The following is a 72,089-nucleotide window of genomic DNA, read 5'->3' as shown; positions in this document are numbered from 1 at the left end:
TCGTTACATTGGGGAGAGATACTTATAGGAGCGACATCAAAAGTTTCAGAGTTTAAAGTAGGGTGACAAGTCTATTATGGATTATGATATTGAGTTCATCAGGTTGAGTTTTTATGCTCTAGGGTTGGTGGATAATGAGGTGGATTTGTTCTTGAGGTTCAAAAATGGATTAAGTTATGAGATTAGGGATTGGGTTGCTACCCATCGAGAGAGGAAATTTGATACCTTGGTTGAGATAGACAAGACTGCTGAAGAGATGGAGCTAGTGGGTCTAGATCGTAGGAGGGATCGAGATGGAGGAATAGAATGAGACAGAGATAGAGACTGAGATAGAGAACAATTCAGTAGATTTTCTAGTTCTAGTGATGTCTCTGTGCTCCTCATCAAGAGAGGTAGGAGTGAGTCTTCTCAAAGAGGTGGTGTGAGTTCGAGGCCTACAGCGTCAGCCACTCTGATAGTTTCATCTTCTAGTCAAGGTGGTTCTTCAGAAGTATTGTAGATGCCCACTTGTGCGTATTATGGGAGACATCATTTTGGAGAGTAAAGGAAGAGGATGAGGACTTGTTTCAAGTGTGGGTCTGATGACTATTTCTTGAGGGATTATCCAGAGCCGACTTTTACTGCCCAAACATTAGTTCAGACTCCTGCTCATACTTAGAGTACAATTCAGACTCTAGTGGGGCTATAGTCAGTCGAGAGAATATGGGTCTACTAGTAGAGGTCAACCTTTTCATAATAGGGGTACAACTTAGACTGAGGCCAAACAGCCTGTGTTAGTTTATGCTACTAGATATCGATAGGATCGTGATGATCCTGATGTGATTACAAGTATTATTACTATTCATTCAATTACATACTTTTCTTTATTTAATCTTGGATCTACTTATTCCTATGTATGGCGTTCTTTATCTAGGGGTCTTGAAATCCTTGTTGGGAATATCGAGAGTTTTGTGACAGTTTTGAGCCCCATAGGTCAGTTTATTGACATAAATCAAATTTTTAGAGGGTATCTTATAGAGATCCATGGGGAGATCTTTTTAGCATATCTAATGGAGTTGTCATTAGAAGAGTTTGACTTAATTTTCGGCATGGATTAGTTAGATGAGCATCGAGCTAATCTTGACTGTAAAACAAAGAGAGTTGTCCTGAAGACTCTTAATAATAGGAGGATAATGATGGTTGGGGAACATCGTGGGTTCTTGACGAATATCGTATTAGCCTTGGTAGCTGAAAGAATGATCAGGAAGGGTTCTGAGGCATTCATCGCTTATATTTTGGATACCAGAGGTTCCCATTCAGACTTAGAAAAAATTTGGACCGTTAAAGGATTTCCCAATGTCTTTCTCGAGGAGTTGTCTAGTTTTCCACCATATAGAGAAATTGAGTTTGAGATTGAGGTCTATTCCGGTTTGACTCCGATTTCATTGGCTCCTTACCGTATGACCCCTAAGGAGCTTAATGAATTGTGGATTTATTTGTCCCAGCGTTTCACCGTGTGGTGCTCCAGTTCTCTTTGTCAAGAACAAATATGAGACATTGATACTATGTATTGATTACAGGAAGCTGAACAAGCTCACGATTAAAAAAATATCTTCTGCCCAAGATCGATGATTTGTCTAACCAGTTTTGGGGGATACCATCTTTTCAAAGATAGACTTGAGATATGGTTATTACCAACTCAAGGTGAAATATTCTGACGTCCCCAAAACCACTTTCCGTACTCGATATGGGCATTATGAGTTCTTGGTGATGTCATTCGAGTTAACCAATGCTCCTGCTTCTTTTATAGACCTAATAAATAGGGTTTTCAACCTTATCTGGACGAGTTTATGGTCGTGTTCATAGACGATAAATTGGTGTATCCCCGGACTAATGTAGAGCATGATAAGCATTTAAGAATTGTTCTACAAACTATATGGAGAATAAGTTGTTTGCTGAGTTGAGAAAGTGTGAGTTCTAGTTCAGCAAGGTGACTTTTCTAGGACATATCGTATCTGCTGAGGGTATTCGGGTGTATCCGAGTAAAGTAGAGGCTATTCTGAGTTGGAAGCAACCCAAGAACATCTTAGAGATTTGTAGCTTCTTGGTTTTAACTGGTTATTATCATCGCTTTGTCGAGGGTTTCTCCATCATAGCAGCTCCTTTGACAAAGCTATTGTGGAAGAATGTCCCATTTGTCTTGTCTAAAGCTTAGCAGTCTAACTTTGAGAAACTAAATACGATTCTGACTGAAGCCCCAGTATTGATTCAGCCCGAGTTAGGGAAGGATTTTTCAATTTATAGTGACACTCATTACTCTGGATTACGATGTGTTCTGATGCAGGATGGGAAGTTTGTAGCTTATGCATCTCATAAATTAAAGTCACATGAGCACAACTATCTCTATGGAGAGAAGTGTTATATATATACTGACCATAAAAGTCTGGAGTATCTACTTACTTATAATGAGTTCAATCTGAGGTAGTGTTGCTGGTTGAAGCTCTTGAAATATTATGATTGTGAGAAAAAGTATCATAAGGGAAAGGACAATGTGGTGGTCGGTTCCTTAAGTCGTAAGATAGTATCTAATCTTAGAGTTTTGTTTGTCAGGTTTAGCTTGTATGATGATGGAAGTCTATTAGTAGAGTTACAGGTTAAGCCGACCCTAGCCAACGAGATTGGGGCTAAGTATCTGCTTGATAGCTCCTTACTTACCATTATCAAGCAAGTTGAGCAAGGATAATGTTCGGAGTGTACTCTTGATCATGATGGTATTTTGTGCTTCCATGGTCGTTATTGTGTTCCTAAGGATGATAAGTTGAGGCACACCATTCTTCAGGGGGCTCATAGCAGTCATTATGCTATGCATCCTAGTGGAGACAAGATGTACAAGAATCTCAATGAGCATTACTAATGGGTTAGCATGAAGGAAGATATTTTTGATTATGTGGCGAGGTACCTGACTTGTCAGTAGCAAGACAGAGCATCAGCATCCACCTAGTCTGTTGCAACCAATTATGATTTCAAAGTAGAAGTGTAAGGCATCACGATGGATTTTGTGACTGGTTACCTTTGACTCTTTCTAAAAAGGATTCTGTCTGGGTGATTATTGATCGACTCACCAAGTCAGCTCATTTTATTCATGTTCGAGTTAATTATTCCTTAGACAAACTGGCTAGGTTATATATATATATATATATATATATATATATATATATATATATATATATATCTAAGATTAACAAACTTCATGGTGTTACGTTGTCTATCATTTCTGATCGAGACCCGAGATTTACTTATAGATTCTAGAAGGCTCTATATGAGGCTTTGGGTTCTCGTTTGAACTTCGGTACAACTTTTCATACGTAGACTAATAGTCAATTTAAGAGATTGATTCTTGAGGATATGTTATGGGGTTATATGATTAACTTTAGTGGTAGTTGGGAGGACTTTCTACTATTAGCCAAGTTCACTTACAACAACAATTACCAGATTAACATCTGTATATAATGTATGAGGCTCTGTATAGACGTAAATGTCATATTCTTATCTGTTGGACTGAGTTGCATGATAGGAGGACATTGGGTCCAGTTAGTCCATGAGACTAAGGATATTGTCAGATTGATCGATGGTCACCTGAAAGAGGCCTTTGATAGAAAGAAATCTTATGTTGACCAAAGGATGAATGATATCAAGTTTGAGGTTGGAGATCAGGTATTTCTGAAATTATCTCCATGGAAGAAGGTGCTAAGATTTGGACGTAAAGGCAAGTTGAGTCCGAGGTTCATTAGGCATTATCATATTAAGAAGAGAGTAAAATACGTTGCTTATTAACTTGAGTTTCCTCCCCAACTTAGCCGCATTCATGATGTTTTCCATGTATCTATGTTGAAGTGATACCATCAGGAACCGGGTCATGTTGTTCAGATCGAAGATGTAGAGTTGAGAGCTGATTTGTTCTATGAGGAGGAGCCTATTCAAATTTTGGATAAGGATGAGAGAGTTCTTCAAAATAGATGGATCCCGATGGTTAAATTTTAGTGGAGCAACCGTGGTTCAAAAAATGTTATTGGGGGATGTTGGAGTCGATGGAGGCTCAGTTTTCACATCTGTTCAGACCAGGTAAATTTCAAGGACAAAATTTATTTTTAGAGGGAAAGTTGTCACACCCCAAATTAGGGGTTAATTTTTCTTAATTTTTAATTTCATGGATTAAATTCAAATTCGATTATAATTTAAGGACCAAAAAGAAACTTTAATAAATTTGGTGTCCAAACTAGGAAGTTCTAAAATTGGAGAACATGTGGTGTAATTACACCATTTCCTTTTTGTTGGGTATAAAATCCCTTTTTCCTTGAAATATTCCAATATTTCCAATCGAAGATAAACTATTCCCTAAAATGTTTTAGGACGAATATTTCTCTTTCCGACCGAAATAATAAGAATGTGATAATTTTTCCCAATAAATAATATTAAAATAATTTGATATAACCAAAAATAAAATAAGTATATTTTTTAGGTTTTTATAAGCAGGGTATTTATTTATTTTAAAATATCAGAATAAAACATCTAGTTACTTTAAAACAGTCCTTTCTTAATATTTAAAAATAAATAAATATTATTCTTTAATTAATTTATAAAATCAGTCAAATTAATTAGCATTAAGCATTAAAAAAATTTAATGAGTACATTATCACACAATTTATGTAGAAATTACAAAAATCAAAGTTTAGGAATTACGAAGGTTAGAGTTTTGAAATTGAATTTAAAAAATAAAATTCTTACAAGTAATAATTTACTAACCAGAAACAAATTAAGTATTAGTATTATTAAAACTACTAACAAATAATTCAAAGGTTATGGTTCCCGCTAGTAACAGTGTAGGAAAAATGTGCGTAATGGGAACAAAATTTGACAACATTTAATTATTAATGTTCACTGACTAATCATGCCAGCTTTATATCAATTTAAAAAAATATACTATTATCACCAATTATGTCCACTGACTCTTAGCACTTTGTTTCTTATTACTATTATTTTTAATTACTCAATATTTGTATTTTAGTTTAACTATTAATATGTATTATTAGGATACATATATTCATGTAATTAAAATAAAAATAAAATAAAGAATAATAATTAAAGTAATAAATTTAAAATATTTAAACATAAAATGTAATAATAGAAATAAAATAAAATTGTAACTAAATAATAACCAAAATAATAATATAAGATTAAATATATATATATATATATATATATATATATATATAAATTATTGGTCCTAAAGGCAATTGAGTTTAAAATAGACATTCTCTGTATCTTCCATTATTTGCTTTACGTGCATAGTGTAGTCTTGACTCTTGTACAGAGAAATTTTTGAAAAGTCTTATATCAAACATAAAAAATTTGAATAAAAATGCACTTAAAGATTAAAAAACAAAAAGGTATTTCCAAAGTGTAAAGTTCTCACTTTCAAATCAACAAGAATCACCTACAATATCTAATTTTAAACAAGTATATTCATTTAGTAATTTTATATGTATAAGTATAAATATTATAAAATATAGATATTATTAATATAAGTTAACCATAATTAATTCGGAACTAAAATATAAAGTATCAGTATATAAGGGACTAAATATTTAATTTTGCCTAAAATATATAAATATATAGGTATGAACTAAAATAAAATAAAATAAATTGTGAAAACAAAATTAAAATGCATGAAAAATGATTAGGTGACCATATTGCAAAGCATACAACATTGCAAAAACCACAGGCATGATTTACCCGTTCCACAATTTACGCAAAGGCCCTTCTCAGAAACTACGACGTTTGGAGAGGGGTATTTATACCCAAATTCGGCCTTTAGAGGTCATTTCTCTTCTTATTTCCAATTTTCCTTCTCTCTCTAGCATCTCTCTAAAAAAAACCTCGTCGGAGGGAAGTGATCACCGCCGGCCACCAATAACCACTGTCTACAGTCACCGTACGGTGGCCGGGGTTTACAAAAATACACCAAATCGACCTTCTATTTACCTTAAACACATATCTAAGCCCATTAAATCCTAAAAATGAATCAATCAGGCTAGATCTGAATTTTTTACCTTCGAAATCCCAACGTTCTGATGATGTGTGGAAGCTCCTTCGACCTTGGTTATTTCCCTAAACTCATATCTAAGACCTTTTCTTCTTTCTTTTGCTTATTTCTGAATGGTTATCATTGATTGTTGCATTGCATGGCTCTATCTGTCCTTTTTTCAGGACTGGTGGATGGCCTTTTTATAGGCCTCATCGATGTTGCTCTCAAACCGGTCCCAAAAGTGGCCCTCGGTGAGTCACCGAAGCTATGGTGGTGACTCACCATAGGGAAGCGACGTGTGCGGCTGGCCGAGCATTTTCTAGAGGCTTCGGTGTTGTGGCAGCGAATCGTTGGAGAACATAGCGGTGGAGTGGTTGGCGTAGAAGCGGCGGAGCAGTTTGAGGGACATAGTGGCGCCGAAATCTCCCTAGGGTTGGTAAACCCTAAGGCTTCTGTTGGGCTTAATCTGGACCGTTGGATCATGCCAGATCCAATGATGGAAAGGAGCTGGCGGCTAGGAGTTGATGATGAAAACCCTATAAGCATTGGGTCTTATCGGATTTGGGCCTGGATTGGGTCTGTTGGGCTTCCTTGTAATTTGGGCTCCGGGTGATTGTATTTGGGCCTGTAAATTTATTTGTAATTATTATTTAATAATAATAATAATAATAGTAATGTATGTGACAAAAACTTAGTGTTTACAGCTTTCCCTCTTTGTTCATTCTTATGTTAACAAGAATAGAGCAAAGACGAAAAAACAATAAGATTTTGTCCAATTGACTTCATGTTTTGATAAGAAATCTGCTTTATTTAAGGGAAATCAAACTGGTGTATGACACTGTTCCTTCGTGATGAGGACATTTGGTCATTTTTAGAAATAAATAGTGATAACACAGTTCCTTCATGATGAGGACGTCTGGTTATCTAAGGATGAAGCGACTCCTTCGTGATGAGAAGTTCTGATCGGTGGATGACATTGTTCCTTCATGATGAGGACATATGGTCATCTTTAAAGATATTTGAGATAACACGGTTCCTTCGTGATGAGGACATCTGGCAATCTAAGATGATGTTGCTCCTTCGTGATGAGGAGTTCTGATCAATGGATGACATTATTCCTTCGTGATGAGGATGCCTGGCCATCTTTAAAGATATTTGAGATAACACGGTTCTTTCGTGATGAGGATGTCTGGTTATATAAGGATGATGTTTCCTAAAATATCAACAAATAATGCATTTATGAATATCATGATCCTATTTATGCCTAAAATGTATGCAATAATGCAATTTTAGTGCATTTTCTTTTTCGAATAAGGACACTCTCTCATTGGCCATCTTCTGACTCATTTCATTTTGGGTACAGCAAATAAGGCTGATTTACTTCAACTGAATATCTTGATCTCATCTTTACTCAGATATAGTCTTTTCTTTCTTCTTGAACCTCGCTAGTACCAATGATCAACTATTTCATATGTGACAAATATTTTGGATCATCTTCATATGATTGAAACTTTCTAGGTACTTCAAATTTTATTTTCCATGTATCAATGTCATTATACAAGCTTGAAAGTTGAAATCATTATCAATTTCAGAAAACCTGCATTTAAAAAAACTTTTTGTACAATAATACACCATGATTTTATGTAGTTCAAGTTAAACTATATATTTTAATTTTTCAAAAAAAAAATGCTTGCAAAAATGAGAGTTAACAAGAAAAGTCTCTTTTTATTTATACAAATATAAAGAGTTTTTAAATAATTACATGGCAAACTTTTATTGAAAATGTACAAGAAAAAGTAGTAGGCATCTTCACATATCAATAGCATAAATACTTCTGAACTGGCATGCCACAAAGTGATTCAAGTATAGCTTTTGTCAAAAGGATTTCGAGAATCATGATAATACCTAAGGATGTAAAACCTCTTCTTGGCTATCAAATCTCCAGATGTTATGCATCCTTAACAAAGAATCCAAGATTTCAAACATTAATCTTGAATTATAACACTCAAGCCGCCCTTTACGGGTTTTCAACTTGAGACCTCCTTTGGTTTCAAGATATTCTTTTCAGATTTTTATCTTGAACCCCCTTTTTTCAATTAGGCAAAATACTTTTTAACCGCATCGAAATTCACTGGGTGGGGTAATTATGGCCCGTCCATCTCATTGAGAACTAGAGCTACTCCAGAAAAGACTTTCTTTACAATATAAGGTATTTCTCAATTTGACATCATTTTTCCTCGGGAATCCTTTTGAATAGGTAAGATCTTTCTAAGTATGAGATCTCCTTCGTAAAATTCTCGGAGGTGAACTTTCTTATCATGTGCTCGTATCATCCGCTTTTGGTACATCTGCCATGACAAATAGTTTTCAGTCTCTTTTCTTCAATCAAATTTAACTGGTCATATATGGCTTGTACCCATTCTGCTTCATTTAGTTTTACCTCTGATAAAACTCGAATTGAAGGAATTTCTACCTCAATAGGTAGGACAACTTCCATTCCATAGGCTAACAAAAATGGAGTTGCCCCAGTCGATGTTCGTACTGATGTTCTATAAGCCAACAAAGCAAATGGTAGTTTCTCATGCCAATCTTTATAAGTTTCAGTCATCTTCTCTATAAGCCTCTTGATATTCTTATTAACTGCCTCAACTGCTCCATTCATCTTTGGACGATAGGTAGTGAAATTATGATGCTTTATTTTGAATTGCTCACAAACTGATTTCATCATCTTGTTGTTTAAATTCAAAGAATTTTCAGAAATAATCCTTTCTGGTAGACCATATCGACAAATGATTTCCTTTTTCAAGAATTTACAGACTGTAGTCTAAGTGATGTTTGCATAAGAAGTCTCTTCTACCCATTTTGTAAAATAGTCTATTGCTACCAAAATAAAGCGATGGCCATTTGAAGCTTTTGGAAAAATTTGTCCAATAACATCTATGCCCCACATAGAAAATGGCCACGGAGTTGTCATCACGTGTAATGGATGAGGAGGAATATGCATTTTGTCTCCATAAATTTGACATTTATGACATTTTCAGGCATAATTGATACAATTAGTTTCCATAGTTGACCAGTAGTACCCAAATCTCATAATTTGTCTAGCCATTGTATGCCCATTGGCATGTGTACTACATACTCCTTCATGCACTTCTTCAAGAATTGTTTTGGCCTCTTTGGTGTCCATGCATCTCAATAAGACTTGATCCAAGCTTTTGTATAGTATTTCACCATCGAGTACATACCCTGATGCCATTCTTCTGATAGTTCTTTTATCATTCTCTGTTGCTCGTTCAGGAAAATTCTGATATCTGATGTATTGCAAAATATCATAGTACCAGAGGTTCTCATATTCTTTTTCTTCAATGGTAAAATAATGGGTTGGGTACTCATAAGCCTGCATTTCAATAGGCATCATGCTCGAATGCTCATCTACCTTGAATGCGACTGCCAAAGTGGCCAAGGAATCTGTCATCTGGTTAACTATTCTAGGGAGGTAATTGAATGTTACTTCTTCAAATTCTTCGATAAGTTCCACAATCAATTTACGATATTCTATAAGCTTGGGATCTTTTGTGTCCCATTCCCCCTGATTTGGTAAATTACTAGGGTTGAATCCCCATATACCTTAAGCATTTTTATCTTACGTTCAATGGCAGCTTTAAGACCCATAACACATGCCTCATATTTAGCCATATTGTTTGTGCAATCAAAATTGAGTCGGCTAATAAAAGGATAATGTTCTCCATTTGGTGAAACCAAGATTGCCCCAATTCCATGCCCTAAAGCATTCGAAGCACCATCAAAATTCAACTTCCAATATTCATTAGTGGGTGTAGTTGATTATTCCACTGATATTTCAATTAAATCTTCATCTGGGAAATTAAAACTAATTGACTCATATTCTTGAGAAGCTCTACTTCCAATAAATTCAGCTATTGCACTTCCTTTTACTATTTTTTGACTTATATACTGGATATCAAATTCTGACAACAAGATCTGCCAACGACCTAACCTTCCAGATAATGCAGGTACATTCATCATATACTTCAAAGGATCAAATTTGGATAAAAGCCATGTGGTGTGATATAACATATACTTTCTAAACCTTCGAGTGGCATATACCAAAGCACAACACAAATTTTCAATTGGTGAGTATCTGGTTTCAGAATCAGTGAACTTCTTGCTGAGATAGTAAATTGCTCTCTCTTTTTTCTCAGTTTGATCATGTAGTCATAATACACACCCCATTGAATTTTCCTAAACCGATAAATAGAGAATTAAGGGTTTGCCTAGAATAGATGGTACTAAGATTGGAGTATTTAACAAATATCTCTTAACTGTTCAAAATCTTCCTGACAATCTTCACTCCATGCCCCAGAATTATTCTTGCGAATGAGACGAAAAATACGATCACATTTCTCAGTTAACTGTGAGATGAATCGAGCTATATAATTCAATCTTCCCAATAATCCTCGAACCTCTTTTTATATTTGTGGGGGTGGCAAATCTTGAATAGCTTTGACTTTATCTGGATCTATTTCAATTTCTTTCATGCTCACGATAAACCCCAAGAGCTTTCCGGATATCACCCCAAATGTACACTTATTTGGGTTAAGCTTCAACTGGTATTTCCTTAATCTTTGGAAAAGCTTTCTCAAATTCTTGATATGTTCATCCTCTGACTTGGCTTTGACAATCGTATCATCAACATAAACTTCTATTTCTTTATGCATCATGTCATGAAATAATGTTACCATAACCCTTTGATATGTTGCTCCTGCATTCTTCAGCCCAAATGGCATTACTTTATAGCAAAATGTTCCCCATATGATGACAAATGTTATTTTTTCCATATCGTCAGGGTACATTTTAATTTGATTGTAACCGGAAAAACCATCCATGAATGAGAGCAAAGAATTTTTAGCAGTGTTATCCACTAATATGTCTATGTGTGGCAAAGGAAAATTATCCTTCGAACTAGCTCTATTGAGATCTCGGTAGTCAATACACATACGAACTTTACCATCTTTCTTTAGTACATGGACAATATTTGCCACCCACTCAGGGTATTTGGCCACTTTAAGAAACCCAGCATCGAATTGCTTTTTTACTTCTTCCTTAATTTTTAGCAGCAATTCGGGTTTTATTCTTCTCAGCTTTTGTTTAACAGGATTATATTATGGCTTTATTGGTAACTTGTGTACTACCATCTCTGTATCCAAACCTGGCATTTATTCATATGACCAAGAAAATACATCATTATATTCTTGAAGCAAATTAATCAAATTCTATCGTGCTTTATCAGATAAAGTAGTGTCTGCAATACCCCCAACCCGTATCCGACCCGGATCCGAGTCCGAGGTGTTACATTGACCTTTTCAAAACATTTACTTGTATAAAATAGTGAGTGATTTAAAATTTTTATCCATATAACTTATTCAGAGCTTATACAATATATCATTTTGAATACGTGCCAACTAGAACTTCATATATTAAAATACATATTATTCACATTTCTTCTGAACTGACCTTTGGTAAGGAGAACTGACCTGTCTTGCTCCACATTGCTCTTTACTCTTCTCGAAACCTACGTATAAATCACTTAATACACATATAATGTAAACATTTACTAGTAATCATGCATAAACAATTACTATTATCATTTCTTACAACTCATATACTTTTATATGTAACAAATACATACATACATATATGTCATTATCATTCATATCTCTTATCTCCTATTCCTATGATCTTTTATGTCCATATTATATATCTGATAGACTTGTTATTATATCATCATGTCAATCAATTATACTCATTCACATATACTTTAACATGTACTCGCGTATGCAATATAACATACACATATATATATATATATATATATATATATATATATATATCCTATCATGTAAAGCGTATATCCTATTATAAAACACATACACAGAAGCAACTGTATCTTCAACTTCATTCTTATCATTATCATTGATTCCTTTTATCATATGATCTTAGAATTACCATTTGTACAATCATATATCTTATAACATTTACAATAATCACTAACACACATATATCATGTCATATAATTCATATCCCAAAACATACATTGTATTCAATATTATCTCTTATTAACCCATGTACACATGTGAGAACTGTGGATATGTGAGTCTATTGAGGTTGTTCACTATGCTGTCACCACAGCTCGTATAATTCTCACTAAGGGCACGTAGAATTTGTCCCGAATGACCACGTAGATGTTCGAAAGGATTACATATAACACATATGTCCTGAAGGACCACTATGTCCCGAAGGACCGCGTAGACCCTCGACTCTTGGCATGCCAACTATACCTCTAGCTCTCAATACACATAACATGGGCATTTTCATTTATATCATTTCACGTATACACTTTCATATCACATGTTCATATAAGCTCATAGCTTCTTTTCATGTAATTCATATCACTTTTCATATAATTCACATGTTCACATATCTCTTTTCATATTCTCATAGGATCACATAGCTCATATATTCATCACATAGCACATACTTCTCATAGACATATAAAAACATAAATCCTCATCACATAACTTATATTACATGTTCATATAATCATTTATATCTATACCACATAGCTTATATCACTTTCTCTTGTCATTACATAAGTCATTATTATTTACATAGTTTATGTTCATATAACTTATATCACGAAGTCACATCATCACATAAATCATATCATAGAAAAGAACATAACAATACATATTCACATACTAACGGCTGCCAACTATACTTATTTTCATGCATTCATAAAATCAGAATATGGAAATAAACTCATCGCAAGTCAAATTTCCATATAATCATATACTATAATCATATGCACTCACCTGAGCCTCACTAAGTTCCAATCCACTTTTATGATTTCCTTTCTTTCGATCAAATCTTGAATTGATAATCATTCCGGAACTTGTTCGTGCTCAATATCTATATAATCATACATTGGCACATATCAGTATCCAATTGATATATTCTAATCTATCATTTCTTAGACCAAAAGAAATGTCTATTTCAATTTCCTCTTGAAGTGCATCAATGCATTCTACAATGCATCGATGCACTACCCATGCATCGATACACAAATTACCTTCGATGTTTTCATTTTAAAGGGATGCATCGATGCACTCCTTATGCATTGATGCACCATTTGCATTCGATGTTTCTTCTTTAAAGAGTGCATCGATACACCTTGCCCAAAATTTGTATTTTAAGCCGGAAAATCCATTTAATTCAACTCAAATGCTTCATATTTCACCCCCTTTCATATACCTAACTTACATATACATATTTGCACTCATTTCTACTCAATAATCACTTCTTTAACCACTATATCATATTCTCCTTAAGAAATTCAAGAATCATACCCAAATTTTAATATGTTACAATTCCAATTCTAACACTTCATACATGTTAATTAGATTGATGACAAGTCAATTTCACTCTAAAACCTCATTAAAGAACCCTCTTTCAAGATTTCACTTATTCCTCTCTTTTCTTTAATTCCCTCTATTCTCTTCATCTTATTGTTTCAAGATAATTTAAGCTCTTCTTATGCTTTATTATCACCTAATAATCAAAACTTATCCTTAAATTTCAGCTAATAATCAACAACAAGAAATCTTACATTTGCTTGAGCTCTCACGTAGAGGAGGAAGAAGAAGGGAGAAGAGTTCTGGAGAAATCTTTCCTTCCCACGTGGTTCCCTTATCTTATAAAGATAAATAAAAATCTTCCTTGTCAAATGACCATTTTACCCTTTAATTTCTTTAATAATTATTAGAAAATTTCAGGAAATATTTCCAGATAAATCATTAAACTATTCAATTCTTCTACTTTAGTCACCAAATTATGAAACTTTATAATTTAGTCACTAACCCCAAGTTTGGGATATTACAAATCTCCCCTCCTTTAAAGAAAATTCGTCCTCGAATTTTCATTGCGCATACCAATAAGAACATACCTTCTAATGTTCTCAGGTTGTCTTCTTTACTTAACATTTCCTTCTTGTAGTTCTTCAAATTCCTTTTTCCTTTATACATTCATCTACTGTCACTTATCATATACACAGTAACCAATAACCTCAATCCATTCATGTCTTTTCTCTCCTTTAATTCTGTATTTCCTTTTACTCCTTCACAATTCGAAATATCCTTGTAACATAGATTATATCTTTTCTTCAGTCTCTCATACGCTTTTCATATCACTTAGACTTATCCCTGATTACCGATCTTTATCATATCTTCGTAACTTTGATAATTCATTTCATTTCTACATATCCTCTTCCTTGACCATCTCTTGTACTGAAAATTTCTTCCTTAATCTTATACAACCACTTATTCCTTTGTCTACATCATATCTATATGATCAGAATACACAACCAAATTCAGATTCATCAAACTTAATTAACTTAACCTTATATATTTTCCAAATTTTACAACTCCATCACCTTTACTATGATCTAAATATACAACTATATCTAATACATTTTCATCACGACATTTTGTTAGCTCACGCTAACTCTTTCCTTCTATAGTACAAACCCTTATCATATCCACACTCTTGCTTATACACCATATTATTTATTTGTTTCAAATCCATAACTCTAATTTCATTCTTTTTTTATAAATGTATCACTGATACACTTATTATTGAACTCTTCAACAATTCTAACCATATCATTTGACCTTTTAACGTTCTTATGGTGACATTTGTCCACCATACTCTAGCTTTCTCTCATAATAACGAAACTTCTCAATTTAACTTCTCCACTTTGGAGAAATAATAACCATCTAACATTATCTTTATATCATTTATTCAAAGGTCTGTAACAATAGAACCTTTCTCAAATTCACCCTTGAACTCAGGTGTTCTGAACTCTTTTAACTATTTATACACATTCATTCTGCAATATGAAACATTCTCTAATCTTATACAAGCATTCCCTGAGGTTTTCGCTCTTCTCTCTACCTGGCCAGGGCAGGGGAATGCTATTACCTTCAGGTTTATTGCCTTGTGCTTCACTTTGGAAGCTCTCATATATTCATGTGCTCATATCATTTCTTCTATCACATATCACGTGTGCATATAATCACCCCATTCATATCATATAACATATGTCATTTGCATATGTTCACATATCATCTATCATATCATATAAACATATATCTCATAAATTATTCTCAGGTATTCACTTATCGTATATAACATAATAATTTAACTCTAATAACAAGACATCACACTCCTTACCTTATCAGATCATAAAAGTTTCCACTTTGTTTTAGCATGTATACGTTTTAAAACACTTTTGACTTCGTTTTTAGCCTAGAATCGACTAAAACATAGCTCTGATACCATTAATGTAACACCCCCAACCCGTATCCGACCCAGATCCGAGGTGTCACATTGACTTTTTCAAAACATTTACTTGTATAAAATAGTGAGTGATTTAAAATTTTTATCCATATAACTTATTCAGAGCTTATACAATATATCATTTTGAATACATGCCAACTAGAACTTCATATATTAAAATATATATTATTCACATTTCTTCTGATCTAATCTTTGGTAAGGAGAACTGACATGTCTTGCTCCACATTGCTCTTTACTCTTCTCGAAACCTACGTGTAAATCACTTACACGCTAAGTCTATGACTTAGTGAGGCAATAAACATATAATGTAAACATTTACTAGTAATCATGCGTAAACAATTACTATTATCATTTCTTACAACTCATATACTTTTATATGTAACAAATACATACATACATATATCTCATTATCATTCATATCTCTTATCTCCTGTTCCTATAATCTTTTATGTCCATATTATATATCTGATAGACTTGTTATTATATCATCATGTCAATCAATTATACTCATTCACATATACTTTAACATGTACTCGCGTATTCAATATAACATATATATATATATATATATATATATATATATATATATATATATATATATATATATCCTATCATGTAAAGAATATATCCTATTATAAAACACATACACATAAGCAACTGTATCATCAACTTCATTCTTATCATTATCATTGATTCCTTTTATCATATGATCTTAGAATTACCATTTGTACAATCATATATCTTATAACATATACAATAATCACTAACACACATATATCATGTCATATAATTCATATCCCAAAACATACATTGTATTCAATAATATCTCTTATTAACCCATGTACACATGTGAGAACTGTGGATATGTGAGTCTATTGAGGTTGTGCACTATGCTATCACCACAGCTCGTATATTTCCCACTAGGGGCGCGTAGAATTTGTCCCGAAAGACCACGTAGATGTCCCAAAGGACTACATATAACACATATGTCCCGAATGACCACTATGTCCCAAAGGACCGCGTAGACCCTCGACTCTTGGCATGCCAACTATACCTCTAGCTCTCAATACACATAACATGGGCATTTTCATTTATATCATTTCACATATACACTTTCATATCACATGTTCATATAAGCTCATAGCTTATTTTCATGTAATTCATATCACTTTTCATATAATTCACATGTTCACATATCTCTTTTCATATTATCATAGGATCATATAGCTCATATATTCAATAACACATACTTCTCATAGACATATAAAAACATAAATCCTCATCACATAACTTATATTACATGTTCATATAATCATTTATATCTATACCACATAGCTTATATCACTTTCTCTTGTCATTACATAAGTCATTATTATTTACATAGTTTATGTTCATATAACTTATATCACGGAGTCACATCATCACATAAATCATATAATAGAAAAGAACATAACAATACATATTCACATACTAACGGCTGCCAACTATACTTATTTTCATGCATTCATAAAATCAGAATTTCCATATAATCATATACTATAATCATATGCACTCACCTGAGCCTCACTAAGTTTCAATCCATTTTTATGATTTCCTTTCTTTCGATCGAATCTTGACTTGATAATCATTCTGGAACTTGTTCGTGCTCAATATCTATATAATCATACATTGACACATATCAATATCCAATTGATATATTCTAATCTATCATTTCTTAGACCAAAAGAAATGTTTATTTCTATTTCCCCTTAAAGTGCATCGATGCATTCTACAGTGCATCGATGCACTACCCATGCATCGATGCACAAATTACCTTCGATGTTTTCATTTTAAAGGGATGCTTCGATGCACTCCTTATGCATCGATGCACCATTTGCATTCGATGTTTCTTCTTTAAAGAGTGCATCGATACACCTTGCCCAGAATTTGCATTTTAAGCCCGAAAATCCATTTAATTCAACTCAAATGCTTCATATTTCACCCCCTTTCATATACCTAACTTACATATACATATTTGCACTCATTTCTACTCAATAATCACTTCTTTAACCTCTATATCCTATTCTGCTTAAGAAATTCAAGTATCATATCCAAATTTTAACATGTTACAAATCCAATTCTAACACTTCATACATATTAATTAGATTGATGATAAGTCAAATTCACTCTAAAACCTCATTAAAGAACCCTCTTTCAAGATTTTACTTATTCCTATCTTTTCTTTAATTACATTTATTCTCTTCATCTTTTTATTTCAAGATAATTTAAGCTCTTCTTATGCTTAATTATCACCTAATAATCAAAACTTATCCTTAAATTTCAGCTAATAATCAACAACAAGAAATCTTACCTTTGCTTGAGCTCTCACGTGGAGGAGGAAGAAGAAGGGATAAGAGTTCTGGAGAAATCTTTCCTTCCCACGTGGTTCCCTTATCTTATAAAGATAAATAAAAATCTTCCTTGTCAAATGACCATTTTTCCCTTTAATTCCTTTAATAATTACTAGCAAATTTCAGGAAATATTTCCAGATAAATCATTGAACTATTTAATTCTTCTACTTAAGTCACCAAATTATGAAACTTTACAATTTAATCACTAACCCCAAGTTTGGGATATTACAGTGTCAATTTTCACGTTTTTATTATCCTCATCTGATCCCAAATTCAAGGTCTCAGTATGTTCCTCATGAGGCAAAATTTGCTTATCCTCTTTTTCCACCATTTTTAACAACTCGGAAGGTAAGTTACATCTCTCATCATTATCATAACCCTCAACTTCCCCTTTACAAATGGGCTGCTCAAAATCAAATTTCGTGTCAGTGTCATCAACATCTATGTTACTGATATGTGAGTTCCTAAAAGGAAAATGAACAAAAGTATGTATACATATAATAATAAAAATGTATAGAAAATATTTTCCATGTGAAATTAACTGAAATGCATCTTTTATTGAAAAAGAAAAACACATAGTTTAACCCTTTACACAAAATCAACTATTGCTCCAGGGTATAAGCAATAGAGGAAGTTCTAGTGTATTACTCTGAAAAAGACTTAAAAACTACAGGTAATTCCTCCATAGTCCAATTATTCAATTCAAAGTCTGGTGGAGCAGGGTAAATGCCCATAGCTCTCTTTTCTTCAGATTCATCATTTGATATGACATTGATACTCAACTCTTTCAAAGCATTCTCAACTATTATCTCTTCGTTTTGTTGATCTCCTCGGAACATATGTCCTCCAGACATAAAAGTATTACTCAACAATGAAAAAGTCATTGGTTCCCAGCTGAGATCTTCTCCAACTAACTTTGTCTTCCTCATTTACTGGCTTTTCCTAATGCTTCTCTGTTTGTCCCTTACAGTCGGTTGATATCCCAAACTGAATCGATCTTTCTTAGTGATGGGAAAACTGGATTAACTGGTCCCTGCAAGTGACTTCCTAACCCTTTTTCCAGTTTTTGCTCCTTTCCCCAGGGTTAATTTAAGCTCTATCTTAGTGAAATTTGAAATTCTAGACTTGGGTATCCTTTGGCCTTCGGCCACAAATGTGGCATTAACAAACTCCAACGATCTAAAAGAGCATTCAATGGTTTTTTCATCCAATTCGATATATAGAGCAGTGGTAAAGACAGAAGCAATGATATCTTCTTCAACATTAAGACATATCAGCCTCCCATTTATCACAAATTTTAATTTTTAGTAAAGTGTAGATGGAACTGCCCCTGCCTGGTGAATCTAATGCCTCCCCAATATGCAATTGTAAGTGGGTATAATATCCATCACAAGGAATTCCACTTCATATGTATCTAGGCCAATAGTTAAAGGAATGACAATCTTTCCTAATATTTCCCTTTTGGTTCCATCAAAAGCTCAAACAATGCCTTGACTATTTCTCATGAGTTTGCTATCAACTGGTAGTTTCTTCAAAGTCACTAATGGCATTACATTTAAAGTTGATCCATTATCAACTAACACTCGAGATAGAATATGTCCTTTGCACTTAATCGTGATATGCATAGCTTTAGGAATACCATTCATCCCAGAGGGGATTTCATCTTCAGAAAAAGAAATGAAATTGTCACCCTGTATGTTTGCGACCAACCTATCCAGCTTATTTACCGATAATTCTTTTGGTACAAAAGTTTGATTTAACACTTTCAATAAGGCATTCCGATGTGCCTCAGAGCTTAATAAAAGTGCCAAGACTGATATACGAGCATACAACTTATGCAACTGTTCAACAATATTGTATTCACTGTGTTTGAGAAATTTCAAAAATTCCACAGCTTCATTCTCAGTTACAGGCTCGTTGATAACATGTTCATATTCTCTCAACTGCAGGTCAACCTTTTTCCCTTTGTCAACGTTAGTTTGCTTCTCAGGTTCTTTGGAATAACATCTTCCGCTTCGAGTAAAATGTCCAACCTCATTTACTTCATCCTTTTCTTTTACTATATCATCCATCTTACAACCATATTTCCATGGCACTTGTTTGTCATCTTTATACAGGAACGGAGATGGAGGTATTATAACCACTATTGGAGTTATTTTCTCTGATACGCAAATTCTTAGTGTAATAATTAGAGGACAATCATAATTGTAGATCCCTCTAGGCGATCCCTCAGAGGTGCAAATATTCATTTCCTCTTCTTCTGGTACTTCATTGAAGAACTCCATTTCTTTTTCATCCATCAACTTTTGTACCAAATATCGAAAATCTGGACAATGTTGTATAATGTGTCCTTCACATTAGTGGTAATGACATGTATTTTCACTATTGAATTTTTCAATTGGAAAACTAGGCATCAACAGACCAACATTGATCATTTGACTCCACACCCAACACATGGGTGATTCCACCTCACTGACGTCCATTATAATTTTCTTTCTTTTTTCTTCACTGACAACATTGATTCCCATACCTGCGTGGTTTGGCAATGGATTTTGGGTCATATTAGGCTGCTCATTATCACCATAATTGATGACATTCTTGCTTCTAAGACTTTGAACAAGTTTCTTAAATGACATGCAGTTTTCAATAGAGTGTCCATGAGCTCCTGCATGATATTAACATTGCAAGCTAGTATCATACCATTTAGGGTATGGAGGTTGCACTGGTGATATATGATAAGGTGACACCACATGTTTATCATACAAGATATGAAACAATTCCTTGTAGGTCATAGGAATTGGATCAAACTGGGGCTTCTCTCTTTCTTGCCTCTCTCTTATCCTTTGCCTGGCATGGTTTTGTATAGATGAACTTGTATCCTGAGGTCGAGACACCATGATGTTATTGGATTCGTATTTCCTCACGTTATTTACCTCACTCTCTTTCTTTTTTATTAGTGGTTTCTTGCTAGATTCACCACTATCAAGTTTCACACTCTTAACTGCCATTTCAATCATCTCACCAACTGTGACAATGTCAATAAAGATCTTGAAGGAATTCCCTATGAGGTGAGTAAAGAAAGGAGCTCTTAAAGTATTCACAAAGAGCACAATCGTCTCATCTTCTTCAATGGGTGGATGTACTTGTACAACTATGTCCCTCCATCTCTGGGCATACTGTCTGAAGTTCTCATTGGATTTCTTTTTCATACTCTGCAACGCCAATCGATTGGGTCTTTTATCTTTTACATGCTTATATTGTTCATGAAAAATTTTTGCCAAATCTTTCCGAGATTTAATATGAACTTTACTTAACTAGTTGTACCATCGAATAGTTGAACCTGTTAAGCTTTCTTAGAAACAATGAATCAACAGTTTGTCATCCCCTATATAACCTGTCATTTTTCTGCAAAACATTGTGATATGAGCATAGGGGCATTTCGTACCATCGAATTTTTCAAAATCATAAATCTTGAACTTAGGCGGTAACACCAAATCAGGCACCAAACTTAATTCTTTAGCCTCAATTCCATACATGCTAGGGTCCTCCTTCATTGTCCTAATTTACTCTGCTAATTGTTTCCATTTTTCATCATCTTGTTTGGTTTGTTCTTTTTTACGCTCTTCATCAAGATCAGGAACATCTTCAGTTTGTTGTTGGTTTATAGAGGCACTAGGTAAGTTTATGTTTACTCTTCCTAACTGAGTATACATTCCTTGCTGGGCCTTAACATGAGGTGGTGTAAAGCCTGGAGGATACAAAGGTTCCTCAATAACTTTAGCTTTTTGACGATCTGCTCGTGGTGTAAAACCCAGAGGGTGCAAAGGTTCTTTAGTAGTAGCAACAGCTGGAGTGTTTTCTTGATCCATACTTCTTCCTTGTAACATACTTTCAAATTTCTTCATCATATCATTTTGGGTTTTCATCATTTGTTCATGCATTTCTTCTTGAACTTTCTTGAAGCTTTCTTGCATTTCCAGCTGAGTCCTTTCGAGTTTATCTATCTTATCATCCATTACTTTTTTCCGAGTATGATATGGATGCTTGTAGGTGTCCAATATTCTTCAAAAAAGAAAAACCCTTTTTTTGTTAATTTTAAGTTTTAAAAATGAATGTAAAAAATATATATATAAATAAATATAATAATACAAATATAACACAAATAAAATGCAAATACATGTATGCAAAAAAGTTTCGGTACATCAAACAAAACTTTATATATAAGGGATAAATTTTACTCCTAACTTCTTAACATCCAAATTACCATTTTTTTAGAGCTTCTTTAAGATGTCATTCCTTAGATGCGCCATATTTTGTTTGATCATAAAACTTTTTGTCCATATATGAAAACTTTTCAATTTGATGTCCACTCTTGAATCAATACCTTCTAATCATGTCATGATCATGCAATGCAAACAAAAGCAATTAATACAAACAAGTTAGAGCATAATAAAATGTATCTAAAATATATAAGAAAAAATAGTAAAATGATTAGTACCAATTAATGGAAATAAAAGATTCTATTTATCACGGTATTTATATATAAATTCTAACCTCATGCTTTCTAGTTCTATGTTTGTTTGGAAAAATTAACTTAACCGTATGATTTCTAGTTCGCATGCATTTATTCAAAAAAATTAAAAGACAAAAGTTAGAGTTTATTTCTCCTTTGTGTACACCTACGGACAGAGTTTCAATATTGTCTTAAATCTGGTGAATTTCTATTGTTTATTATATGCAAGGTTTCGGCTCTAAGAGTAAAGGTACGCGAATTGTCATTAAAAAATGAATCCTAATATCTGAAAATTAATGAAAAATAAATGTTAGTATATAAGGATATAAAAAATAAAATAAAAAATGAATTGAAAGAAATCAAAAGAATAGTAAATTAAATAAATATGATTTCTCAATTTCTGACTTATAGAGACAATATATAATCAATTTAAGGCTTGACCAGGGTCCCCAGTAGAGTCGCCAAGCTGTCGTAACTGGTTTTCGCCTGGGCACGAAATGTTTCTTGGCGGAAAAGCGAGTGAATAAATAAATGGTTTTTATTGAAATGTTTTTGAGTCGCCATCGAACTTTTTGGGTTAGGTAGGTAGAATACCTAAAAAATCATCTTTTAAAATAGTTTTTAAAAAAACTATTTAAAAGATAAACCAGTATGTGTATAACCAAAAATTCATTCTTTTTAGTAATAAAAAGGGATTCGTGGTCGGTTACATTTGGGGAAGGATTAGCACCCCCATAACGCCCAAAATTGGTATCCATCGATTATATATTGTCTCTATTAGTGGAAATTTATGAAATCGAATATAAATTTAATTTATGATTCTATTATTCTGGATTCAATAGCATAATTTTATTTAACAGAAAATTCTAAGGAAAAATAGAAAATATTCCAATATTTCCAATCGAAGAGAAACTATTCCCTAAAATGTTTTAGGACGAATATTTCTCTTTCCGACCGAAATAATAAGAATGTGATAATTCTTCCCAAGAAATAATATTAAAATAATTTGATATAACCAAAAATAAAATAAGTATGTTTTTTAGGTTTTTATAAGCAGTGTATTTATTTATTTTAAAATATCAGAATAAAACATCTAGTTACTTTAAGACAGTCCTTTTTTAATATTTAAAAATAAATAAATATTATTCTTTAATTAATTTATAAAATCAGTCAAATTAATTAGCATTCAGCATTAAAAATAATTTAATGAGTACATTATCCCACAATTTATGTAGAAATTACAAAAATCAAAGTTTTATTAAAACTACTAACAAATAATTCAAAGGTTATGGTTCCCACTAGTAACAATGTAGGAAAAAATGTGCGTAATGGGAACAAAATTTGACAACATGCAATTATTAATGTCCATTGACTAATCATGCCAGCTTTATATCAATTTCAAAAATATACTATTATCACCAATTATGGCCACCGACTGTTAGCACTTTGTTTCTTATTTCTATTATTTTTAAGAGAAAATAATCTCAGTGACCAAAAATCTCATATAATATACGATTTTAACCAACTTTTTCCGGATTTGCCAAAATGACCAACAAAATCGCAATGCGATCGCTAATTCGCAACGCGATCTCCATTATCGCAAATCAGTTTCCAGATTCGCAACGCGATTATGACTATCGCAATGCGATTTTACAATTTCGCGTTGCGATTTTCCCAATTCACAATGCGAATAAGTAAATCGCAATGCAAATTTGGAAAATCGCAATGCGATACTGACTATCGCAACGCGATAATACAAAATCGCAACGCGATACTGACTTTCACAACGCGATTTTGACTTTCGCAACGTGATTCTGACTTTCGCAACGAGATTCTGAAAATCGCAATCATCTTCAAAATCCCAATCACAACCGGCTTCACCTTTTGGGACTGTTAACTTAGGTGATTTTTAAATGCAAACGTTGTATTATGTGTATTTTATGTGTGCACTTTTAATATTTTCAGTTAGGCATGTATTAGTAACTTGAGTTTGAACATTGCTATTCACCTTTTGGGACTGTTAACTTAGGTGATTTTTAAATGCAAACGTTGTATTATGTGTATTTTATGTGTGCACTTTTAATATTTTCAGTTAGGCATGTATTAGTAACTTGAGTTTGAACATTGCTATGATATGTTCAGTTGTTATCACTTATTAGACATTCATTTGACTATCGCAACGGGGAAATCGCAACGCGAAAATGACTATCGCAACGCGAAAAATGGCTATCGCAAAGCGAAAATGGCTATCGCAACGAGAAAATCGCAATGCAAAATGAAAATCGCATTGCGATTTTCTCGTTGCGATTTTTATTTCGCATTGCGATTTTCATTTCGCGTTGCGATTCTCTCGTTGAGATAGTCAGTTTCGTGTTGCGATAGTCTGTTTTGCCTTCAACATAATGCAGATTGAAAATCAACAAATCAACTATTACATTTCAATCAATTAAACAAGCACAAATAAGAATTATGTACACATCAATTAAACAAATCAACATTTACAAATCATTTTTTACAAATCAATTAAACAATCAAAAAATAATAATAATTCTTATTTCCTCATCAATTATTGAATCAATGAATCAAGTTTTGCACCCGTACATCCATTTCACGCAGCTCACTTAAGGATTAACCTGCAGAAACCAAACATTTGCTCAAACAAGATTTCCTACACATCTAAAACCTACAAACAGCAAATTATTGAATTCTAGGTACTTAACCAAACATTTTCAAACCAAAAGGAGTATATATGTTAACAAAACTTGCATTTGACTTACCAATTAACAATGGATACTTTCATAACGCGGATGCAGGTAGGCAGCGTCTCGAATATATCGCTCTAGCCATATAATGCCGAAACCACAAGCTTACTGCAGCTCTATCTCTATCGGTGGGAGGTAGAAACTCTGTGCTTCCCGTCGTCAAATGCGCCAAGCACATGCATACGAGAGGACCAAATCCCCTCTGGCTCTCGGTGATTGTTGTGGCGCGGTCTCGTCTCTGACAACTGTGACATTGAACTTCTTTGGCTTCTTGTGTCCAGAATGAGTCCAATAATTAATCCCATCCAAGAAATTAGCCAAATGAGAGCTCCATCCCTTGATAATATCTCTCAAATCAGACAGTGATATGTAATTTATCATGTTGTCATATACTATTATCTTCAGGGATGGGAGCTGAAGTTGGACGAGAAGCCAATGACGACGTTCCAAAACAAGGATAAACATATGCAATCATAAGTAATAATTCATTTTTTTGCGCACTTATTTATGACACCTTTAAAAAATTTAAAAAAATAAACACTAACCTTATCGACCTCCCACCATGCATGATAAAGTTTAGCTTGTCCATTTCCCAACGAAAATGATTCATCTCGTTGATTCTTCAAGTGAACTGCGTGAAAAGCCGCCGGCATTATTGTATATCGCGAATTTTTTTTATTTTTCCTAAACTTCCTTATTATTAGAAGACGTGACACCCACGCATCGATATGTTGTTTTATAAAAAAAGACATATATTAGTGAATTACATTAATTTTTAAAAAAAGTAATCAAAATCATATATAAGACAAATATAAGACTTACCTCCCCATCGAAATAGCCACTGTCTTCAACCCTAATAACACACCCACCAAGACCGATTAAGCAACAAATACATCTCATCGTTGAGTTTGCTTATGTCAGTGTAACACCCTTGGCTCCGCTCATGTAGATAAAAATCAACTGCGGTCTTAGCCCAAAGGGTATTATCCAGAATTGTTTCCGGTAGTTGTCTCCTCTCAACTTCAGATACCGGAAGGGTACTAGCCGGTAACTCATACGAGAGCCAACTCTCATCCATCATGTCCGGCAACGGTGGGGGTTTCTCAATAATTCGATATATTACCTCATGTGAATCGGGCTCTGGAATGGTGGGAGGGACCTCTTCAACGATGACAGTGGCCTCTTGAACGGTGGGGGGGGACTCTTGAGGGATGATAGGGGCCTCTTGAACGATTGGAGGGGACTCTTGAGGGATGACAGGTGAGTCGGGCTTCTTTTTTTCAAACTTGCATTGTATTCACCCAAGTCATTATCTATCATAGTTCACAAAATGCATCAGATAACATTCCAGAAGTAAGCACTTATATAAACATTTAAAAGGACAACATATATAAACATTCCAGGACAAGAATAGTTTACTTTCGCAACACGAAACTTACTTTCGCAACGCGAAAATGACTATCGCAACGCTGAAATGGCTATCGCAACGCGGAAATGGCTATCGCAATGCGAAATGAAAATCGCAACGACAAAATCGCAACGCGAAACACAAATCGCATTGCGATTTTCATTTCGCGTTGCAATTTTGTCGTTGCGATTTTCATTTCGCATTGCGATTTTGTCGTTGTGATTTTCATTTCGCATTACGATAGCCATTTCCGCATTGCGATAGTCATTTTCGTGTTGCGAAAGTAAACTATTCTTCTTCTGCAAATTGAAACTTGAATAGATTGCATTACTTCAACCAAAAGACAAAAACAAAACCAAAAACAAATACTAACAAAAATAGTTTAGCAGTATTGGCAGCAACCGAATGAATTTATTAAGCAATCTAAGTGAAATGGTTAATCTAAGTGAAATTACGAGTAAATTTATCATCAAGTTAAATATGAAAAATCTTAAACTTACCTCGTTGCGTAGAGTATGAACCTCATTCTGCAACGATGCTACCATCTCACGTAGAGCGGCTACTTCACCGCGTAAAGTAGACACCTCAACACGCCATGCACCATCGTCTTTGCGTAAAGTACCGACCTCCTCACGCAAGGCATTGACCTCAACACGTAACTCCCCTAACTCATCCCGTGGAGGTGGAGGTGGAGAACAGGGAGATAAACGTCGTGGCAACTTTGCCGGTCACCTATCTTGCGGTGATGGTGGAGAAGAGGCTCGATGATGTGACAGAATAGGTGATGGTTGTCGTTGTGGAGGTGTATAGTCGGGTCGATCAGGTGATGGCTCTGGGTGAGGTGATAGCTCTGGGTGAGGTGATGGCTCCCGAAGTAGAGGCTGCTCATCATCCGTGCCATCAAAAAAACGCTTACTAGCTTGCCACCAATCAGTGGCAAGCTCAGCTTCCGTGGGTGTCAGCCTCTGTAATGGAGAGTTGGCCTCCTAACAATATAAAAGCTCAAACAAAATTAAACGTGTACTAGTAATAACTTGTTTAAACATATGGTAGTATTTATGTTAACTTACATTATTTATTGTCGTATACCGTAGTAAATCTTCCCATTGCAAGGTCCGTTTCCTCTTCCAGGAAATAGCCCTGGGAATATCATTTGAAGTTTTTATTACATATGTCTTCATGGCGGGAAATGCCTCAAATATCCAAATCTACAAACAATATAATAACAAACATTAGTAATTGTTAAATAATTACTTATAATTTTGGAAACATTATATAAAAATTCTTACCTTAAAGGCCCAAATAAAGCCTGTCAAAGTGTATTTGGAACCATCGCCATGCAAACTTTTTCGATCATCCAAGGCAGACGATAACTTATTCCATGTAGCTTTCCATAAATACGAGCCCCACGGAAACAGGTTCCACGCATTTAGGTCTTCTACCAATTTGATTAGATCATTTGGAATAGGTTGTCTGGCCTCTCTGCCTAAAAAGTCGGCATGCAAAAGTATTAGAAGGCATACTCGGACAACATCGACGTCATCCATCCGAGTAAAACCATCTTTCTTATTCAATAATCTCGTCAGGTCTTCCACGTGTAGATTCGGCCTCTCCAGCTCAGGAAAAACCTGGGATAACCATGATGGGCGGGTAATGTGTCTAGTGTACCGACCTACATCATCGTGTCCGAAGCGTAGACCGGTGATTAAGCAAAACTCCTCCCGCCCAAAACACGTATACGCCGGTTGAAAATCAAACCATATCTCTTCATCACGACGTTGTATAGTATCTGGTAGATCACTAGTCATGGTTTGAAGAAACAGGTGTGTCAACATCGCATCTCCACCGGGATGTTGTACTTTCAGCCATGGCCCGAAGCAAATATCCTCAAACATTTTTTTTTGTGCAGGTGAAAGCTTCGACGCAATTGTTTTGGCCATGCTGACTTTATTTCTTAAGGTCAATTGAGTCGAATAAAAGTTCTACAAAAACAATAAACATACTAAGTTAGATATACCAAAAACTACACTGTGAAGATATACCAAAAACAATAATAAACATAAAGAGTAGTAGTTTATTCTTCAAACTTAAATTTGCAACACTGTGAATTTCTTATTTGTCTTTGTTTTTTGGTTGAAGTAATGCAATTCATTCAAGTTTCAATTTGCAGAAGAAGAATAGTTTCTGAAAATGAAAATCGCAACACGAAAATGACAATCGCAACGCGAATTTGACTATCGCAACGAGAGAATAAAATCGCGTTGTGATTTTGTCGTTGCGATTTTCATTTCGCGTTGCGATTCTGTGTTGATTTAATAAGCAATCTAAGTGAAATGGTTAATCTATTATTGAAATTACCAGTAAACTTATCATTAATTTCAATATGAAAAACCTAATAATAATGCAAAATTTTCAAAAAGAAAATAATTAAAAAAAACTAACCCTCGGTGGTTGATTTGGTTGATTTTCCATTTCTGATTGTGAGGGTGGCTCTGAGAGATGGGGACGGATTTCGTCGGAGATGGGTGAGAGAGTGAGAGATGGAGATGGGACTAAGTTGTGATTTTAGGTTTTAGGTTATGAGTTGCGATTACGGGATATACTGTGGACGGTTCAATGTTCCAATATATTAATATTCGTGTTTGGAATTTGAAAATAAAATACGCTTTGCGATACTAATGGCGCTTTGAAAATCGCATTGCGATTATGTATTATCTCGTTGCGAAAGTCAGTATCGCGTTGCGAAAGTAAGTATCGCGTTGCGAAAGTCAGTATCGCGTTGCGATTTTGTATTATCGCATTGCGATAGTCAGTATCACGTTGCGATTTTCCAAATTCGCATTGCGATTTTCCAAATTCGCATTGCGATTTACTTATTCGCATTGCGAAATTGGAAAGTCGCATTGCGATAGTCATAATCGCGTTGCGAATCTGGAAACTGATTTGCGATAATGGAGATCGCGTTGCGAATTAGCGATCGCATTGCGATTTTGTTGGTCATTTTGGCAAATCCGAAAAAAGTTGGTTAAAATCGTATATTATATGGGATTTTTTGTCACTGAGGTTATTTTCTCTATTTTTAATTACTCAATATTTGTACTTTAGTTTAACTATTAATATTTATTATTAGGATATATATATTCATGTAATTAAAATAAAAATAAAATAAAGAATAATAATTAAAGTAATAAATTTAAAATATTTAAACATAAAAGGTAATAATAGAAATAAAATAAAATTGCAACTAAATAATAACCAAAATAATAATATAAGATTAAATAAAAAATATATATATAAATTATTGGTCCTAAAGGCAATTGAGTTTAAAATAGACATTCTCTGTATCTTCCATTATTTGCTTTGTGTGCATAGTGTAGTCTTGACTCTTGTACAGAGAAATTTTTGAAAAGTCTTATATCAAACATAAAAAATTTGAATAAAAATCCACTTGAAGATTAAAAAACAAAAAGGTTTTTCCAAAGTGTAAAGTTCTCACTTTCAAATCAACAAGAATAGCCTACAATATCTAATTTTAAACAAGTATATTCATTATAAAATTTTATACGTATAAGTATAAATATTATAAAATATAGATATTATTAATATAAGTTAACCATAATTAATTTGAGACTAAAATATAAAGTATCAGTATATAAGAGACTAAATATTTAATTTTGCCTAAAATATATAAACATATAGGTATGGACTAAAATAAAATAAAATAAAATGTGAAAACAAAATTAAAATGCATGAAAAATGATTAGGTGACCAAATTACAAAGCATACAACATTGCAAAGACCACGGGCATGATTTACCCGTTCCATAATTTACACAAAGGCCCTTCTCCAAAACTACGTCGTTTGGAGAGGGGTATTTATACCCAAATTCGGCCTTTAGAGGCCATTTCTCTTCTCATTTCCAATTTTTCTTCTCTCTCTAGCATCTCTCTAAAAATAACCTCGCCGGAGGGAAGTGATCACTGCCGGCCACTAATAACCACCGTCTACAGTCACCGTCGGCCACCATGAATGGTGTCCGAGGTTTACAAAATTACACCAAATCGACCCTCTATTTACCCTAAACTCAGATCTAAGCCTACTTTGTCCTAAAAATGAATCAATCAGGCTAGATCTGAAGTTTTTACCTTCGAAATCTAAAAGTTCTGATGATGTGTGGAAGCTCCTTCGACCTTAATAAGCCTTTTTCTTCTTTCTTTTGCTTATTTCCGAATGGTTATCATTGATTGTTGCGTTGCTTGGCTCTCTCTGTCCTTTTTTTCAAGACTGGTGGATGGTCGTTTTATAGGCCTCATCGATGTTGCTCTCAAAATGGTCACAAAAGTGGCCCTCGGTGAATCACCGAAACTATGGTGGTGACTCACCATAGGGCAACAACCTCTATTTACCCTAAACTCAGATCTAAGCCCACTTTGTCCTAAAAATGAATCAATCAGGCTAGATCTGAAGTTTTTACCTTCGAAATTCGAAAGTTCTGATGATGTGTGGAAGCTCCTTCGACCTTAGTAAGCCCTTTTCTACTTTCTTTTGCTTATTTCCGAATGGTTATCATTGATTGTTGCGTTGCTTGGCTCTCTATGTCCTTTTTTTCAAGACTGGTGGATGGCCTTTTTATAGGCCTCATCGATGTTGCTCTCAAACCGATCACAAAAGTGGCCCTCGGTGAGTCACCGAAGCTATGGTGCTGACTCGCCATACGGCAACGACGTGTGCGGCTGGCCGAGCATCTTCTAGAGGCTTCGGTGTTGTGGCAGTGAATCATTGGAGAACATAGCGGCGGAGTGGTTGGCGTAGAAGAGGCGGAGCAGTTGGAGAGACATGGTGGCGCCGAAATCTCCCTAGGGTTGGTGAACCCTAGGGTTTCTGTTGGGCTTAATCTGGATCGTTGGATCGTACCAGATCCAACGGTGGAAAGGAGCTGGCGGCTAGGAGCTGATGATGAAAACCCTAGAAGCATTAGGCCTTCTCGGATTTGGGCCTTCTCGGATTTAGGCCTGGATTGGGTTTGTCAGGCTTCCTTTGTAATTTTGGCTCCGAGTGATTGTATTTGGGCCTGTAAATTTATTTGTAATTATTATTTAATAATAATAATAATAATAATAAAAATAATGTATGTGACAAAAACTTAGTGTTTACACATGCACATTTACTATCATTGGGGGTATGATTGGAGGAAGTATCTTAGTCTTAGTTTATGACTTGTAAGACCTTATCCCAGGCTCCTCTTGCTTTGTGCACTGGGTAAGTCCTTACCAGAGGCTCTTATAATATCAGTATAAGGTCATTACCAGGTGTACAGGTGGGTGTATGGGTCAAAGGAACCTATACATTCTATTGTTCGGATTGGGGTAGTATTCATGTTTTCAAAACCTATTTTATACGTGACTTTTATTGAAGTATATTATATGTATGCTTATATACACTTTAAAGAGCACACTGGACATTTATTTCATTCTTCACTTCTTTTAACTTTTTGATACTACTCGACAATATGTTAGCAGACTTTGCATCAAGAGGATCGACCATTCTTCTTTTTTTATCTCTATATATTTTTACACGCCTCTTCTATTATATTTTGGTCGACACATGTTTTATTATTGCCTATCTATTTGTATTACTGATATTTTGTATCCTGACATCGTTATCATTGGATATTTACCGCATGGACTCTTATGATGGTTATTTTCAGTAATTTACTATTACATGGTCCTTATTTACTGAAATGGATTTGGCTTGCATTTTAAATATGAAAAGAACTTATGAATACGACATGTGATCATCTAGATTCAATTGTAACTCCTAGGTCATGTTTAGGGTGTTACATTTGAAAACGAGCTTCATCTCTATTCTGGAATTTCTTTGGAGGTAAAGGTAACCGCTTAATAATGGGCTCCAGTGAAGAATTTTGTGGTAGTTGTGGTGGAGGAGGCCTCGATTAATAATTTTGATTTTCTCTTTGATTGTTTCCATAACTAAAGTTCGAATGATCCCTCCACCATGGATTGAAGGTATTGTTGTATGGGTTACAAGGATCTAGGGAGGTCTAGGAAAGTTACTGACAGTGTTAACTTATGGGTCGACCTCCTCTTATAGCATCGGGCAACAATCTATTAGGTGATCTGGCATCGTGCATATTATGCATAACCTTTTTGCTCTGGTTTTTCCTGAGAAAGAATTAACTACATGAGTTAATTTGTCAATTTTTCTTTCAAGTGAAATAGTACTCATCTCGTAAACCCATCGGTTGGGTTCATTTAAAGAGCCAGACTATTGAGAGTTAGCAGCCATTATAGAAATTAAATTCCTCACTGTTTTTAGAGTCATGTTGACAATAGATCATTTGCTAGCAATATCGACCATCTTCATTTCCAAGGAGGCAACCCTTCATAGAAATACTGGAGATGTGTCAGTCGGTTAATTCGTGCAGTGGACAACATGCGCATAACTTTTTAAACTTCTTCTCAGTAATCGTAAAGTGACTCTACATCTTTTTTACACATTCCTAGGATGATTCTTCTTAGTTCACTCGCCTTTGTTGCTGGAAAAATATGTCAAGGAAAATGCGAGTTAAGTCAGCCCATGTATTGATAGAATTGGGAGGTAAGTAAAACAACCACTCTTTAGTTAAACTAGATAAAGAAAAAGGGAAAGCTCGTAATTTAATTTGGTCTTCGGATACTCTCTGTGGTTTCATGCTTGAACAAACCATATGGAATTTTGTGAGATGCTTGTGTGGATTCTCACTAGGAAGTCCGTGGAAGGTAGGAAGAAGATGAATAAACCCTTTCTAAGCTAAAACAGAGTTTTTCCTTGAGGGAAGGCGATGCAAAGAGTTTGTTGAACGACAAGTTTCATGGCTAACTCCCGAATAGTGCAATCAGTCATTGGTTAGCTTGAAATTAGTGTTTGAAGTAGTTTTGGGTATCAATTCTTCTAGTATGAAATGCGATTTGGCATTTGATGATGCTTCGAGATTTGGATCTGATTGTTCTTGCTGTTGTCGTCGTCGTCTTTTATCTTGTAGAATTTGTCTGTGAATTCGTCTAGCTCGCACTTCGATCTCTGGATCAAATTCTTCTAGTGTGTCTAGGTTTTGCCTGCTAATAAATCAAAAACAAACTAATCAATAACTTTTTTGAAGTCTCGGGCAACATCCCCAATTTGACAAGCTTCGTTTTATTGTCAAATAATATTCCTTAATCTCAACAAAGAAATAAAATAGTAGTAGAGAGAGTAAGGGTCGGTCCATAGGGACTAAGGAAATTACTGATGTAGAAGGCTTTTGATTATGGTGATAGGCGAAAAATTGTAGAAAGAATGGGGGATTTTGTTTGAAATGTGGAAAAGAAAATAATTATTTAATCTACGAATATTAAAGAAAACTAAAGAAAGTAAACTTAGATAAGAATTTGATATTATAAAGAATAGCCTCTGGCTTGGCTTTGCCTCAATTCCCATCGATCATTGAATAAGATTTTTACTTTAGATTTATGCTGGTTACAGTCTACAGGGCCCAACCCCTGTAACTTATTTTTCCCTCTAATAACCGACAATCCAAAATCAATCTTTGAATTTCAATCCTTTTATAGACTAACTACGACTATCATCGTTAATGCCAACTTAGTTTAAAGATCTAGAAAACCCCGACTCAGATTATACTGCCTCAATAAGAATTGAGTCCGATCTCAATTTCCCTTAGCAGATCGCCGCTAAGTGTGTTCACATGAAGTCAAATATGCTACAAGTCGATCCTTCCTCCCAACTTTAGATCAGAATAACGTTCAAGCCAACATGCAATTTTTGGAATAAAAGCGTTTTGATTTTAAAAGAAGTGTCGATTGCCAATCCAATTTTACATAACATTGAGAATGTAACCCGAATGTGTTAGGTGCTTTTCAATTCTCACGATCGGAATTGAGCCATCGCTTCAGCTTTGGCTTATTGAAAAATTAGCTAAGCATGGCATAAGTCATACTTACCATGTTTAAAAGAAAAGAAAATAAAACTTAAAAATAAAAACGAAAGTGAAAGTGAAAGTGAAAGAAAAGAAGAAATTTTTTTTATAAAACTAAAAAGTAAAGAACAAAGCTAAGAATAAGATATGTTTTTAGGCTTATCCCGAAGAGGTATTTATAGGCTCCTAAATCCCTAAAAACAACATAGAAAATTATAAAAGATAATTCTTGAAATTATTTTAAACTAAATTCTAAAAATAAAAAATAATCCTAATTTGAATTTGAATTGCTGCTAATTCGCCCATCTGCCCTTCCAGAATGATGATTGGATGTCACGTCAAACGCGTCATACCCAAGTCATGCCCACTAATCCAGCCTTGACTCCAGAAAAATAAAAACGGTAGAATTTTACCTTTTTAGCACTATTTTTGGAATCCAATGTCCTACACAGAAAATGAATAGAAACGCCCAAATCAGCCACATAAACCAATCAACAAGAAGTAATTAAAGATAAAATAGTAACTAATTAAACCACTCATCAACGGAGTAGGGTAGATGTTAGCATAAACATGTCATGTGGAGATTCATGCATGTTAACATTAACATGATGTGTGAAGGCTCATTTCATATTTGTGATATCATTTAAAATATTATGATGAGTTTGTGAGGTGGATAGAGAGGGTCGGTTTTGGGTCTGTGCGGGCTACCCAACCGCACAGGGCCTAATTTTTATAAGGGCCTCCAAAATTTTTTAAGTCTTTTGCATATATGTGTATTTAAGATGTTTGACCCAAAAATTTTCAAGTCCAAGGCCCACATTGTTACATGAAGATATTTTTTACCACTATTTAACGTTTTCTTATAGTTATAATAAATTTTAAAATATTAGTGAACTTCTTTATATATCTAATATTTTAGTTTTAAAATGCCTATTTTACCGTTATGGTATAGGGCCACCAAAATTTATAAGACGAGCCTGTGATAGTGTGACGTCAACTATTTTGTAGCTGGAGTTGTTAGCTGGGGGCTGATTTAAGCCTATATATATTTGTAATCATTTCCTAAGGAAGCACCTTTTTCTCATATTCAATAAGAAAAGTTAAATAAAAGTTGAATAAAGTCAACAAAATCACATGACAAGCCATAGTTGGTATCTCTCCTAATAGAGTGCTGAACATGGGCAAGAGACAACTCATGAACCTGCTTTTGGTGGGGGCTACTTCAGTCCTCACCAATTTCATGTTGGTTCCTCATGCAACCTTCTTTGTCCCACCTCGGTAAAATTCTATTCCTCCTCTACTCTTCTTGAGGGATTGAGTAAATAACTCATTTGATTCTTATAACAGTGGTCGAGTGTCGATGGCAGTACCACTACCAAGGATGCAATCGAGAACGAAATATTGTAGCGGAATGGCTTGAGACTCGTGGCCTCGGGGACTAAACCTTGGCTCAAGGGTCGAAAGTAAATATATTATGTTTATTACTGCATTAAAGAAGTTGATTTTCTAAATGTATTTTTTGTTTATTGTTATGAACTTCAGCGAGACCCAACTTACCTAATGGTGGAGAAAGAAGTCTCGCAAATTATGGTATAAATGTTGTGTGCACACAACCTGATGTGTTGTTCCGTGGAACCAAGTTGAGAACAAGTTCATATGCCCCTGCTATGGATCTCGGTAGAACGATCAAGGAAGAATTGTGAGGGGTCATGTCCCTTGGTTAGTCTACTTAAAAAATGAATTTTATATTTATATCGAAAATAAATATACAAAGAAAAATGAAAGTCTTTGGGATTGGCTCGTGTTGGAGTTGAAGACACAGATGGAAGGCAGTGTTAGTTCCATGGGTGGAACTAATTTTAGAACCGATGAAGCTCCCTAGTGGGCTTAAACATAGACACGATAATTGGCTATTTAATTGGATTGTATTTGAGATTATATTCAGTACCCAGACAGTATGTTTTGCTATGTTGCTGAACATCCTATGACATAGTGTTATGGCCTGCATAATGCAGATAGTAGGTTATAGTAACACTATAGTATTTTTGTTTTGTTCTTTCTTCCTTTTTTTTTTGTTATGGATTAGGGTTAAAAGTGATGGTTTCTCCTTTCATCTTCTAACTTTATCAAATGCCATTTCTTTAAATTAAAAACTAAAAAAAAAAAACTTCGTCGGTGTATGTGGCTGTCAGAAAAGAGAGGCAGCATCCTTTGGAAAGGGATATTGCACAGCGCAAAGCGACACCATTGTTTCTTTAAATTAAAATTTTAAAAAAAAATCCTTCCTTCATGTCTATGGCTGTCATAACATATTATCTAAGCTCAGGAAACACCCAAAAATCGTCTTAATTTGGTCTCAATTTATGTGTTAAAGTTTAAGGAAGTTACTTAGAGTCATAAAATACCATAAAGCACATACTTTACACCAAAAACGTCATTTAATCATAAAATCAAACATAAATCCTAAAGTATTTAAATACTCAAATCTTAACAAAGAAAGCATTAAAACCAAAAAAGATTATAAATACACTACTTTGATTTTAGAATCCCGAAATAAAGCTCCTTTAGCTAGGTATCACCTCCAAGACTTTGTTGCTCAACCCTCACTGTCTCTTTAGCTATAAAGAACTCAAGACTCTGAAACATCAAAACAAGGTTGTTGAAGATACTGGAGATGAATTTGAAGCTTAAAAGAAGCATCAAAGATGCTCAATAAGTTACCTTTAGCTATGGCACTTGAAAGGAAGAAGATGAAGAAAGGAAGAAGAAAAGAAAAGATGAGAGAATCTATGTCCAACCCACAAATAAAAGTTTAAGTTATCATTTTCTTTCCTTTAACGGTCTAATTACAATTTAGATTCCTCGTATTTTACCCTCTATGCAAATTTTCGTTTTAATAACTTATTGGATTCAATTCCAACCCAATTAAGCTCAAACTTAATCCAATAACTTCAATTACAGACACGACGAGGTTCATACACCTCTCAAGTAAACTTGGAAACATTAACCCATAATTTAGGGTATTACTAAAAGATCCTATTGTATGAATATATTCCCAACAAAACCTTAGACTCTTTCATAATTGGATAGTCATTGAAACTTCATCTTATTTAATTTGAATTAACTATTTTATTTTGAAAACATAGAGAAACAATATCTTATATACTTGTTATGGTCTTCAATGTCAATTTTTGAAGACAAATCACTTAGCCTGCAATTGGACTGGGGGGCACGGTTCAACATCATTTTGGGAGTTGTTTGTGGATTGTTTTATCTTCACCAAGATTCTAGGCTGAGAATCATCCAAAAAGTTTGAAAACTAATAACATATTACTAGATGAAGAGATAAGTCCAAAATTATCTAATTTCGACCTCGCAAGAATGATCCAAGGAAAATAAACAGAAGGAAGCACATTAAGAGTAGTTGGGACATAGTAAGTTCCTTATTTTTCTTATCTGCGGCAGCACAAATCAGTTGCTTTTTTTTAATTCCATCTTAAATCGTAGAGACTGTTTTAAAATGCAGTGGACATACAGCGTCAAAATATACATTAGACGGAGTTTTATCGGTAAATCAAATGTTTTCAGTTTTGGTGTAGTGTATTTCGAGATCATTAACGGGAAAAAGAACATGAGGTTTTATCATGAGGAAAATACACCAAGTCTTATTGCTTATGTAAGTATAGATGACCGTTTCATTCTACCTTGCCATGTATTCTTGTTTTACAATTGGAAATTGTAAATGATGTTGCAGGCATGGAGATTGTGGCAAGAAGGCAAGGGTTGGATTTAATTAATGAGGCGTCGCAGTGGAGTTGCGAAACAAATGAAGTGTTGAGGTGCTTGCATGTCGGGCTGTTATGCATGCAGGAAGATCTCGGTGAACACCCCAACATGTCCAACGTTGTTGTCTTTCTCAATAGCAAAACTGTGAGCCTTCTAGTTCCAAAGCAGTCGGTTTTTCTGACGAGGAGAACACTTTTTAGCACAACTTCTACGTCTAGTACGGAGGAGAATAATACTAAAATCACAACATCTCTTGAAGAAGGTCGATTTTCCTTGCGGCTCTCGTCACATAAATATTGTTTATCATCGTTTGTCTTTCACACATGTCTTTTTTCTCACGACAATACTCTTAATCTTATAAAAGTATGTACTTTCTTATCTTAGGTGATTACAAGTAGAAGTATCCATTCTAAAAATCCTCTAGTATTTGATAATGATAGCTCAAATATCCTGCAGTTTTTTATATTCGAACTTGAATTTCTAAAAATAACAATTATTTTTTAAATCATTGAGATCGTTTAGTTCTACTTTAATCTTTAAAGATACCGCATACGATTTCTTTAGCTTTATACCGTCATTCTATGAATTCAAAATTAAATTCTTATCTCCACCAAACTATTCATTCCTCCACTAAATGAAATTATTAAAAAAAAGCATTACACATATTTATAGATGTTTATAGTAATTAAATATGAATTAAAAAATTGATTATATAATTTATTTTATTTTTTATTTATAAAATTAAAAAAATAATTAACTTATTAAAGTTTATATCTCAATTTTTAATTTAATAAGAAATCAAATATTTGTATAAAATAAATTTAATATACTTTTATTTATAAATTAGAAAATAAATTTTAGATATACAATAATCTCCATCATACATATAAAAGAACAGTTGTTCAACATAAAATACGAATCATGCATGCGATCTCAATAGTTAAGGAATTTGTTATTATATCTTGATATCTTGAATTTAAATACCGCTTATGTAAGAATATGAATATTCTTTATTGAATATTTAAACAAATTCTAATTTATATCCACCAAATTTATAAAAGAATATTCACACACACAAAAATAAGCGTACCAAAACAAATCGAAGACCATATCCACTAGCAATTGACCGACATCTCCAAAGCCTCCATTATTTTAATCAATTCAGCAACATTATACATAAAAATATGGAATAATTTTATTATGATATTATTATTGTAATATATAACAAATTGTGAGTTTAAATATATGTGAAAATTATTAATATTATTATGCTATAACCTTCCCAAAACAATTGACTGCACATCTCCAAAGTCACCATCATTGACATTGTCATCAACTCGGCAAAATTATATCCACAAGCCTTCTTGAAATCTAATAATGTCATTAGCATTATTTCTCGTGTTTATATTACGTACATGTTATGTAACAGTAACATGGACAAGCTAATTTTGTAATAATTTTGGATTGATTATTGACCGATGACCACGATACATATTTTTTTTTTCGCTGGTAACACATATTTTTCATCAAATATTATTATTTTTTGTTATTATATACACCTAGAAGGCTAGAACGATAACAATAGTCAAGCACCGTGAGTTATCTTGCAGTTGCTGTAGACATGATGACCAACAACATTAACCCCTGTTGTTTCCTGTTACCAGTGTTGTTCTTGTTCATGTTTCTGTCTCTTGAATGCCATGTCTCCTTAATGCCATGTCTCCTTTGCAGTTGATACCATCTCCTCAAACCAATCTCTTTCTGGTAATCAAACCATTGTCTCTTCTGGCGGAGTCTTCGAGGTTGGTTTCTTCAGACCTGGAAATCCCTCCAACTATTATATAGGGATGTGGTACAACAAGGTCTCTCAACTCACTACAGTTTGTGTTGCAAACAGAGAAGAACCAGTCCGCGACATATATTCATCGGTTTTGAAAATCTCTGATGGAAACTTGGTTCTGTTGAACGAGTCCCAAGTGCCAATTTGGTCTACAAATGTAAGCCCAGGCTCAGACATCTCAAACTCTGCAGTAGCAGTGCTTTTAGACAATGGGAACCTTGTTTTGCGAGACGGACTCAATTCGTCGCCAATACTGTTGCAAAGTTTTGATCACCCAACAGACACTTGGCTCCCGGGTAGTAAGCTTAGATTCGATAAACAGACCAATCAAAGCCAACCTATTATTTCATGGAAAAATCAGGATGATCCTGCACCAGGTCTCTTCTCTTTTGAGATTAATCCACTGCAAACTAATCAAGTTGTTGCTTTGTGGAACAGGTCCCAACCCTACTGGACCAGTGGAACTTGGGACCAACAGACAATGAGCTTCAGCTTAATTCCGGAAATGAGAATGGTGACTATGTCGAGTTTGGCCTACAACTTTAGCTATGTTTCAGAAGAGAATGAGAGCTATTTCATTTACTATTTTTATAATTATTCTGACATAACTAAATATTTCATGGACGACTCGGGACAGATGAAGCAAATGTCATGGTTGGAAAATATAGAACAGTGGACTGTGTTTTATTTTCAACCAAAACACCAATGCGAGGTATATGCTTTTTGCGGGGCTTTTACCAGCTGCAATGACAAAAACCCCTGTCGTTTTGTAATTGTTTGACTGGCTTTCAGCCCACTTCTCAACAGAATTGGAACCAACAGAATTATTCCGGAGGGTGTGCAAGGACTACCAAACTGCAGTGCGACAATGCTAGTGTTGGCACTTGAAAGGGGGGCCAATTTTTAGAAAGTCGCTACACAAATTTCCCTACACATCCACAAAATACGATGTCTGTTAGCAGCATGGAATTCAAGTCAACCTGTATACAAAATTGTTCTTGTACTGCATATGCTTTTGAGAACAGTTGGTGCTCAATTTGGATAGGAGATCTCTTGAATCTGCAACAACTTGGACAAGATGATACTACAGGGAAACTTCTCTATCAAATTGGCCGTTTCTGAGATTGATAGCGAATCTAGTCCCACAGATAAGAGGGTGATTGTTGTTCCAATTGCGGTTTCAATAGGACTACTCCTTTTAGCCCTTGATGTTCATAATCATCAAACGGAGGAGGAGAACAATTAAGGCTACAGAACTAAAAAAAGGTTCAGTTGTGGCATTTGAATACGGAGATTTAGAGAGGCAACCAAGAATTTCTCTGATAAATTGGGAAGGATGCTTTGGTTCTGTTTTCAAAGGGACATTGCCAGATGGAAGTATTATAGCTGTTAAGAAGCTTCAGAGCATCAACCAAGGAGAGAAACAGTTTCGTGCAGAAGGTGGTACAATTGGGAGGATCAATCATGTTTATCTAGTTCGTCTTTGTGGGTTCTGCTCTGAGGGTTCAAGAAAGTTGGTGGTGTATGATTTCGTGTCAAAAGGATCTTTGGACAGACATCTTTTCCATGGAATAGATTCAGAACCTCTAGACTGGAAAAACAAGATATCAAATTGCTCTGGCTGTAGCAAGAGGCCTGGCTTATCTCCATGACAATTGTGTAGACATTATCATTCATTGTGACATAAAACCAGGAAACATCCTTTTAGATGTTGATAATTGTCCAAAACAGTCAGATTTTGGCCTAGCAAAGCTTCTAGGACGAGAGTTTAATCGAGTGCTGACTACCATGCGAGGAACAGTGGGTTATCTTGCACCAGAATGGATTTCAGGAGTTGCTATAACTCCCAAAGCAGATGTTTACAGCCTCGGAATGATGCTTTTGGAACTTGTATCAGGAATGAGAAACTTCGACCCCACAAATGATAAAGATGGTACGTTCTTTTCAGTTTGGGCTGCTAGACAAGTGAGTGAAGGCGTGAATGTTCTCGAACTCCTTGACAATAAACTAAATGGAAATGCGGATTTAGAGGAGGTGTGTAATATTTGTAAAGTAGCTTGTTGGTTCATACAGGATAATGAAAACCAGAGGCCATCAATGGGTCAGGTAGTACAGATCTTGGAAGGATTGTTCAATGTAAGCCTACCGCCAATGTCACATTTTCTACAAGGAATTAGTGATGAGGGGAGCACATATTTTTCTTCACCGACATAACCATAAGCGTCAATTCAAAGGCACATACCAAGCTTTAGCCGTTACCACTCCAACTAAGAGCCTTTCATCAAAGAATGAGTTCTTGAGGCGTAGAAAGAATATGCTAAAATCACATTTAGCATGTCTAGATTTAGCTATAAATAGCTTGTCTTAGTTTTACCTTATTTCTTTGACCTTTAATCCCAAAGTTATTCGTACGTGTTTCAATTTCTTGATTTTTTGATGTTATAAAGTTTTATAGTCCATTAGCAGAACCATCATGGTTTCAGATACAGCAAAGAGTTTAGATGATTGTACTGGTCAGCATTGTTTATTTAACATGGCTTGATCAGTCTTCATTTAAAGCCCGTTTAGACTTAAAGCTCTAAATTATGATTTATATTTAGAGTTTAAAAAAATCTTGTTTGGGCCCAACCCAGGCCACAACTGACTTACCAGTATGGAATATTTGTGTGTTTAGACTAGGCTCGAAATTGGGCTGAATCCACTAACGTAAAACAGGAACCCCAGACATGTGGCTCTGTGTGGCACCATTGTGAGTTACGTGCCTCATCTGCTTCCTGCGGTGGTCTTTATAGCCTTTGGTCATCTCCATAATATTGGGACGGATAACACTTGGGAACCACATCACCAACTAGTCATGATCATGGCTTCCATAACTCTCTCTCCTGCTACTCCTTCGCAGGTAACGCATGTTGGTAGTTTTAACTTACTCTGTTCGAAACTTTTAGCAGAATTCTGATGTTCTTATAAAAACAGCTATGCTCAAGCGAGGCATGTTTCGCCCTTCACAAGGATTTCTTGTGAAACCAACCAGGACACCTGTGGTGAGAAAGGAGAAGGGAATGAGAATCACATTCCAGGCCACTACAAGTATCTCTCCTGATAGAGTGCCGGACATGGGCAAGAGACAGCTCACGAATCTGCTTCTGTTAGGGGCTATTTCACTCCCCACTGGTTTCATGTTGGTTCCTTATGCAACCTTCTTTGTCCCACCAGGGTAAATTTCTCTTCCTCCTCCACTCTTCTTGATGGATTGAGGGTGGTAAATGATTCATCTGATTCTTATAACAGTGACCGAGGTGCCGGTGGCGGTATCATTGCCAAGGATGCAACCGGGAACGATATTATTGCTGCAGAATGGCTCGAGACTCATGGCCCCGGGACCGAACCTTGGCTCAAGGATTGAAAGTAAAATATGTATTATGTTTATTACTGTCTTAAAGAAGCTGATTTTCTAAATGTATTTTTTGTTTATTGTTATGAACATAGGGAGACCCGACTTACCTAGTGGTGGAGAAAGAGAAGTCTCGCAAATTATGGTATAAATGCTGTGTGCACACACCTCGGCTGTGTTGTTCCATGGAACCAAGCTGAGAACAAGTCCATATGCCCCTGCCATGTATCTCAGTACAACGATCAAGGCAGAGTTATGAGAGGTCCTGCCCCCCTGGTGAGTCTGCTTAACTGAATAAGTATAAATTTTTATATTTATATGGAATGTGTCTTGGGCAAAGACGTCAAACATGAATATAGTAAGCAAAATTTAGTGTCTGTGTTGAAACAGTCTTTGGCATTGGCTCATGTTGGTGTTGAAGACGCAGACGGGAAGGTAGTGTTAGTTCCATGGGTGGAAACTGATTTTAGAACCGGTGAAGCTCCCTGGTGGGCTTAAACATAGACACGATCATTGGCTGATTGTTTGGATTGTATTTGAGATTATATCCACTATGTTCTGCAATGTTGCTGAACATCCTATGACATTGTTATGCCCTGCATAATGCAGATAGTAGGTTGTAATAACATTATAGTATTCTTGTTTTGTTTTTTCTTCCCTCTTTTTCCACGGACTAGGGTTAAGAGTGATGGTTTCTCCTTTTGTCAAATGCCATTTCTTTAAATTAAAAACAAAAAAGCCCTTCCTTGGTTTCGGTGGCTGTCAGAAAAGGAAAGCAGCATCCTTTGGAAAGGGGTACTGCACAACGCAAAGCGACACCATTGTGAACATGTTACGTCATCTATGTATATTTTAAACATCATTTTACAAAAATAATCCAACTTTTCTATCAGAATATTTTCGTTTGTAATCTCGAAGAAGAATTCCCCCATTAATAACTAAATTAAATTCATTAAACCCTTGTTTATAGTTTTGATTAATATTTACTAGGCGACCAACATACTTTTCCTAGGGATTCCCTTCTTGTTAACTTGTTCTCCAAGTTGAGCACACACTTATTTAAGCATATCTCCATTTGAACCAGTCTTGTTTTAAGATTCCCAAAAGGCTTCAGCTTTCAAAATTATTGGCTTCCATCACCCGAGGTAAATGGTCCAATAACATATGGAACTGAATATAAAGAAATATATTAGTTTAAATATCGAATATAAATTAGAAATTTAACGTTGAAATACCAAGACAAACAATGAGGGAATAATGATTTAGTTGTAGCATGAAGAACTGGCATGCAAAAGTTGAATAATTATAACTACATATTGATAGAAAACCGTTCTTGTTCTCGACCTCGTCTGTTACGTAATTTTGAACAAATCTGAAAACGAGCTGAAATTTACAGTGGACAAGACAAAAACGACACCGCTTTAGCCCGCTTCTGTTTGTCAGCTAGCTTCGAAAGCTTCACGTGATTCCCAGACAGTCTCAGATGACTACAAAAACAAAATAGTAACCATCGCTGGTCGAGGCTACCCCAATAGTAAAACCAAAATTATTAGGGGCAGAATCGTGAACGCAAAAGTCGGTGACGACGACGTTGGTGCCGACGACTGAGCCTTCTCGAACTGAAGAGAATCAACGGCTAGGGGCATGTTCTCTTGATCTGGGCTACACTTGGACTCGTGAGGGTGCGCGCTGTACATTATGGCCCTCAGTACGGCTGAAACGGTGGGAATGTAAGCCGTTTTGTTGCGCGCGAGGAGCCAAGTCAGTCCCATGAGCTGACAGTCTCGGTTGAACATCTTGTTGGCTCTCTCGGTCGTGCTCCTGTCTTGCGTTCCGTTCTTGTTGTATCCACCTTTGAGCTGCAATAAATTGCAGAACAAGACACAAAGGATTTAGCTGCACGAAAGGGGAAAGGCCTAATTGTTTGCGGTGTAAAGTGATAATAGTGTCTCATTCATGCACATGACAATGTCTCATCCATGCACATGACAATGTCACTTTCATGGGTCTACCAGAATGGCTTTGGACCCTTCCATAAAATGTCAAAAACTCCACCTTCAAACCACTTCATCATGTGGCCATCACAAATTTGCCCGTGGCCCTCTAAAGTTCTGAACTTTGAGGTTTTGGGTTGTGAAACAGTTCATTGCAAAGCACAAATTTTTATAGTATCCGTTATTAAATGCATTCTCATGAAACAGAGTAAGGTTTAAGACGATATTCCTAGAATTAATGTATTCGCATGAACAGTTTGTCGGGTTCATTAACTACGCAGCCATTATATGGACCCTGAGAAAAGAAAACTTCCATTAATGACTAACCTTTTGAAGAGCACCGAGGCATTTGGTACACCCAGCGTAACTAGAGTTCCTGCAATTTTTCTCCAAATTCTTCACAACAGCGGTGGGCGTCGCGTTTCGGTGCCCGGAAATGTTAAACGCAGCCGGGCAACTGAGGGAACTAATCTGGTGTAGCCTTATCCCGCAAAAACACAGAATCGCATCGCAACTCGCGTTCGGTTGAGGAATCCTCACCCGCTTGCTTAACAATGCGTTCTGCAACGAGTTCACACACTTTTGTGAATCGTCTGGCCTCATAGGCTGGTCTGGTAGTTCATATTCCGCCGGAGCAGGAGCCGAGACCTGCACAGCATATCTGGCGTGAGCTGCAAAGAGCCACGCTGCTAAGACGGGACAGCAGCGGCTTCTGTCTATGTTGTGGCCACAGGCGTCATTGACACCGCCGAATAGCTCGGCCGACAAGTCAAGCGGGCAAACATGAGCTTGGGTTTGAGCAGGTAGTGCCGGGACCGTGTTCGGGGATGAGTCAGCACCGGGAACCGGTTCAGCTAGGAAACCGGCGAGGGAATGATGGAAGATAGCAAAAGAAAAAAGTAGTAAAAACGTGGAAATGAGGGAAAAAGAAACCATAGTTATTTTATCCGATTTTTACGTCTAAATGATGAGGCTTTTAGATGGTAAAAAAGGTAGTGCCCTTTAGATGGTTGTTTTCAAAGGAAAGAGAAGGTGGGGAAGGCAAAACCAAAGCAAAGGAGACGACTTTGAATCAGCTTGAATAATGATAGTACCCTTTTTACATAGGTAAAAAGATGGGAAAGAGATTGTGCCTTGCCCCGAACCTAAAAGTATAAAACAATCAGCTGCGACTAGAAGCAGCAGCAGGTTACTGAAAACGAAGGAAAAGTGAGTGATAGAGAGAGAGATTCGAAGAGATGGGGATGGGGATGGGGATGGGAGTGGGCATCCCTCTCCCTCTCCCTCTGGCGTTTAATCAGGGATTATAGAGGTTCCTACTATCTTTCGTCGTCAAAGAAAATAAGAAATGACAGAGATTATAAGTAAAAATATATGATAATATTCACACGAAGTGAAAGAGAGAGGGTATTGGCTTGAGAGAGTTATCGCCTTAGTATTAGTGATATATTTGTTACGTTTTCAAAAGTTCGAATGAAAAAGAAAGAGAATCCCAGAAAACAATGGACATGGAGACAAATTTTCCTGTTACGAAACAAGACCGAATCCCACGAACACCTTTCATCCTAAAGGCCTAAGTATGTCTCATTTTGTAAGATTATTTTCTGTAGAATTTTTTAAATTATTAATAAGGTATATTACAACCGTAGTTATTTAAGTTGTAATTTTAAAAAATATATTTACTTTATTATTAAAGTTAATTCAATAAATTTTAATTTTTTTTATTTTAATACAAAATTTAGTTAAGGTCATTTAACTCTATAATAATCCAAAGGTATTCATAAATCAGATTTGATCCATCTTATATATAATATTAAATATAATCCTTATTCGACTTAAAATATGAATTTCATAATATATCTTAATCCGTCCAATTTTATGAACGATTAATTTAGACTTATTTTTTTACCCTCGTTGTTGGGGAAACCTATAACGCCTTAGATCTCGGGTTAGGAGTTTCGGGTTGACCCGAAGTTGAAGGACCAAAAGAGCTCATTGTTCAAAACAAAAACTAAAACCCCTCATTTTAAGCATGAAAACATGTTAACGTCATCCCTATTATCTCACCAAACACTCTTCCTTCATCTTCTCTCTTTCTTTTTCTTCTTCCTCTCCAATGTTGATTAAATGTTGAAGCTTTAATTTATGCAAGTCTAGTCCAAGAAATTCTAAGGTAAGAAACGAAATCTTCATCTTAAGAGCTTCAATTTAAGCCCCCAATTGCAAGTTATGGTCTTAAAAACCAAAAATAGGTTTTAGGGAGGTTTATGAATTCAAGTTTCTTTCAAATCGTTTTTAGTGAAATTGAGTTGTATGAATTGTCCTTAACTTTAATCCAAGCTCCTAAATAAGTTAATAATTCATCTTCTTGTCTTTGATTAATGAAATAAGTAGGAGAGAGCTTCAAATGTAGAGAAAATGAGAAATTATCCCTTGGTTGATTTGAGGGCATTCTCAACAACTAAGAAACTAAGGTAACACGTTCACCACTCCTTCATATCATTTGTGAGACATGAGAATGCATTTTAGCTAGAGAGTTAAGTCTTAAATCATGATCGAGCATTTCATGGTAGATCCCATATATTGGTGTTTTTAGTATGATTAAGGGCCAATTATGATCCTATCTTTTATACATGAGACTTTAATAATATTTGGGGACCTCAATAGGGCCTTTAAGGGGAATTTGAGAAGCATTTACATGCCTAAGTAAGACATTTATGGGTTTGGGTATCAATACTCAAATAATAGTACTGATATTGCTTTTACGAGGAACAAAATAAGGGAATTTTAGTATAAAAGTATTGATACTCCTTCACTGAGTATCGATACTAAGGGTAGAGTATCGATACCCCCATAGGAGTATTAATACTTGTGGTATTTTTTAAAACATCGAAGCAAATTTTAGTACCGATACTCGAAGAGTATCGATACCCTAGCTTGAGAGTACCGATATTGGCCCTGTAGTATCGATGCTACTCATTATTTTTCAGTTGGTTTAACCTTATGGTATCGATAACCCGGGGTGAGTAACGATGCCATCGGACATTTTTGGACAAGTTGTCCAAATAAAATGTCAGAAGAGTTGAGGGAACCAAAACACTAATTTTTATTGAAATAAGTTTACAAGTGAGAACTATAGTAAATATAGAATTACATTTAGAAACAATATCAATTAGGGCAACATAAAACTAGCCTTGGTTGATGCTCGGGAAAACAGTCAGGAGAATCAAGTTACTTTAGCATATGAGAATAGCTTTAAAGAATATATTGTTTGGATATCCTTATGTAGGACGTGAAGCCCTTTGAGACTAGCTAGGGCGCGAGGTCTGAACACCTGCGAGAGGTGGGTTAGTCAGGTGTTGAATCTGACGTAGAGATTTCGGATCTCACCTAAGTGGACTAGAGGGGTGCGTGAGCTTCGAGATGTAGAAATCCCTCAGCCGCACAACGATGTCTATATCCTGAGTAGTTTAAGTATGGGAGCATACTTACATTAACTAATAGTACTTGATAACATAAGCATCGATGAACATTTTTAGTATGGTTTTATTGTTAGTGTGGCACTAAACTAATAAGCTCAACGTTCGAAATTTGTTTCCGTGTGCAAGTCGTTAGGAGAAGCAATCGGGAAGCATATCGTAGCTAAGGACATTTCAGACATCCAGAGTAGCAGATTACGTCTTGAGTTTTCTTTTAAATGTCATGTATTATTTATATATCCTTGTTTTATACTCTAGCCATAACTTTATTTTAAACTCATGAATGTATATCCTTGTTTTATTGTTAGTGTGGCACTAAACTAATAAGCTCAACGTTTGAAATTTGTTTCCGTGTGCAAGTCGTTAGGAGAAGCAATCGGGAAGCATATCGTAGCTAAGGATATTTCAGACATCCAGAGTAGCAGATTACGTCTTGAGTTTTCTTTTAAATGTCATGTATTATTTATATATCCTTGTTTTATACTCTAGCCATAACTTTATTTTAAACTCATGAATATATTATCTTGGGGAGCTCTCGATGTAAACCTTATTTAATGGTATTGATTTACTTCAATTAAATGGTTTTAAATGTATGATTATGATGACTTTTAAGAAAAGTTTTTGGTTTAGCCACTTCGGTGGCCCAGTGTGGTATTCTATTTGGCCGACTTTGTGTCGTATCGGATTAGGGTGTTACAAAATTGTGTTATTTCCCACACAAACATACTTTAAATATGAATTAAAATATGAAGATTGAAACTATCAAAATTTGCACAACGGACAAACTCATCAAACTATTGAATATTGTAATCCAATGAAATCCAATATTGAACAATTAAAATCATAATATGCTGAAGTAGAATTTTTCATTCTTCAAAGATCTCTCACACAAAGTGATACTTCACATCGATGTGCTTTGTTCTTGAATGTTATACTTGGTTATTCACTTAGTGAATAGCGCTCTGACTGTCACAATGAAGACTAATGTGACTTTAAACAACTTCCAAGTCTTCCGACAATTTGTTAAGTCAAATGGCCTCCTTAACAGCTTCTAAAACTGCCACGTACTCAGCCTTTGTAGCAGACAAAGCCACTGTAGATTATAAAGTATACCTCCAACTCAGTGGGGCTTTTTCTAGAGTAAAAAGATACTTAGTAGTTAATCGATGTTTATCCAAATCACCAGTATAGTCAGAATCAACATACCCAATCACAAATGTGCCAAGGTCTTCATCATGCTAAAAAACTAAACCAACATTTACGGTTTGTTGGAGATACCATAGAATCCATTTCATAACTTGTCAATATCATTTTCCATGATCATGCATGTATGTGCTTACAACTCTAACTACTTGTGAAATGTCAAGCCACGTACACACCATCGCGTACATCAAGCTCACTATTGCATTACTATATAGAACTTTTGTCATATATTCTCGCTCTTCACTAGTTTTAGGAGATAACTGAGAACTAAGTTTCAAATGAGAAACAAGTGGGGCACTTACATGTTTTGTGTTTTCATTCTTACCAAAACATTGTAATACATTTTTCAGATATTGCTTTTGAATTAAACAAATCTTGCCCCTCTGTCAGTCTCTACTTATCTCCATATTGAGAATCTTTTCGATCTCTCCTAGATCTGTCATCTCGAATTCTTGATTCAATTAATCCTTCAATTTGTTTATCTCTTGTTGACTCTTTGAAACAATCAATATATTATCAACATAAAATAGAAGATAAATGAATAATTCATCTTATAACTTTCGTAAATACACACAATGGTTGTATTTGCTTCTTGTGTATTTTTATCTTCCCATAAAGCTATCAAATCGCTTATACCATTACCTTGGATATTATTTTAATACATAAAGCGACTTGTTTAGCTTACAAAACCATTTGCCACACTAATATCTCTGTATCCTTCTGGATTAGTCATATAGATCTCTTCTTCCAAATCACCATGTAATAAAGTTATCTTTACATCGAGTTAAGCTAGCTCTAAATTCAATTGTGCTACTAAAGCCAATAATATTCTAATAGAGGAATGTTTCACAATAGGGAAAATACTTCATTATAGTTGATTCCCTCCTTCTGATCATAGCCTTTAACTACCAATCTTGCCTTGTAGCAAATATTTCTCTTGCTAGAATATTCATATTTCTTTGTAAATATCCACTTACATTCGATTCCCTTTTACCTTTTGGTAAATATTCCAAATCTCATGTGTTATTCTTCTAGATAGACTGCATTTCTTCATCCATGACACTTTTCAACTTGTCACTTTCTAAGCTTTGCATTACTTCTTGATAAGTGACAGGAATATCATCAATAACAACTGGAAGATCTTAGGTCACCATATTTGTAAATCGAGGAAGTCTACGAATTTCTCTCCTTGACCTTCTTACTGCAAGTGGTTCTAGTGACTCCAATGATTATTGGGTTTGAACCTCTTATTCTTATTCTTTCAATTCCTCCATTGGAGTTGGAAAATTAGTAACATCAATTGATGGGCTAATCATCATTTGTTGAAGCTCCACCTATTTTGGAGTACACTCCATGTGTTGTAGAGTATTGTTCATCTGAACATCTTTATTTTTTACCTTTTTCAACATGATAGATTAATCAAAAATAACATCTCTTCTAAAAATTATCTTCTTTGTGTCTAAGCACCAAAGACGAAATCCTTTAACTCCATGGATGATCCCCATACAGAGAGCCTTCTTTGCATTAGGATCTAACTTTTACTCTTTCACATGATAGTACGTTATGGATCCAAATACATGTAAGGAATCATAATCTATAACGGGTTTTCTAGACCATACCTCTAACGATTTGTTCTCCAATCGTCGATGATAGACTTTTGATAAGATGACCAACGTATGTCAAAGCCTCAACCCAACATGGTTTTCCCAACTCAGCATGCGATAACATAAATCAAACTTTCTCAAGTAGTGTTCGATTCATACGCTCTATCACCCCATTCTGTTGTGGTGTATGTCTAACAATAAAGTGTCCAATAATACCATGCTCCTTGCAAATGTCAAAAAGATGACCACTTATATATTCTCTTTCATTATCCATCCTAAGCCGTTTTATTTTCCTTTTAGTATGATTCTCATTCATATTTTTTTCACTTTAAGAAACTTTTAATCACTTCATCTTTAGACTTCAATGTATACACCCAAAATATTCTAGAAAGTCATCAACAAAAGTTATAAAATAGTGTTTGCCTCCCAACGACACTGTTTTGGACGAACCCCACACATCTGAGTGAAGATAATCCAAAATATATTTCGTATTTTGGATACTAGTGCCAAATTTCACTATCTTCTACTTTCCTAGAACGCAATGCTCACAAAAGTTTAACTTGCAAGCTTTTGCACCTTTCAATAATACTTGCTTTGTCATAATTTTCAAGGATTTTTCACCATAGTGTCCTAATCGCATATGCCATAATAATGTTAAATCCAATCTATGTCCCTCGAAAGCTATTGATACTGCTCCAATAACTGGACTACCTTGGTAGTAATACAAGTTACTTTTCCTGATGCCCTTCATTATCATCAATGCACTAGATGTTATCTTTAAAATCCTATCTCTCATAGTGACGACTAAGTCTTTAGATTCTAAGGCTCCCAGTGAGATGTGATTCTTCTTCAAACTAAGCACATACCGAATATCAGACAAAATTCTAGTTGATCCATAATGATTTGTTAATTGAATTGAACATATTCCTACAGTTTTACAGGCATTTTCATTACCCATATAAATAACTCCTCTATTTAGTTCTACTAAATTAGAGAACCACTCCCGATTAATGGACATATAATACGTGCAATATGAATCTAATATCCACTTGTCTGAATAGAATGTTGATGGTGAAGTAACCAATGATATTTTAGAGCCATTAGATCACGCTCTACAACACATTCATCTGGAGCAGCTTTTCCTTTCTTCTTCAATTTCGGGAAATATTTCTTCCAATGACATTTCTTATGACAAAAGACACGTTCATATTTACCAAGTCTGGACTTTAACTTTGATCTCACTCTCCATTTTAACTTTTTTCTTTTCGAACCACCTCGTACCACCATGGCTTCTACTGCATTATACTTGCTCTCTATCTTGGTTTTCTTTCTAAGCTCATAACTATACAAAGCAACAGATACATCTTTAAAGAATACTTCACCCTTTACATGAAGTAACGTTGTTTCAATGTGCTCAAATTCATCTAGAAGTGATGACAACAACATTAAAGTCAAATCTTCATTTTTTAAAGCTTTATACATGCCCAATAAGTCTTACATTAACTCATTAAAGGCAGTGATGTGTTTATTCGTACTGATATCTGTTGATAATCAAATCTGAACAATCTTTTCTTCATGTGAAGACGATTTTGAGAGTTTTTCTTAGGGATTTTTCCTCCAATGTTTTCCACAACTTACTTGCAGAAGTCTTATTCTTATAGCCATACTTCTACTCCATTGAAAGACAAGATCAAATCGTATTACACGTCATACAGTTGATTATTTTTCAATCTTTCTCCTCCATATATACGGGTTTTTCTTCCTCAATGGCAATGTCTAGACCTTGTTGGAATAAAATATCTAGCACCTCACCTTGCCACATGCCAAAATGACATGATCCATCAAGCAACTCCACAGAGAAGCTTGTATTTGACATTATCCTCCTTACTGGTATAGAAAAAGAGCTTGATGCCCCATCTAACATGTCTTTTTCCATGATAACAAATAATATTCAATAATACTAATTGGATATTGTGAACAATGCATCAGGTAGGTTACCATGAAAGAGAGGTGGATCAAATAGATCGCTTAAATTCCAGATCTTTCCTAGCCATAATTTTCCTAGACATTAAATATCACAATATCACACTACTTTGCAGCAACCAAAATAACCTTCACCGGAGCTATGATACCAATTTTTGGGGAAACTCAGTCATTTCCCACACGAACGTAGCTTCTAATCTGAATTGAAATATGAAGATCGAAACTATCGAAATTTGCAAAACGGACAAACCCATCAAACTATTAAATATTGTAATCCAATGAAAAATCAATATTGGATAATTAAAATAAATAATAGAGAGAACACACATAATTGACTGAGTTCGATGAAATTTCATCTACTCTTTAGGCACCACCAGATGATAACTTCACTATTACGAAAAATGGTATAAACAAATGGAATTCCTTAAGAATTCCCAAATACAACCAATGGGAGAAGAAAACCAAATGGGAGAGATGGTTTGAGATGATTTCAAGCGAAATACTTACGCCTATTTATAGTTGAACTCCATGGACTGATTTTGTAAGTAATCTAATAGTTTAAGGACCAAATGACAATTATCCTATGCACTATTTAATATTAAACTAATGACTTTATTTAATTCTAAACTAAATGACATTGAAACTTGTACGTCTCAAGCCATTCTTAACACTCATAATTCATAAAAAAAATAATAGTTAAGAAAATGTCAAACATTTTATTATTAAACTTTCTTTTATCTAGACTCTAAAGAAAGTTTAACGGAGAAAATAATACCTACCGCAAAGGATTAATTACCACAAAGTCAATAAGAAGCATGTTGGCCTTTTTCTTATTTTGAATTTATTGATCATTGTAACTTTTGGGACATTGCCTTTCTATATTATTTGTTTAATAAGCACCCACTTTACTTAACATTGGCAAAACTTCCACGTTAATGTAAATGGGAATGTTTAATTCCCAAAATAATGTTGTAATGCGATTATTTCCTCAAATGGGGTGTTTGCTACAGTTAAGTGTGATCTCCCGGCGTCTTCAGCAGATTGCTCGGTCTTTGCATGGAAGCTTGGAGATATCGGCGTCTTCAACTTAGTCTTCATTTCTTGGATATCTAGGAGTCTTCATGTTGGATATCTAGGCGTCTTCATTTGCTATGTTGGATATCTAGGCATCTTCAATGCAAACTTGGAGCAGCATGGAATTTGCATCAGGAAACCATGGGAAGATAAAACAAACAAAGAAAAGTTAAAGCAACACTTATTTAATTTAAAACAAAGCAAAAGCAAAAGAAAGTGGAGGATTTAAAACAAATCAAAGTTTTATTATTAATATTTAATGATTTGATACAAATGATTTGGTAATGATTTGAAATAATGAAATTATAATAATTACAAACAATGATTTAATAATTATTACTAATAATTATTTAGTAGTAAAAAAATCAATTTAATTGTAATAATATTTGATTCAATTACTTTAATTTGATACAAATAATTCGAATAATGATTATAACTCTTGACGGTGTCGGGGTGTTGTTGAGTAATAATATCGAGGTGCACGTCGGTTTCGTTGTGGTCGTTGCACTTATTCAGGAGTTTGTTCATCATAACCAACATGCTCATTCATCGAGGGCATAGGTTCCGGTGTTGTAAATATATGTCCACCACCACTATGCTCTCTCATCTGAGGAGTGTAGGGCGTAACACTAGAATCACCAACCACTTGACTAAATGATATTGTGTGATCAAAAGATTCTTGTGTGATCATCATACGGCCTCCAAATAAACTATAAAACAAAATTATATAGTTATTATTTAATTAAATAATTATAAAAATCAACAAAATAAATAAATACCAATATTATAATATAACAATAATAAAAAATAAATTCACTAATTAATTTTATATATACATCAACTTTGCATTTGATGTCAATCTTAAACCTAAACTCTTTCACGTTATTGTGCGCTAACCCCGTTCTTTCTATTTTATGCCTCCATCTGTAAACCAATCAAAATAAAATTATGTAATTATTTTTCCTTTACAAAATATTTTTTATTTAATTTAAGATAAAATATTTTACATAAAAAATTACCTTCCAGCAAGAGGAAATTCAACTGCAGTTTGGCTAATCGGTGTTAACCATGGAATTCTGTACCATGCCCACGATTGTAATAACATCGTGCATCCACCGATTTCAGTCGTATACACATCATTTACAAGTAATGCCACCTTGCACATCTCGCGATACAATAACGCCAATATTGTCGATCCCCAACTATACTGACGTGTCATAAAGAAGTTATTCATAAACGGAAGATATTGTATATGGACAAGATTACTGGATTTATCCAGCATCAAGATTTCGTCGATCAACCGTAATATATACGCTCGAGTTGCATATATAATGTCTTGCTCACTACAATGAGGATCGAGCTTAAACTCATTTGCCAACCAGGATAATCTCAATCGTGACCCTTTTGTTAAATCTGTGTGTGGTACCTTCCCAAGATAACGCTCACATATTGCAAACACGCTCACATATAGCCGTGAACCTACAACTCTAGATCTCATATTTTTCTTCTTTTAAAGGTTTAGTGTTTCATCCACCGGTTCATTCATTCATTTGTTAGTTTATGGTTAAAAAATTCATGTAATTTTATATTTATTTCCATGCTATGAAATTTTGATTTATATGTTGTTACATACTTTGAAATAAGCTTTGGACCATTGTGGAACATTGTAAAGTTATAGGGACCTTTTTTGTAAACTTTGAGTAATTTAAGGATTAAGATGTAAATTATTAAAATTTGGTATACTATGCTGGAATTTAGTATTAGTATGCTTAATTGGTTCAATTTTGAAAGACACTAAACCTACAAATGGAATTGCAGTGGAGGGAAATACTGATCTTAACATGTTTGCAATATGTCAGCGTTACCTTGGGAAGGTACCACACACAGATTTAACAAAAGGGTCACGGCTAAGATTATCCTGGTTGGAAAATGAGTTTAAGCTCGATCCTTTGGATCACACAATATAATTTTGTTTTATAGTTTATTTGGAGGCCGTACGGTGATCACACAAGAATCTTTTGATCACAGAATATCATTTAGTCAAGTGGTTGGTGATTCTGGTGTTACGCCCTACACTCCTCAGATTGGAGAGCATAGTGGTGGTGGACATATATTTACAACACTGGAACCTATGCCATCGATGAATGAGCATGTTGGTTATGATGAACAAACTCCTGAACAAGTGCAACGACCATAACGAAACCGACGTGCACCTCGACATTATTACTCAACAACACCCCGACACCGTCAAGAGTTGTAATCATTATTCGAATTATTTGTATCAAATTAAAGTAATTAAATCAAATATTATTTCTATTAAATTGAGTTTTTTACTACTAAATAATTATTAGTAATAATTATTAAATCATTTTTTGTAATTATTATAATTTCATTATTTCAAATCATTACCAAATCATTTGTATCAAATCATTAAATATTAATAATAAAACTTTGCTTTGTTTTAAATCCACTTTCTTTTGTTTTTGCTTTGTTTTAAATTAAATAAGTATTGCTTTAACTTTTCTTTGTTTGTTTAATCTTCCCATGGTTTCCTGATGCAAATTCCATGCTGCCAAAACACGTTCAAGTTGCATGGAATCCAAATTTGCATTGAAGACGCCTAGATATCCAACATGAAGACGCCTAGATATCCAAGAAATGAAGACTAAGTTGAAGACGCTGAGATCTCCAAGCTTTCATGCAAAGACCGAGCAATCTGCTGAAGACGCCGGGAGATCACACTTAACTGTAGCAAACATCCCATTTGGGGAAATAATCGCATTACAACATTATTTTGGGAATTAAACATTCCCATTTGCATTAACGTGGAAGTTTTGCCCACTTAACATTACCTTGAATTTTCCTGCCAGCCCACTTTAATAATTTACAAAAAATAATGTTCAAACAAATCAAAACTTAATAGATAGATCATTAATGGAATATGATGAATCAGACTGGGTTAAAATCATCATATACATAAGCTGATAAGCTTACATAAAAAACAATAGGGTAAATTACTATTTTATAATCAATAGTTATAAAAAATAATAAACGTTAACTAAAGGAATTAAAAAAACATTAGAAAAAGTAAAAAAAATAAATAAATAAAGAGCGAGAGAGTATTATTATTATTTTTATGGGACGGGAGCGCAGTATCCAATAGGGCATTAGATAGGAAAAGCACAAAAGACAGCGCAAAAAGACAGAGGGAACGACTACCATGTGGAAAGAGGCAAAAGAATCCTATGGATTTTGACGCCTCTCTGTTTGAACTCTTTTTACCCCAACATTATGTGCGTGACTTGTGCTTACAGTACAATGGTCAATACAAACTCCAACTTATCGAGTTAAATAGTATTCGTCTCATGTTGGTTAAAAAGTTTTATTATTCGAATCGATTTATTACTTGTTAAATTTTTGTTTAACTCATATTCGTTAAGAAAAATTGTTCTTTGACTAATTGCTCGCTAAGCTCGATAAAATTTTGTTTGACTCGTTGCTCGTTATAAAAATTTGTTACTTGACACGTTGCTTGTTAAGTTTATTAAACTCATTGTTCGCCTCATTATTAGTTAAACTCACCGAATTTTTTATTTTATTTTTTAATAATAAGTTAAATCTACTAATACAATATAAAACTTAATATAAACTTAAATTAATAAATTTCACTAAAAAATTATTAAAAGAGTGTACGAAACAAATTTAAATTCTAAACACCAAAATAATAATTTATAAATACATTAAAATAATAATTAGTGTGATTTCTTGGGTGTAGTAAAATAACAATTATTAATTTATAATTTAGTGTTTTAAATTATTTATTAGAAAATAAATAGATTAATAATTTATCATTTTTATCATCTATCAATAAATTAGTATTTTTTTAATGAAATAATATTTTATGATAACTACTAAAAAGTTATAAAAAAAAAGTTAACGAGCTGCTCGCGGACTTATTGAGTTCAGTTGGACTTTTCTCAACTCAACTCAACTCGTTAAGGTCTCGAGTTCGAATCGAGTCAACCTCAATCGAGCTTTTAATGAGTTTTGACTGAGTTGAGTTCGAACTATTCAACTCATTAATCACCCCTATATGTGATATGCCAATGCCCCTTCGTACACACCCCGCACCCGTTCAAACTCCCGTTGTTAGTGATGAATTTAAATTAACTTCTATGAATAGATGTAAGTATTTGATCTAGTCAAGTCACAAAATTATGAGTTATTCAGGTTAATGAATCATATTATATAACTTGAATTTAGCTGAAAATGTTTTGAGTCAAGTAGAGTTTTTGAGTTTCTATATAAATTAATTTGTAATTATTTATAGTATTATGATACTTACTAGTTTATCAACTTGCTTTAATCATATAAGATGTATATTTTTTCATATTGTTTTTACATTAAATGTTATTCAATAAATCAAATATAATTTAAAATTATAAAATATATTTATAATATTAAATTTTAAAGAAGGTATTTTAAGGTTAAAATATTGATGAGAGCATAAAGAAGTCAAGAAATTTATGAGAATAAAGAATTTGTAAATATAGTCAAAATATCAAATTGAGTAAAATTCAAAGTTAATGGACTAAATTGAGAAAAGAGTACATTTTAGTAAAAATAGAACTTAAAGTTACCTGGGTATTCTCTAGTTAAGGGGATCATGTAGTTCAAATTTGATTAAAAACATACATAAAATGAAGGATGAATTAGAGAAATAAGAAAATCATGAAAAGTTGAGGGACTAAATTGAAAAATATAAAATTTGTAATAAAAATGAGAATTAAAAGTACATAAGTATTCTATGATAGTTACATGGGTATTCTATAGTTAAGGGGATCATGTAGTTCAAATTTGATTAAAAACAGACATAAAATGAAGGACGAATTAAAGAAATAAGAAAATCATGCAAAGTTGAGGGACTAAATTGAAAAATATAAAATTTGTTATAAAAATAGGAATTAAAAGTGCATAAGTATTCTATGATAGTTTAGGAGCACGTGGTTTAAATTTGATAGAAAAAATAGACTTAAAATGAAAGAAGAATTGAAGGAATAAGGAAATTAGAGATTGAATTGTAAAATTGTCAAAATAATTTGAGTTGTCAAAATTGAATAGTAAAATTGACTCAAAATTGAAAACCGATTCAATAATTTGAGTTGACTCAAGTAACTCGAAATTAAAAAAATAATTTTTTGAATCCAGTTTTGCTTACCCGCAAGGACTCTATTTATTTCTTTTAGGGTAAATTGTTTATCTAGTCATTCAATTATTTGCACAATTCTATTTCGGTCACCTAATTATTTTTTTTAAATTATATCTAATGTTACGTTTTAGTTTCATTTTAGTCACTCACAATTAAAAAAATTAACGGTGATGCTCCATAAGATAATGTCATGTCATTATTGAAAATAATAGTGTCATGTTAGTAGTTCTGTTAATTTTGTTAGCGACAGGTGACCGAAATGAAACTAAAACATAATGTTAGATATGATTTAAAAATAGTTGAGTGACCAAAACGGAACTACGTGGATAATTGGATGACTAAATACATAGTTCACTCTTTCTTTTATTGGTTTAACCATATCTATTGAACAAAATATAATTTGTAACATCTTTAGTAAAATATTCCAAGAAATACACTGCCTCATGAAAATGGACAAAGCACAAATGTCCAAATAAGTGTGCCTTAACAAGTTACCAGTCAAAAGTTAATCTTACTTCCTTTGTTCATTCTCTTCGCTTACACACAGCTTCAAAGTTCTTATAGAAGAAAAATGGCTGTCAAACACTCACAGTAATGCATGATTCAAAAAACATAAGCCAATATCAAGAAGAAAAATACACTGATCCAAAGACAAGGACAAACATCCAGACATAATCATAAAGTAAATCCGACGAAAAGTTCTCTTATAATTAAAAATGACTACTAACAAATCTCCTTTCCCTATGCTATAATATGTTTATCCTTCTAAAATCATTTTCATCTTTTAACGTTTATTTTATTCACCATGCATGCACTTAATTTGATACTATTGAAGATTATAATTTAAACTTACATAGCTTTATTTAAGACCCGGATATGTATATTTTATCCAAGACTAGGTGGTGGGAGAAACCTGATTCATATTATATACAGAAGCTTTGGTAAATGAGCTAAAAGGGGGACGTGAAAAAGGTGTAATCATGGTGTCGCCAAGTCAGGTCGACGGGCCCAAACATTTTCTCAACCACTACCAGTTTATTCGAGCAAGGGGCGGTACGTACGGTGTTTGGTTTATGCTTAGCCCCATCCTACTATTGTAACGCCCATTATATCAGTAAACCCAGTTTATTTTGATTCTATCATTAATACCACTTGAACTATTTTGAGCAAAATTCTCTTTTAAGATATGTTATCCTTTGAATTTGAAACCACGAATCACATTGAGGGTAGAGAAATCATGCTATCTAATTTGATTCATCTAAACAGCTACACAGAAAAGAGTTAACAATCTTTTAGAACATAACACCCGCACGATGATTTCAGTGCACACACAACAGAAGAAAATACACATTTGAAAGTAACAGCCTTACATATAAAATACGAGAGATGAAATTAATTTACACATGGTCCAAAGCAGATAAGATGCATGAGATTCTCAGCCTTCTCAGCTCCCTTACCTTCTGTTTATCATCTAACCCATCCTGTTTCACAGATTGTCTGCTTTCCGTCCCCGAGACCCATCCAACCTGCGGTGTTGAGTTTCCGGGTTATGATATCGGCCTCATCGGTCCTTCCATGATCCCTTAAATACCTCTTGGTTCTATTGAACATGTGTGGGGGGTAATGTGATTGTGTGTGTAAGGTCTGTTGAGAAGTTTCTAATAGTAGTTAGGTTGTTAGGGTTAACTGTATGTAACCGTTTGCAGTTACGCAGTGTTTTGCTGTAGCTCCCTCTATAAATGCACATTCTACTGTTGAGTAAAAGATACAATACAGAATGTAGTTCTTGTTTTCCATAGTTTCATCATGGTATCTTTCGCCGTGAGTCCTGGAGTTGTGTAGCATTTCCGTTGCTTGAAAAAGTTCTGTTTCTTTTTCCCATCATGATGTCTCAAAGTCCGGTGGGTTAATCGAATCTTGATTTTGATGATATACGTGTTGAGTTCTCTTCCAAGAATGTTCGGTCATTCACGAACAAATGTGTAAACATTGCTCTTGATGAATCAAACTTTCTGCTGTGGAAGAAGCAAGTTTTGTTGACCGTACGCAATCACCGCCTTGAGAGCTTGCTGACTAGAAAAATGAAACCGCCGCTGAAGACCGTTGAGGATGATACAGGTAATGTGGTTGTAAATGAAGAATATGAGGAATTATTGGCGCAGGATAACGCATTAGCTTCTTGGTTGCTTTCCACTGTAAGTTCTCATTTACTGCCTCAGTTTATGGGAGCAGAGTTGACTGCTGTTGTTTGACAGACCGTACTTCATTTTTTTGGTAATCGCTCTGCAACGACTGTTATGAGCTTGTTGTATAAGTTGTAATCTCTTGAAAAGGGAGACGATAGTGTAAGGGTTTATCTGACTAGGGTTAAAGAAGTTTGTGATGGTTTTTCTTCACGTGGGAGTCCGTTGTTCTCGTTGCAACAAATTACCAGTTTATTGAAAGGGTTGTTGGAAATAAAACACTCACACAAACAACTTTTATTGAAACTCAAACAAATATTACAAGAGTACTCTCACTCAAAAACAAGAACTACAACTCACTCTTATAAGACTTTGCTTCTTCACTCACTTAGAAGCTCTTAATTTTTCTTGATGCTTAAAACTAAAATGGGAAGGGGTATTTATACTACTCAAGAACAATCCTACACCACACAAATAAACTAATTTAAACAATTACAAATTCAACAAATATCTAACTCTCACCTAACTAAATTGATGTAAGCAATGACATCATTAATTAAATGATGTAAGCAATGACATCTTTAATTAAATGATGTAAGTAATGACATCAATTTAGTTTGGGTTTGGGTTTAGGCTCCCATAATGGATCAAGTTTATGATCCAACACCCTCCCTTAAACTTGATCTCGTGACCCCTAGTAGGTTCCTTAATCTTAAGAAGTCTTCGCTGGTCAGTGGCTTGGTAAAAATATCAGCAACTTGATCTTGTGACTTCACATATTCAACTTCCACATCTTTTCTTGCAACACACTCCCTTATATAGTGGTAGCGAATATCAATGTGCTTGCTTCGATCATGGAATACTGGATTCTTTGCTAAGGCAATGGCTGACTTGTTGTCGACACAAACCTTGGTAGGCTCTTCTTGTATCAAACCAATCTCCTTCAATAGATTTCTAAGCCAAATTGCATGACAAACACATGAGGTAGCAGCAACATATTCCGCTTCACAAGTGGATAATGTGACAATCGGTTGTTTCTTTGACATCCATGTGAATGCAATATCTCCCATGAAAAATACGAATCCAGTAGTGCTCCTTCGATTATCTATGTCTCCACCCCAATCACTGTCGCTATATCCAACAAGCTTGTAATCATTAGAAACTGAATAGAACAAGCCAAAGTCAATTGTACCTTTCAGATAGCGAAGAATTCTCTTTGCGGCTTTAAAATGGGTGGTTGTTGGGGATTCCATGTAGCGACTAACCAATCCAACTGCGTGAAGAATATCGGGTCTCGTGCAAGTTAGATAGCGTAGACTTCCTACCAAACTTTTGAAGAATGTTGGATCTACACTTTCGCCTTCTTCATGTTTGGTCATCTTGATCCCGTATTCTGCCGGTGTGCTTATTGGCTTACAGTTCTCCATCTTGAACTTCTTCAGTATCTCCTTTGCATAGCTTTCCTGTGAAATGAAAATTCCATCATTTTGTTGCTTAACTTCAATGCCAAGGTAGTACGCCATGAGCCCCATGTCTGTCATCTCGAATTCTTTCATCATCACATCCTTGAATTCATTAAACATGCTTGGGTTGCTTCCAGTGAAGATCAAATCGTCCACGTAGAGGCACACGATCAAAATATCTTCATCTTTGATCTTGATATATAGAGCATGCTCGTAGGGACATTTGTTGAAGCCATTCTCTTGGAAGTACTTGTCGATTCGGCTATTCCATGCCCTTGGTGCTTGTTTTAGCCCGTAAAGAGCCTTCTTCAACTTCAACACCTTGTCTTCATGCCCTTTGACTTCATAGCCTGATGGTTGCTGAATGTAAAGTTCCTCTTCAAGAACTCCATTTAGGAAGGCGGACTTTACATCCATCTGTTGTATCTTCCACTTGTTTTGAGCTGCCAAAGAAATGATTAGTCTGATAGTCTCCAATCGAGCAACAGGAGCAAATACCTCATCATAGTCAATTCCAGCCTTTTGACTATAGCCTTTAGCAACTAGCCTCGCCTTGTGCCTTTCAATCTCTCCTTTGGCGTTTTGCTTTGTTTTGTACACCCATTTGACACCTATCGCCTTATGTCCCTTGGGAAGTGAGGTAAGTTCCCATGTGTCATTCTTCTCGATGGCCTTGATTTCTTCGTCCATCGCATCTCTCCATTTCTTTTCTTGTACCGCTTCTTGAAAGCTCACTGGTTCACAATCGGCAAACAGACAAAATAATGTAAGATTATCTTGTCGTTCAGTTACCTCATAGAGATCTCTAAGGCTTCTTGTGCGTTGCACAACTCTTTCACTTTGACTCCCACTTGACGATGATGAAGGTGATGAGTCTCCTTGAGTGGTTGATGTTGGTGAAGTGGGTGGAGTTGCAAGCTCTTGTTGAGATTCATCTAGTTGCTCCCTCATTGTCTGCTCATCTTCTTCAAACTGAGGAAAGAAATTGAAGTCATCTGTATGAGAGTTAAAATCCCATTCTCCTTCTTCGTTGAAGACCACATCTCGACTAATCACAAACTTCTTATTGTCTGGATTGTACAACTTGTAGCCCTTCGAATTAGCATCATAGCCGATGAAGATAAAACTCTCGCTTTTATCATCAAGCTTCGTTCTTCTCTCGTCTGGTACGTGAACATGGGCTATACTTCCAAAGGTTCTCAAGTGGGAAATGCCAGGCTTTCTTCCACTCCATGCCTCTTGCGGTGTCTTTCCCCATACACTTCTTGTTGGAGATCGATTTGACAAGTAGACTGCACACGATACTGCTTCCGCCCAAAATTCTTTGGGTAGTTTCTTGCTTTTGAGCATGCTTCGTGCCATGTCGAGGATTGTTCTATTCTTTCTTTCTGCCACACCATTTTGCTGGGGGGATCTAGGAACTGTCATTGGTCGACGAATTCCATTTGCTTCACAGAACTCTTGAAACTCCCTGGAAGTAAATTCTCCACCTCGATCGGATCTCATGGCTTTGATCTTTCTACCGCTTTCTCTCTCCACTGCTGCTTTGAACTTCTTAAAGACTTCAAAAACTTCTGACTTCTGTTTCAAGAAATATACCCAGGTTTTTCTTGAAAAATCATCAATGAAGAGAAGAAAATAGTTATTGTTACCGAGAGAGCTTGGCTTGATCGGTCCACACACATCGGTATGGATGAGCTCAAGTGGCTTCTTAGCTCTTGTCTCTGACTCCTTTGGAAAGCTTTTCCTGAATTGTTTCCCGACTAGACACCCTTCACAGAGTTGGTCAGGATGGTTGATGTGAGGTAGTCCTTTCACTATCTCCTTCTTAGATAATAGCTCTAGACCTCCAAAATTGAGATGCCCAAATCGAAGATGCCAAAGCCATGATGCATCTTTGTAGCAAGCTTTCAGGCACTTTGCAACATCATTTTGTATGTTGATCAAGAACATTCTATTCTTTGACATCGGCACTTTAGCAATGAAGTTATTCTTATCATCTTTTATAGAAAGATTATAATTATTCATATGAATATCATAACCTTTCTCTACCAGTTGCCCTAAACTTAAAATGTTACTTTTCATATTGGGCACATAGTAGACATTTGAAATAAATTGATGTCTCCCATCTTTCAAACGGATAAGAATGTTACCTCTCCCTTTCACTGCTATTGTGGAATCATCTCCAAACGAAACATTTCCACTTACTGACTCGTCTAGCTCCACAAACATGTCTTTCCTTCCACACATGTGATTGCTTGCACCACTGTCAAGATACCAGGAATTTGCTTGGCCACCATCAGTTTCCTTTCGTGCTAGAAGAAGAGTTTCTTTGCCACCTGTCTTTTCCTCCACGTAATTGGCCTTCTCCTCAATTTTGTTGTTGGGAGCTCTACATTCTGAAGCATAATGCCCAAATTTTTGACAATTATAACATCGAATTTTAGATTTGTCATACTTTGAGTTTGGATTAATTCTTCCACGGCCTCGTGTTGAGCTTTCTCCTTTCTCATAGTTGTTGTTGGAATTGTTATTGTTGTAATTCCAGCCTCGTCCACGACCTCGACTTCCACCTCGTCCATGGCCTCTACCTCTGCCTTGGCCACGTTGGTTTCTATCATTGCGTTGGCTCTCATGCATATCCTTGAGTTGCAGCTTGAGGAGTTGCTCAGTAAACTCATGCTTCTTTTTATGCTTCTCTTCGTATGCTTGCAATGATCCTTGGAGCTGTTCGATCTTCATTTCTTCCAAGTCTTTAGTTTCTTCAATCGTCACGACGATGTGCTCAAATTTGGGATCCAACGAACGGAGTATCTTCTCTATTATCCTCACATCGTCTAACTTTTCACCATTTCTTTTTAATTGATTAGAAACAGCTACTACTCTTGAGAAATAATCTGAAATAGACTCAGATGCTTTCATGTTTAAGGATTCGAATTCACCTCTTAATGTTTGGAGACGAACCTTCTTCACTTGCTCGGATCCTTTGTAAGAGGTTTGCAGCTTCTCCCATGCTTCCTTGCTAGAGCTTGCACTTGAAATCTTTTCAAAACCATCATCATCTAATGCTTGATAGATTAGGTAGAGATCCTTCTTGTCTCTCTTTCTTGAATCCTTCAAAGTTGTCTTTTGATCTGGTGTAAGAGTAGCAAAAACATCATCATCCGCAGGCTCATTATAGCCTTTCTCTATGATATCCCACACATCTTGTGATCCAAGAAGTGCCTTCATTTTGATACTCCAATTGTCGTAGTTGTTGTTGTTGAGTGTCGGAACTTGGAATGGTGCCATACCATTTGCCATATCTCTCAATATAATGAGATTTTGTAAAATCCGATTGCACGGATGAATCCGGAACGATGAAAAAAAACTTTGGAGGGACTTGGACAACTCGGTCAAGAGCTCCAACTCGGCTTAATCGGCTCAACTCGGTGAGTCAACTCGATTTTCTGGCAGCAGTCTTCCGGCGGTGCGTGGCGGTGCGTCAGAACTCAGATTGAGAAAATTCTGGCGGCGTCGTATTCCTCTCGTCGAGACCTTCGATCTTTCCAACTCGCTCTGATACCACTTTGTTGGAAATAAAACACTCACACAAACAACTTTTATTGAAACTCAAACAAATATTACAAGAGTACTCTCACTCAAAAACAAGAACTACAACTCACTCTTATAAGACTTTGCTTCTTCACTCACTTAGAAGCTCTTAATTTTTCTTGATGCTTAAAACTAAAATGGGAAGGGGTATTTATACTACTCAAGAACAATCCTACACCACACAAATAAACTAATTTAAACAATTACAAATTCAACAAATATCTAACTCTCACCTAACTAAATTGATGTAAGCAATGACATCATTAATTAAATGATGTAAGCAATGACATCTTTAATTAAATGATGTAAGTAATGACATCAATTTAGTTTGGGTTTGGGTTTAGGCTCCCATAATGGATCAAGTTTATGATCCAACAAGGGTTGCCAAGGGAATATCAACCTTTCATGGCTTCTCTAACGACTTGTGCAGACTCACCATCGTTGGAGAAGGTGTGTGCCCTTTTAATTGATGCAGAGGCTGAACTAGCTGGCTTTAATGAGCTCGATAGTATGTCGATTAGCGTCAATATGGCACAAAAGGAAGTTGAAGATACGACTGTCAAGTCTTCTGGGGACTCTAGTAAAAAACAATATAGATAAAGTTCATCGTCTCACTCTCATTCTTGTGGTCGCAGTGGTAGACATGGTCGACCGCCGGTTCAATGCCAGTTGTGTGGGAAGACTGGGCATTTGGTGGATCGGTGTTGGCATCGCTATGATCATGACTTTAATTGTGTTGCAACAGGTAGTGATCATTCTGGTACTGCAGGTTGTGCTTATTATGTTGGTTATGATTACAAGCGTAAGGAGTGGTGGTTTTTTCAAGCCTTCTCATGGGTTTACTGCTGATGGTGCTTATTCCTCTAAGAGTCATACTGGGCATGACAATTGGGTTGTGGATTCGGGTGCTACGCACTATGTAACGCCAGATGTAGATAACATTGAACACAAAGTTGAGTACACTGGACCAGGTAAGCTTGTTGCTCGAAATGATGTTTCCTTAGGTGTTGAGGTGGCTGGTAGAATTGTGTTGAATCCATCATCTTCTGTTTCTCGTGCTTTGGTTTTAAATGACTTGTTACATGTTCCCAGAATAACAAAAAAACTCTCTTTGTCTAAGCTTGCTAGGGACAACGTGTTCCTTGAGTTTCATGCTAACTCATGCTTTGTTTGTGATGAGGATACAAGACAAGTTCTTTTGCAAGGGAAAGAGGATGGTGGTTTGTATACCTTTGCTGTGAAGAATAATACAAAAGCAAGTGCTAGGGCTGAAGTCAACTCTATTCAAGCTATGCCAGGCGTTTTTGAGTTGTGGCATCGAAGACTTGGTCACCCAAGTTATGAAACGCTTACTAAAGTTTGTAATTCCATGAATGTAAATATTACAAAAACTATGAATAAAACATGTGTTGCTTGCAATATGGGAAAGAGCCATAAGTTACCATTTCATTCTTCTTCTACAGTATATATTGCTCCGTTTCAGCTTGTCTTCACCGATATATGGGGACCCTCGCACATAAGCTCTAATGGTTTTCAGTACTATGTGTCTGATGTAGATGCATATACTCGCTATAAACGGGTCTATTTGGTGAAATACAAGTCCCAGGCTGCTTCAACGTTTAGGTTGTTTCAAAGTATGGTCAAGACTCAGTTTGAAGTTGAGGTTAAAGCGGTGCAAAATGATTGGGGGTGAGTATAGGAGTTTGTCTGTCGAGTTGCTTAAGGCTGGTATTATTCACCGGGTTACTTGTCCCCATACTTCCGACCAAAATGACGTAGTAGAACGGAAGCACAGGCACCTGGTTGAGCTAGCTCTTGTGTTGTTTGCACAAGCTTCATTTCCCATTTGGTTTTGGTCTTTCTCTGTTACAACTGCTGCATATTTAATACAATGGTTGCCAACTCGGGTGTTAGGAGGTAAGTCACCAATTGAGGTGTTGATTGGTACGCAACCCGAATATAAGGAAATGAGGACATTTGGCTGCCGGTGCTTTCCTGATTTGCGTGCAATCAACATGCACAAGCTGGAGTTTAGGTCTTAACCGTGTACCTTTTTAGGGTACAGCTCGAGTCATAAATTGTTTCAATGCCTTATGGCTAATGGGAAGATTGTGATCAGGGATTTAAATAGCGTTCTCGGCCGCATTTTTCGTGTTTATCGCAATTGCGGAATAACGGATGCCATCGCGGTCACTGTGGGTGTTGATGTCGTGAATTTTTTTAAATTTCATACAACTTATCCCAAAATATAATAATTATAATTATAATTATAAAGTCTCATTTTTAATAATTTTTAGAATGTTTTCTAAGCGAAAATGACATATATATTATATAGTTTAATCAAATAGAAAACTTTAAAAACCTAGTGATAGGATAAGATTACTAAATCAAATAGAATTAAAATAAAAGTATAAAATTTAAATTGCAGAAATTTAGATTACTGAAATTAGAACTAAATTAAATAAAAACTAAAGTTTACATTCTAAACTAAAGATTAAATTTTAAATTTTAAAAGATTGGACTAAATTATAGATTTTAAAAGATTGAAGGGAGTGATGGCAAATAAACATACCATTTAATTTTAGGATTAATTTAAAAAAAATAAAAATGAAAATAGGAAGGTGAAAGTGGGATGGGAAAAAATATTTTAAAGCTCTTGGAGTTGAGGAAAACTCCAGAACCTTTCTTCTTTTATTCTCTCAACTTCAAGCTCTCTCAACTCTCAACTCTTTCAAATCTCATCCCAATTCTCTACACTGTTGACTCCCAAATCTTTAAGGCTCTTAATTTTTTACCTTTAATGGAAGCTCGTTCTGTTATTCCTCTTCTTCACCAGCGGCAAAACATAACGAACTCAAGATTATTCTCCAAACTAAATTTATTTTGTCAGTTTGTCCCCTCTTCGTTTTAATCTTTTCCTCTCTAGTGAGTCTTGATTTTGAACTCTTGATATTGATATGCTCTCTCTCTCTCTTTATTTTTTGGGTGTAAATTTAGGATTTCTTAATTCTTAATTTTTTTGCAGTAACGGTGGAATAGCGTTAATAGCGTCCCATTATCGACGCTATCCACCGTTACCCGTTAGATTGCAGATGCGATGGACCGCTATCAACGTGAATCCGCTACCCATTACGAAATTTATTAATATCGGTTTCAGGTGGTGGCGCTACCGCGAAATAGCAGCCGCTATAGCGTTTGCATTCCGCTATTTGAATCCCTGGTTGTGATATCAAGACATGTTTTTTATGAGCAATTTTATATTAAAAACTCAAAATAAATAATTATTTAAAGAAATAGGGCCCTCTAAAAATTATTTGGAAGAGTAACCCCCAAATCATTCACATCGGACGACTTCGTGGCTTGTAAACCGCGTGTTAAATCCTCGTACTCTTCAACACGTGAGATATATACGACGTGGGCGTACTTTCCAGGTAAGCCAATAAAACAATTAGATAAAATGACATTGCGAATTACGAAGCACGATGTAACATTTATAATCCAAAATATCGTGAGATTTATAGAGACCTCGCGCCCTACAACGTGCGAGGTACTTTCGAATTCATCAGCCTAATTTGAAACATAAAAATTAAATGAATATAATAAATAAATATAATAATAATTAATAATATTAATTATTAAATATAATAAATAATTAAAATATAGTAATATATAAATATAGTAATTAAAATAGGTATTTTATAAAAAATATTATCATATATTTTGTAAATTTTGAAATAATGAAAAATTATATGTGTAAAATAGTAAATATAATAAATAATTAATGATATCATAATTATAATATATTTTGAAATTTAAAACATAAAATCTAGTAGAAATCTCGCGTCTTGCAAACCGTGAGGTACTGGAACGGAATAAATTTCGAGTGTTTTCAACGTAACTCACATCTTGCAAGACGCGAGTTGCATTTAAAACCGTGCTTAACCGGGTGCGAGAAGCACTATAAATAGGGCCTTCCACTCCTACTCATCACCACACACATCCCTTTCATATATTCAAAGATACAAAGATTTCATATCATGGCGGTGAGTCTATTAAGACATGATCGAAGTCACGTATTCGATTATTGGAGGAGAAATGATGAGGTAAATTAATTAATATTATTTTATATTTATATTATTTATTTAGTTAGTTAGTTTTTTTTTTGGTATTTAAATAATTTTTTAATATTTATACTTCTTAGGGATATGAATGTGTATTAGAGTGTCATATAAATCGTGTGACACCGACGGATACGGATATTATTGACTATTTACATTTAGCAAGTTTCATATATATCAATAGAATAATTGGTGACGGTGTGAAGTTACATCCTCCATTTATAAATGCGTTGGTGGAAAGATGGAGACCGGAGACACACATGTTTCATTTATCGTGTGGGGATGCAATTATTACCCTGCAAGATGTTGTATTTCATCTGGGACTGCCTATTGATAGAGTAGCTATTAATGGTATTGTCGGTGCCCCTGGAAATGTATGTGAGGTATTGCTCAGAATTGATCCGCCTGATGATGCACGCGATGGTGAAAAAATAAAAATTAAATTTTTGGATAAAAATTTTATGAACCTATCGCAGAGTGCGAAGCATGAAGTGAATGAGGTAAATGTAAATGTTTTTATCTATGAATATTTATTAATATTTCAATTTCTTTATTTATTTTTTTGGAAATTAAGTAGTTATATTATTTTATTAATTTTAGGAAATAATTTGCTCGTGCGCATGTAG

General features: G+C 34.9%; 2 protein-coding genes and 2 pseudogenes across 2 annotated transcripts; 2 read left to right on the top strand and 2 right to left on the bottom strand.

Moving 5' to 3' along the window:
* Positions 1–19,365: 19,365 nt before the first annotated feature.
* Positions 19,366–21,096, bottom strand: LOC120151466. The gene is made up of 3 exons (XM_039163905.1): positions 20,588–21,096; positions 20,418–20,497; positions 19,366–20,213 (listed from the first exon to the last, which is right to left on the bottom strand). Exons 1-3 carry the CDS (start codon positions 21,094–21,096, stop codon positions 19,366–19,368), a joined length of 1,437 nt encoding a protein of 478 aa, XP_039019836.1.
* Positions 21,097–38,298: 17,202 nt separating this feature from the next.
* On the top strand, positions 38,299–42,382 carry LOC120151465 (annotated as a pseudogene).
* Positions 42,383–43,028: 646 nt separating this feature from the next.
* Positions 43,029–44,134, top strand: LOC120151554 (annotated as a pseudogene).
* An 858-nt stretch (positions 44,135–44,992) lies between these two features.
* On the bottom strand, positions 44,993–46,701 carry LOC120151524 (uncharacterized GPI-anchored protein At4g28100-like). Its single transcript, XM_039163943.1, has 3 exons — positions 46,571–46,701; positions 45,881–46,530; positions 44,993–45,418 (listed from the first exon to the last, which is right to left on the bottom strand). Exons 2-3 carry the CDS (start codon positions 46,487–46,489, stop codon positions 45,083–45,085), a joined length of 945 nt encoding a protein of 314 aa, XP_039019874.1. The 5' UTR covers positions 46,490–46,530; positions 46,571–46,701; the 3' UTR covers positions 44,993–45,082.
* Between the last annotated feature and the right edge of the window lie 25,388 nt (positions 46,702–72,089).

Source organism: Hibiscus syriacus, unplaced genomic scaffold (genome assembly GCF_006381635.1).
Source record: "Hibiscus syriacus cultivar Baekdansim isolate YM2019G1 unplaced genomic scaffold, ASM638163v2 tig00111059_pilon, whole genome shotgun sequence".
NCBI classification, from domain to species: Eukaryota; Viridiplantae; Streptophyta; class Magnoliopsida; order Malvales; family Malvaceae; genus Hibiscus; species Hibiscus syriacus.
Note: the sequence above shows the minus strand (reverse complement) of the source record. Positions and strands in the feature narration are given on the sequence as shown.

Excerpts from the sequence above, each read along its gene's own strand:
- LOC120151466 (XM_039163905.1), bottom strand. The coding sequence starts at position 21,096 with ATGAAAAAGAAATCCAATGAGAACTTCAGACAGTATGCCCAGAGATGG. Across the intron at positions 20,498-20,587 it reads CAACCTCCATACCCTAAATG|TCTTAGAAGCAAGAATGTCA; the intron begins GTATGATACTAG and ends ACTTGTTCAAAG. Across the intron at positions 20,214-20,417 it reads TCCATTGCCAAACCACGCAG|ATTTTCGATATTTGGTACAA; the intron begins GTATGGGAATCA and ends AACATTGTCCAG.
- LOC120151524 (XM_039163943.1), bottom strand. The coding sequence starts at position 46,489 with ATGGTTTCTTTTTCCCTCATTTCCACGTTTTTACTACTTTTTTCTTTT. Across the intron at positions 45,419-45,880 it reads GCCTCGGTGCTCTTCAAAAG|CTCAAAGGTGGATACAACAA; the intron begins GTTAGTCATTAA and ends AATTTATTGCAG.